The sequence below is a fragment of the Balaenoptera acutorostrata genome, chromosome 16, assembly GCF_949987535.1.
Source record: "Balaenoptera acutorostrata chromosome 16, mBalAcu1.1, whole genome shotgun sequence".
Taxonomy (NCBI): Eukaryota; Metazoa; Chordata; class Mammalia; order Artiodactyla; family Balaenopteridae; genus Balaenoptera; species Balaenoptera acutorostrata.
The window spans coordinates 56361387-56431608 of record NC_080079.1 but is presented as its reverse complement, the minus strand read 5'-3'; the positions used below and the strand labels follow the sequence as shown (position 1 = coordinate 56431608).

The following is a 70222-nucleotide window of genomic DNA, read 5'->3' as shown; positions in this document are numbered from 1 at the left end:
TTAAGATCCTGGGACTTCCCTGGTCCAGTGGTTAAGACTCTGTGCTTCCAATGCAGGGGGCACAGGTTCGATCTTTGGTCATGGAACTGAGATCACACATGCCGCGACCAAAAAAGTTTTTTTAAAAATCCAAAATATTAAGATCCACCATACCTAGATCCAGATAAAACAAAAATATAAAATTCTCAGCTCATTGCTGAGCACACAGAGAACAATAAATCTAAGTTTTTGTGTTACTACCGTATGCTGGCGATGGAGATCACTTCCCCTGTTGCCACAAAGGGTTGGCAGCTCTGGCAATCTCCCTTAAGTGGTCCCTCTTGCTTGTTTAGCTTGAGCTGCATTCTCTCCTGGTGTAGCAGTAAAATAACAAGCAATTAGAGCTATCATTTATAGAGTCTACACTTCATTTCAAGTGGTGTGCCGAAGGTTTTATATGTACTATTAGCTCCGTTTTACAGATGAAAAAAAAAAAAAAAGCAAAAGACTAAAGAAGTTAGGAACTTGCCCAAAGTTTCACAGCTGGCCCAGGAAGAGCTGGATTTTGAACCCCACTATATCCAATTCCAAAGCCCAAACTCTTAATGACCATGATATACTTCTTCATAGCAAACATCTATTGCTGTGTCAAGCTCTGTGCTAGACGATTCACAGTAGCTATATAATGTGTCTCCTATAACAGCTGTGTGTGATAAGCAGTTCTGTACATTTTATAGATGAAGAGACTAAATTTCTTACCCAAGGCCACTCAGCTAATGAGTGTGGAGACAGGGTTTGATACTGGCCCTCAACTCCAGAGCCCACACTTTTATTTTATTTTTTTCATAATTTTGGAATTAGTAAGGGCTGTCTTTATTAAACAAGAGCACAGGTATAAAGAATATTGTTGAAAGACTTGATTACACACACATACTGAATTACATACCCATATACATGAGTACACAGAAAACCTTATCCTAAATAAATAACATAATAATAATCTCTAATGGCAAAAGACACCAAAAATAAATTTCAAAAACCAACAACAGCCTGGAAAAGAAATTTTTTTTAAATACGTGCAGTGTGAACTTCAGAGCCCACATTTTTTTTTTTTAATAATGCAATCCACTGATGCTATCTCTTTTTTTTTTTTTTTTAATTTATTTTTGGCTGTGTTGGGTCTTCGTTTCTGTGCGAGGGCTTTCTCTAGTTGCGGCAAGCGGGGGCCACTCTTCATCGCAGTGCGCGGGCCTCTCACTATCGTGGCCTCTCTTGTTGCGGAGCACAGGCTCCAAACACGCAGGCTCAGTAGTTGTGGCTCACGGGCCCAGTTGCTCCGCGGCATGTGGGATCTTCCCAGACCAGGGCTCGAACCCGTGTCCCCTGCATTGGCAGGCATATTCTCAACCACTGCGCCACCAGGGAAGCCCCAGAGCCCACATTTTTAACGTCAATAGTGTACTATTTCCCAGCTCACATACTGGAAGTGATTTTGGGGGTGAGAATGTACCCTGACCTGGGGGCCATGATGGGTGAAACAATGGAAAGCACATGGTGCCTGACTTCATATTCAATGTCCATCAGTTGTCAGTCATGTCATATGTGTTACAAGATAGAGAGCTAGTAAGGGAGACCCATACCAGCAGATCTGCCTCTCTCCCCTCGTCATTGCCCTACTGCACCTGACCTTAACCCTCACTCTAAGGAAGAGGGATGATCTGCAGGCACCTCTGTAGGACTGGTTTGGAGGGACTTACAATCATCTCCAACCCTCCTCTAGGGAGGGGATTCCCTGACACCCAATGGGGCAGGCACGGCCCCCTAGAGCATCTTGTCAGCACCCCATGCTCTGATTCTATACTCATCAGTGGTGTCAATCCTTGTGATTAGTCCCCTTTGTATGGTCTCATGATTGTTCATTAATTTAGCTCTAAGACCCTAGCAGCTGATGGAGAGAGGGAAATATGACACATTATAAGATTCAGAGTATTTGCAGGTTGCTAAGAAAAAGCAACTATTCTAGATAGTGAGGGCAAAGAGTATATTCACTTCGATGAGTGGTTCTCATGAAGAGGCCACTGTGAATGTAATAAGCGATGCCCTCAACAACATCCCTACAACAGATAGGGGCTCAACGTTCAAAACTGTATTTTGTATAATGTCCCTCAGTGTAGGTCGAAGGCCACAAACCAAAGCAGAAAGCATGAAAAGTAATTCTCCAGGAAGCCATGAGAGGTAGTCACAGCACAGAAGTCTGCTGCTCTGGCTGAACTGGTAATATATTTAAGAATACATGTCTAGAGATTGAACAGAATACATACTTTATAGGCACTTGTCCACAAACGGCATTTCTCTTAGCCAAGCTTTTGAAAAGTACTTTGTGTCTATGGGTTTTAGCTTCTACTTGCAGTGGTGGTGCTTTCCATTGCCAAATAAGAAATGAGCCACATGCCTTAATAATAAACTGGGCTGGAACTTTTATTCGATCCTCTTATGAAAACTTAGTCACCGACAAGAACACGTTCTTAAAGAGAAGACCAACCCACATCCCCTCCAAAGTGCGTCAAGGGAGTCCTTGCCGGCAGAGCCAAGATTTGCTTTGGGAGGAACTTTGAGAGTTCTCTAGCAATGCAACAGATGGGTAATTGAGGCCCCACAGTTCCACATCCTAAAGTGTGACAGCAATAAAAATTAGCCTAGAGACACGGTAAAGCGGGTTGCTAACCATCTTCCCTATTTGGCCACACACGCAAAAACCTGCAGCACGTCTCATTTTGAGCAACAGATCTGCTAGTTAAACCGGTTGTGAAATGTCCTCCCAAAGTAACTAAATAAGGTAACTTACTATTTATAATTATTTTCTATACATCTCCCTAAAGTTGGAGGCTAGCTATTAAAATTATCTCAGATCCAGAATGTTTCTGGAGGTAATTAGATAGTAGTATCAATTGTCTATCAAGACCATTCCTGGTCCATGACATGAAAATGAGGTAATTTGCATCCCAAAAACTGCTTGGCTTTCTGTTTTCCAGTGCAGGGCAGGATGGCACGGTGAGACCACATTTAACTGCGTGCCTGGCACAGACTCTGACCCTTCAGAACTGACACTGGCTGGCGGGCTGCACTGAGTCCAGCAAGAAGCAAACCTGCAGCTCATCCAAAAGTGGTTTCAAGTGATAAAGATCAAGTTAAGAATGACCTTCTATTTACTAAATGGGACCTTCTATTTACTAGATTATTTACTGCCCGATTCATAATTGTTGAATAAAGCTAGTTAGATCTTCAAAAAAAAAAAAAAAGGGCTTCCCTGGTGGCGCAGTGGTTGAGAATCTGCCTGCCAATGCAGGGGACACAGGTTCGAGCCCTGGTCTGGGAAGATCCCACATGCCGCGGAGCAACTAAGCCCGTGCGCCACAACTACTGAGCCTGCATGTCTGGAGCCGGTGCTCCGCAACAAGAGAGGCCGCGATAGTGAGAGGCCCGCGCACCGCGATGAAGAGTGGCCCCCGTTTGCCGCAACTAGAGGAAGCCCTCGCACAGAAACGAAGACCCAACACAGCCAAAAAATAAATAAATAAATAATTTAAAAAAAAAAAAAAAAAGATCAAGTTAATAATAGAAGAAGCCAGGACACATCTTTGTTTGACCCGACTGGACATTATGAATAGTGTAGACCATAATTTTCCCTACATATTGTGTCAAAGGCTGGGAAAGGATCAGCAAAAGTCACAAGCCATTTAATACAATTTTTGGCAGATTTTGCCTCAAGACCCTATAAATTATAGCAGATGACTGTGCACACAGCTTGCAAGCTGTGCACGGAGAAAGTCAGGCTTGCAAATTGTTAAGCAAAAGCCAAGCTGTTGGATCTTGCTTGTACTTGCCGGAGTAGAGTGACCAACTTGTCCTGGTTTGCCAGAGACTTCTCCCGTTTGAGTCTGAATGCCCAGTGTCCTGAGAAACCCTTGAGTCCCTGGTAAACCAGGATGGTGGGTCACCCTACCTGGAGGCCTTCCTTACGAGCTGGTGATCTTGGGCTGGACATCCGCGTTTGGAGGTGAGGCACAGAACACCGCCTGGAATCTCTGGGTGGGAATTGGGCTTGTTGACTGATGGAGTTCACTGCAGGGTGTTTAAGCATCCAGCAGCGTTGGCATTGAGAGAACCAGTAACTATCAGTCATTGGAGGATGTTTGTCTGCGATGCTCATTTTCTGCACAGATGAATCCTCCAGTTGCCTGCTTGTGGATGGTAAATCAGGTTGCTCACTTGCTGGGGACTGGGGTCCCATTATTCAATACGCAGATTTTTGCTTATTCCTTGCTTAGCCCAGCTCCTTAGCTCCTCCTCCCAAATTCATTGTCTTACATCTACCATTTTGCAGTCCCCACAGTTCAACTTATATGACAAATAAGTCTCCTTTCTCCCATATCTCCCTGAAGGAGATAGGAAAGGTGACCTACGGTTTCCACCGGTGCCCCTGTTGCCCTGTGGGTGGGGTGGGGAGAAATAGCTGGCTTCTCCTTGTTTTCTCCCTCTGGGGGCCCCCATGTTGAAGCATCCTCTATTCTACCAAGTTAGTTACCACTTCTCCATATGTTTTCTATCATCTAAAAATGTGTTAAAAATTCTCGTCCACTATTTTCTTTTCTCTTGTTCCTTTGCTCTCGTAGGATTTTACCTTTGCTATTCCTCTCTTGTCCTTTTACCAGGATTTGGGGAGGAAGAGGAAATAAACTTGTGCTGCCAATCAACCACACTTAACTGGACATCCATTACTCCAGTCTCTCTTTTTGTATCATGTGATGGATGGATGTTGGCATTTCTGCAACGATCTTCCATGTCCATCATCTTTTCTAGTTTCTATTTATTTCCCTTCCTGTTATTTTCAGGGAAAATTGCTTGGTCCAATCTTTTAGCCCATGAGCTCTTCAGCTGCACACATTCTACTACTTAGCTCATCCACTGAAGCAGTTTTTTTCACTATAATTATAAATGATGTATTTTTTACTTCCAACATCTCTAACTGATTCTTTTTATCCTCTCTTATTTGAGAATATTAATTATGCTTACTTCAAAGCTCAGTACTGGTTGTCCTATTTGTTCTGTTTAATCTTGGAATCTGCAGCAGACAACCTGGGGGCAGAATCGTGCTTCACACACTAAGCTGTATGACTTTGCAGGAAGTTACTTAATCACTTATACCTTAGTTTAGTTTCCTCATTTGTGAAATGGGGATAAAAATAGTTCTACCTTAAAAGATTCTGGTAGGGTTAAAGTTTTCTTGTTTTTTTTTTTAAGTGCATGCAGTACATTTAGAATAGTGCCCGACATATAAATACTCAGTAACTCTTTCCTAGTGTTGGTGCTTCTCCAGTGACCTTTCATTTTTTGACAATGAATTTGTGTTTTCCTGTGAGATTTCCTGCAAGAAATCTGCTTGCATAACCCACTCTGAGGAGGGGTGAAAACCATTTTGCAAATGTGTGTTCCACATTGCTTCCAGGGAGGGTGCAGAGTGGGCTGGATGTCCCACGAGTGGATGCTCTTTTGGGTGGTCTTTGGGGCTTAGCTGCTACCTTTCCTCCCTGGCTTTGCCATCCATCTGGGCCCTGTGCTGTCTCTCACTCCCTTAATACAGCTTGCACCTGGAGACAGACCCTCCTGTCTTGGCCACCTTGTTTGCAAGGGTGGGATTTAGGGAGCTGTCCAGGAGTCAGCTCATCTAGCTGCTCCCATGGGGATGCTTGTCTAACCTTCCCAGCAGTACTCCATTGGCCCCCTCTCGCTCCACACCTCGCCTATCTCCGGGCATGGAGTGCCCTTGTTGCTGTTCTCACTTTTGTAGTATATATTGTAGTGTAGACATTCAAGAATATATGTAGTTGTAAAGCAACTATACTCCAGTAAAAATTAATTAAAAAAGTAAGAATTGTTAAAATCAAAAAAAAAGAATTTATGTAGTGTACGCTCATGAGCTGGGCTGTAATGTTAAATCTCGTTGTGTCTGCTTTCAGTTTCTTAGAAATTCCTCAGCACTTCTGATTCTCTGAACATCTGTCATCTTTTTTTGAGGACACTAACTTTTTCCTTTCCTGTCATTTCTGGAGTTTGGGTCAGGTACTCAGTCCACTATGATGAAGAAGGAAGTCAGAGGATTTCTAGAAAAGATGAAAATTAAGCAGAATCTTGGAGAATGAGTAGGAGCAGCCTAGTGAAAAAGGAGAGAAGGCCACTGCAGGCTGGAAGATGGCAAGAGCAAAAGTATGGGGACACACACGACACGGTACGGTAGCCAGGGAGGAGGGATTACAGGCACTTGACATTTTGAGAGAAATAGCACCTGTATGAGCTGCAAAGGGAGAGGCAGGGCATGGTCTTCTGTGCCAGGTTAAGAGGTTTAACCTTATCCTGGAGAGCTCCAGATGGTTCTAAAGGAATGGCATAGTCAGATGTGCGTCTTGTGCCACTCTGGAGGGTAGGTTTGAGTGGAATGACCCTGGAGCCAGGAAGACAAGCTAGAAAGCTCCTGCAGAAGTCCAGGTTAGAAATCATAAGACCCTAGAAACTAGGGCAGTGGCTTATGGGATGGAGAGTAGGGGTCAGTGCAATAAATATTTAGGAAGAAAAATCTACAAACAGGGAGGATTTTCTAATAGTATTAGTTTTCTTAGGTAGACTAGAAAGAGACTTCTGTCTTCTTCCAGTATGGTCGTATGTTTTTGTAAAATTTGCAAAAGTAAGCTATTTTCGCTGCAAATAGTCAATACTGCTGGTAGTATCATGTAAATTTTTACAACTATTGTCAAAGTTGGAAATACTTCTACCAAGTTTCATGTATGAGCTATGAGATTTCAGGGCATTTTAAGTTTTCTTGTGCAGTGTCTAATCTTAAATACTTCTTGAATCGATACAATCCAGTTTAACATGAATGTTCTGATTGTGGTGGTGAATTGAGTTTTGTGTTATCCTTGTAGATGTAAGTATTTCATATAAAGTTATCATGAAATTTAATATTTTCTTAGTGTATGCCTCTGGAATTTACAGACTTCATTAGGATGAAATACATCAGAGAAGCTAAGATGCAATCTGATACAGTGAGATGCATGAAACATTTAATTTCACATGCAGGCATGCTTCGATTTGCAGTACTCCCACAGTTTGTGCCTTATTACACAAGTGTTTAATAAAATATATTCCCTGAAATTGTACAAAAGAGATGTATGTATATATGTGTGTATGTTATCATTGTATAGGTTACCTTATCAAGTACATTCCCTATAGGAAAGAACTTTTCTTTTTTTTTCTTTTTTTTTTTTCTTTTAATTTTTTATTTATTTATTTATGGCTGTGTTGGGTCTTCGTTTCTGTGCGAGGGCTTTCTCCAGTTGCGGCAAGTGGGGGCCACTCTTCATCGCGGTGCGCGGGCCTCTCACTATCGCGGGCTCTCTTGTTGCGGAGCACAGGCTCCAGATGTGCAGGCTCAGTAGTTGTGGCTCACGGGCCCAGTTGCTCCGCGGCATGTGGGGTCTTCCCTGACCAGGGCTCGAACCCGTGTCCCCTGCATTGGCAGGCAGATTCTTAACCACTGCGCCACCAGGGAAGCCCCTTTTTTTCTTTTTATTGAAGCATAATTGACTTACAATGTTGCATGAGTTTCAGGTGTACAGAAAAGTGATTCAGATATATATAACTATATATATATTCTTTTACAGATTCTTTTCCATTATAGGTTATTACAAGATATTGAGTATAGTTCCCTGTACTATACAGTCGGTCCTTGTTAGTTATTTCATGTACAGTGGGAGAACTTTTATTTTAAATAGGCATGGACGAGAATAGACTTACATGCTTAAAACTTTATACATACAGTCGTTGAAAGAGTTTTCCATAGACCAATTTCTGGCTCTATAAATGTAGAATCTTGTTTCTCCTCTACTACCTACATATTTCTGAGAACAGATGCTATTTGGATACATTTATTATTGAGATACCATCTCTGGCTCTACTGGCTGAATCAGAACAGTGTTCCTAAAAGCTAGTCCTACACTGGGAAGACTAGCAGTAATGTAATTACACATAGAAGTGACTGCTAACAGCATAAATGTATCCTACTAAACCCAAACTAAATGTATCTCCAGTTCACCTTTCCCTAGCCAGACCCCCAAGTGCCCATGGGCACTCCAACTCATGGGAGGGGCTTGAAAAGAACAGAGATGGAGGAGAAATCAGAGTAGAAAGAGGCTGCCATCTTAACTGTTTGTACCTAAGATAGCTTACTTTTGCAAATTCCACAAAAACATACGACCGCGTAAAACACTGCTAAGCCTCTCCCATGAGGAGTCCATGGAAACAAGGGGCCCTGCAGCTTCTTGGTGAATCTTCCTAATGTACAGGACTTGGAAGGGGATTCTGGCAAAGGGAAATCAAGTAGCTACCAGAGCTGTAGCCTGGATGCCTTGGCAGAAGGTGGTATCTCACCTGAGATACAGGACCCAGAGGAAGAGCAGGTTGAGAGGGAAAGATGGTTAGTTCATTTTTTGACATTATAAGTAAGTTGGTGATTTTTGAGGGATATTCTGGTAAATGTATCCAGTAAGCAGTTATTTATTCATATATTTGTAATTCTAGTATCACTCCCCTGTTTAAACAAAGAAATTCAAACAATCCAAAGGTAGGTAGGAAAAGAGAAAAAAGAGACCAAGAGAAAGCATATGTCACATGATATTCAAATATTAAGCCACCTGTATGGCCTGTCTGCTGACCAATTAGAGACTTGGAAGAGGTCCTGGAAGGCCTCCCTGTGACAAGCACTGCCTCTTTTGTTGCTAGATCAGGGGAAGGTCAGGGTTGGGGGTAATGTAAGGTCTCAAGGCAACAGCTATTTACCAAACAGGACAGAAGAATTTCAATTTGTTATATCAACTTGTTCTAGTTGCATATTAGTATATCAGTCCTGAGGGCATATATATATATACACACACATATATACACACACACACATATAACAATAACAAAAAAGGGGCAGAAATAAGTCCCAATATTTCTGTAGTCATTATCAATACAAACTGGTTAAAGTCACCAATTAAAAGCAGATACTTAGATCTATTTTTTCATTCGTGGAAAAAAAAATTTATGTCATTTCCAAGAGAAAAACCTAAAGAACAATATAGTGAAAGTGAAAAAGAGAGAGAGAAAACATATACTAGACAAGCACTATCTTAGATAGCAACACTAAGAGCAGGCATAATAATTTTTTAAGGAGAAAAGTAATAAAAGGAGATAGTCACCAAAAGATAAAACAATTATGAACTTGTATGAACCTAATAATGTGTCCTCAAAATTATAAGGCAAAATCAGACCAAATTATAGGCAGAAGTTGACAAACTACAAAAAAGTGGAAAATGTTAAACTGTCTCACAAATCAATGGATTGAACAGAAAAGAACCTCAGGATAAAAGCAATCTAAGTAAACAGATTAGCAAACTGGATGGAGAGATATATAGAGAGAATCTTGCACATGTAAAGAGTTAATATACATTTACAAAAACTGGGACATTCAAAGTCTGTTTACTAGACAACAAAAAGTCTTAACAAATTCTAAAAAGAGCACATCTCTCATCTCCAAGAATTAGAGTTAGAAATCTGTGACAGAATATTTTTTAAAAAGCCATAACTTTGAAAACAAAATTGGAAAACACACTTCTAAATAGTCCATGAATTAAGGATAAAATTCTAGTGGAAAAAAACGCAAAATATTTATAACTAAGGCATAACAAAAGCATGGCATATTAAAACTTGTGATATGTAGTTAAAGCAGGATTTAAAGGGAGATTTATGCTCTCACATAAATATTAGAAAACAACAAAGATTCTGAAAATAAATAACTCTAATATTCAACTCTAGAAACCAGAAAAAGAACAGCAGAGCAAACACAAAGAAAGTAGAAGGAACAAAACTATTGATACAAAGATAAAAGTAGAAATTAAAGGAATAGATAATTTTTTAAAAAGAATTACCATGATTTTAAAAATTAGAAGGATATTCATTGCAAAGTCTGGCAAGACTGATCAGAAGACTTTCTGTACTCCAGTCTCTCACCTGCATCTCACTTACCCCAGGTATCCTTTTTGCAAGCCTCTATTGTGTGGGGTATTTACAATTTAATTTTTTCTCCATTAAAGAAGAGCTGTGTTTAGAGCAAAGGGATTTTCTTTTGCACCTCTTCCTGTGGCACCTAGCATAGGGCCGGTCACGTTGGCTGGGTCACGCTGGCTGTATTCAACCATTGTCAGTTGAATGAATCGATGTAAGAAAGATGACAGTACTGTACTACTCTCAAGTGCTCTACAGCACTTGACCTTCTTACAAGGCACTTACTTTCCCTTGCTTGTTTTGATGTTTGCATCAACCCTGAGCAACAATGAAGCAGAGGTTACTTTCCAGATCTTTATAGATTGTTTTGAAATTTTTATAGGCGAGAAAACCAAGGTTTGGAGAACGCATCGCTTGCGAGTGTCAGAATGGGAACCAGAACCCAAACACCAAATCTATAGTCTTTTCCCCCACGTGGTGTTCCTACCGAGTCATGAAAAGCACAGTGGTAGCTATTCACCATTCTGGCCTCGAGGGTCTCTGTTCTAAGGCAGAAAAGTTTGTGCTACAAATAGAAGGAATTCCACCCTAAATGAATTGTTTATTATCTTTTAAAGTGGTATTTCAAGAAGCATTCGCTCAGCCACGAGAAAAATGAGCCATTCAAAGAAGCTCGCTTTTGCTGCAGCCGGGGAGCAGGGAACGCCGCAGGGCGCGGGTGCAGGGTGTCCAGGCAAAAGAAAGGGCTGGGTGGGTGCCAGGTGACCTTCCCGGACAAAACCCCCAGCCCAGAGAGAGCGCCCGGTAACAGAAGACCCCCGGAACGCCACCAATTCGGTCGGGGGCTTCACACTGGCGTTTGCTCCTGTGCCGCCGCAGGCGTCCCCACCCGAGTAACAACAACCCTGGGAGAGACGCTTTGTGCCTCTGACCCTCCGCTCTTGTTCAGCTCCGGCGCGCGTTTCCTCCGAGCAGCTCCCGAGCCTTTGGCCTGAGTTTCATCCTCCCCCGCCCAATCATCTCCAAAAAATGCCGTCCAGTCCCGAGAAAGAGCCGCGCCTTGGGGGAGGTAGGGTTGTTGGAGAGGCTGCGGAAGATGACTGGATCCCCAAGGTTCGTAGCTGGGCTGCGGCCAAGGCTGCCGCAGGGCACGGCTTGCGTCCAGCCCCAGCACGCCGGCCTCCTCTGCGGCCCACCGCACCCGCCCCAGTCCCGCTCCTTGCACTATTAAAACGCAAGCTGGACCAGCAGGTTTTTTTTTTGAACAGCCTCAAACGGGCAACAATCTAAAAGTCCTTTCGTAAAGAGCTAAGTAATTAAGAATGGTGACGCACAAGACCGCTAGTATTGTGCAGTGTTTAGGAAGAACCAAGTTGATCCAGGTGCGCTTGCGTGCAAAGACCCTCCAAGATCTAGTGAGTAAAAAAGCGCGTTGCAGAAAAATACAGCAACACCGTTTTGTAGACAGTACATCTAAGTAATGTATGAAAGGCAAGCCCAAAAGTGGGCTGGGGGAATGAAGAGTGAATCTGTTTTTTAAAATATTTAATATATAATATCAATATAAATAAATATGTTCATATATTGCGTAGGTGACCTTTTTTCAAAAAAATAAACTATTTTTCAGAATAGTTTTAGATTTACAGAAAAGTTCAAATAGAGTTCTCATAAACTCCAGTTTCTGCTATTACTCTTTTATTAGCATGGTGTTTTGCTACAATGAATGAGCCAATATTTATGCGTTATTATTAATTAAACTCCATACTTTATTCAGATGTTCTTAGTTTTTAGCTAATGCCCTTTTTCCAGGATCCCATCCAGGATACCACGTTACATTTAGTTTTCGCATCTCCTCAGGCTTCTCTTGGCTGTGACAGTGTGTGTCTCAGACTTTCCTTGGTTTTGATGCCCTTGACAATTTTGAGGAGTACTGGCCAAGTTTTCCGTAAAATATCCCTGAACTGGGATTTGTCTCATGTTTTTCTCACGATTAAACTGTGATTATGTATACTTGTGAGGAAGACCACCATCGGTACACACTATCACTGTTTTTTTTTTTAATGGGAAATGACCTTTTCATTTATTTTTTATTTTTAGCACCTTTAATTATTATTTATTTATTTGGCTGTGTTGGGTCTTCGTTTCTGTGCGAGGGCTTCCTCTAGTTGCGGCAAGCGGGGGCCACTCTTCATCGCGGTGCGCGGGCCTCTCACTATCGCGGCCTCTCTTGTTGCGGAGCACAGGCTCCAGACGCGCAGGCTCAGTAGTTGTGGCTCATGGGCCTAGTTGCTCCGCGGCATGTGGGATCTTCCCAGACCAGGGCTCGAACCGGTGACCCCTGCATTAGCAGGCAGATTCTCAACCACTGCGCCACCATACTATCACTGTTGATTTAACATTCTTGATGTTGACCTTGATCATCTGGCTAAGGTAGTTGGTCGCAGTTTCTGCACTATAAAGCTACTCTCCCACCCCCATCTCCATTTCCATACTGTTGTGTCACCTTTTTAACGAGAGAGGGTCACCTTTTTAATGTACACAGTCACTAAGTAAGGTACACTGGGCTGGAGGGGGCTTGGGTAAATCCCCTCCCCACGAGTGCGGCGCAGGGCAGGACCGGCCTGCTGTATCCTCCTCCCGCGACGCAAGGCCCTGTAGCTTCCTTCCCCTCCTCGGGGAGGTTGCTCGCAGCCTGCGGGCCCAGGACAGCCCTCACCTGGGGGCGGGGCCGAGCGCAGACCACGCCCCTAGGGCCCGCCCCGCCCGGGCGCACGCGGCTCCGCCCCGGGGCGCGTTGGGGCGGCGGGAGAGGGGAGTTTTCCGCCCTGGGGCTCCTCCTCCCGACCCTCCCTGACTGCTGAGCAGCTCGCGGGTCCCGAGTGCCCAGCGAGCCCCGAGAGCGGGAGTGGGACATAACTCGAGGCCGGTCCGTGGTGTCGCGCCTGGGACGCCCGCAGAGAGAGCCGCTGCTGCCCGCGTCCCCGTTCGCCCCTCGCGGTCCCCCACCCCGGTGGCCAGTGGCTAGGTGAGTGAGGGTTCCCCGGCCTGCTGGGGGCAAGGGACGGGGCGGTGGCAGGGTTACGCCGCCCCCGCCGGAAGGCCCCGGACTGTTCCTCGCCCCCTCCCGTTCCGGCCCTGCGGCTTCCTGGTTACATGGCGTGGGGGTAAGGGGGCGGGTGTCGGGCTGGTCCCGGACGGGCTGAGTCGGCCTGGCTGCCCAGCTCGGTCAACGGCGGGGAGCCCTCCCTGTGGGGTGGGGGGGTGCACAGGCGGGGCTCCCAGTGGCCAGGGCCACGTGATTGTGCTGCTCCGCCGGAGTCTGGGGCTCAGGGCCTGGGCCGGATTGGGACCGGGTGAACCTGCGACAAGAAGGCGACTGGCTGGTGTGGGGATGGCCGGTGGCCACGGCCCCTCTGACCCCGCTGAGTTCTCGGGAGTGTGTGTACTTTTCTGGGAAGGGCTTATGTTGAGGAGAGCTAGCAGAGGAGGCTGCCTTCAGGAACTTTCCTCCGGAACTGGAAAGACGGAAATTCCTGGGAGCTGCTAGTTGGAGTTGATTTGTAAGGCACTCTATTTGAGAGAATGCGGGATCCATCCCAGGTGCTGTGTTCACCTGTGTGTTTACCTTCTCTGCCTTTCCCCCATTTCAACCTTGAGCTACAGTTTCAGGGAGAGATTCTTGACTTTTACCTCCCGCTGGGCTCTACCCAGTCCCCTGAAGATTTAAAAAGGTAGAAACGCATCTGTTGGCTTAAAGGAGAGCTGTGCAGTTCATCAGCTTGAGACTTTGGGGAGGAGAAGCTAAGCTAGGCAGTTCTAGCCCAAGCTGGGAACAGTTTGCCTGGTATATTTCTGTCCCTGCCCCTCTAATCAGTGACCTTTCTTCGGAGATTGGGTGTTATAGGACAGACCTGGGGTATCTGTGGTAGCCCGCCGCTCTGCCTTCCCTCCCTGCCTTCACTTTGCTCCCTGCTGCTTTGACCTGGGCATGGAGTGGCCCTGTGAGGGGTGAGCCTCTGCCCTGCCCCACGGCAGGAACAAAAGTTTACAGGGCAGTGCCAGGCTGAGTCCAGGAGCTGGACAGTTAGGGCGTGCTATCTTGCTCACCCCCGCTGGCTCTCATTACGCTCCTCCATTCCTTCCTTGTTTCAGTCAGTTGTTGGGGATTCCAGGAGGATTAACAGGGCCCCTTCCCTCAAGGCACTCTCCATGCTACCAGGTGTTCCCTGACAGGAGAGGCCAGGTGAGGTGCCAGGGCTATTTGTTGCCCTGGCATGGGGTGCTCACTCCCTTGGGCTCCTGCATCCTTCCTGAATCTCGCCTCTTACTAGTCTATATGCCTTCATTTCCTCGTCTTTAAAGTGGGTGGTAATAATAATACCTACCTCACAGGGTTATTGTGAGGATTAAATGAGTTAATATACTTAACAACCATACAGCTCAGGCACTGATCTGATCAGGTGGTGACTGGTGCACCATACCCCTGTGTCCCAGGATAGACATAAAGCTTACAGCAGGGCCTGGCGCATGAGTAATCATCTGTAAGAGTCAACAGTAATAACAACAATAGCTATCACTCCCTTCGTGCCCTGAAGGTCCGAGTTGAATTACTCTCCTTCTGACCTGTTCCTCTGTCTTAGCTCCTGCTGTTCTGCCCTCCTTCCCCCAATTCTGCCCGTTATTCACCACCCTCCTGGGAGCCATCCAGGTGCCTGGAGCAGGAAGGGACAAGACATGCTGTGAGCCCATGCAGCCCTCCTCCACTCCTTTGGCATCACTTCTCAATACTCGCTTTGGAGTAATAATTATATGGCCACAAGTCTTCTCTCTGCCCCGTCCTCTGTGTCTGGAGGGTGGGGGGTATTTCTCACTCATCTCTTGGTCTCACAGCATCCAGAAGGGACCTTGCCGAATGTCGGTACGCAGTAGATATTAGTTAAGTGAAAGAGACAGGCCAGGGAAGTAAGGTTTCCCTGTTCTTAAAATATTTGACTTTGGAAGCTGAATTTGGATAGGCCAAAAAAACAACTTGGGAGAGTGAGATGGAAGTGAGTCCAGACTGAGAGGTGGGCCTAGGAACTGGCTGAGAGGCCAAGTGGGAGTCCCCTTGGACTCCTTTATGTCTCCAGGGCAAGGATGGTAGTCAGGGCTCATCCTGGATTGCTGCACCTAAGATCCATTAGTGATGCCTTGGCCACGTGATTTTGGGAGGATGGGTAGTTTGAGGTGGTAAGAGTGAGAATTGAGCCAGAATAGGTGAGTGTGGGTTTTTCTTGGGAATTCACCGGGGGGGGGGGGGGGGGGGGGAGGGGCGGGGAAAGCCTGTGTGGGCCGGAGGTGAATGTAGAAATGAAATCTGTGCCGAGTGCTGGATGTTCAGAGGACCCAGGGTCTTTGTGGAGCTCCCCTTCCTTCCTACTCCTTCCTCTTCTCAGCTGCCGTCTTTCCCCCGCCCCCCACTAAGCCTGAAGCAGCCCCTGATACTTGTCCCATGGGGGCCACTGGAGGAAGATTCTGTGTGTAGGTGTATTTTACAATCACAGCCAAGCAAACAGACTCAGGTTTCTATGAGTTTTTGTCCGCAGCACCCTGTGAGCCCATTGCCTGCAGAACATCAGGAATCTGAGGGCTACCTAAATAGAAAAGCTCTTAGGGGAAGTGAAGAAACCAAAGTTTCCTTGTTGGGAATTTGCATTTTTAAAAGGAGTTGTGAAATGCAGTGGCGCTTTCTAATAACCCTGAAACCATACCATATTAGGCCTACTGACCCTGAGCCCGGTACCCCGTGAAATAAAGGTCTGATGTCACGTGGTGGTTTGTATTTGGGAGAATCCTGACGGTGCAGCATGAACAGTGACTTGAACCACAGCTGACTTTGCTCCTGATGTGAGAAAGTAACAGGTGAGGCCAGTGGAGGGGTGAGGAGACAAGAGTTCCCATCCGTGCTTGGTATCCTGGGACAAGCCACATAGCCCCACAGAGTCCCAGTGTTCTGGGTGGTAAAATGCCTACCTCACATGGTTGTTTGCACAATCTGGTGAGACGATGTTTGCAAAAGGGGTTTGAGATCAGTTAGGGGGTGGTAATGGCAGTGTTGATACCTTGGTTGTGTTCCTGTGAGGAATCTTGAAGTTGGGGGTGGAGTGTGCAGATGGCAGGTAGCTGACTTCTGGTTCTGTGATCTCTGAGTGTCTAGTCTTCCAGGGGCTTGTGCTCCTGAAGGTCCCACTGCCTTAGCAGAAAAAAAGGGGGAGGAATCACTCCTGAAATTGAGAGGGAAGTCAGGAGCCCCCAGCCTCTTACACCTGTAGCGTGGGGAGAGACTGGCTTAGAGGACAGTGTGAGGGACAAGGAGAAACTCAGAGGCTGATAACAGGGAGCCAGAGGGAGTATATGGCAGACTAAGCCTGGGGAGTGGCATCCCTGGGGGAAAAGGGTGTGTATGTTGGGGGCTGGTGATAGCAGACATCAGCTTGCTGTGTCCACCTAAAAGGTCACGGCTATTTTAGGAAGCAGGTGACAAGGGATATTTCTATTGAACTCAGTGTTCGTGAGTATCCACTGTTTGCCCAGCCCTGTGCTGGGGGCACAAAAGCAGAGGCCACCCCTACCCACCCTAGGTTGTCCCCTGCCTGTTCTGTAGTACAGATGTAAAATAATTTATTCAACCTTTCCCCCATTGCTGGGTATGGAGACTGTTGACTTTTTATAGTTTGAAATGGTGTTGGAGTAAACAATCTATAAAATCCTGATTGGAATGTCATTGAATGTTTTATATATAAGGAAGAGTTCACATTTTTATGATATTAAGTTTTCCAAATCAGGGACAGATTACAGGCCTTGTGATGTAGAATGTCTTCATTAGCTATTAAGAATAGGATTCTAATTGGATATGCTGGAGATATATATATATCTCATAAAATATATGTCATATAATTTGGAAATTATTTGTAAATAATTTTTTTTTCCTACTTTTTTTTTTCTGTTTTTTGGTTATTCATTTCAACCTTTATTGTTATTCATTTCTTTTTACTTCTGGCTTATTTTGTTGCTCTACTTTTAACATCTAAATTGATTCATTTATTTTTAGTCTTTTAATTAAAAATGTATATAAATCTCAACGTTTTCCTCTGAGTACAACTCTAGCCAGTGGGCCTTTGTATGAAATGCTCACCTTTCCATTGCTTTCTAGTACTCTGTAGATCAGTTTTTTTTTTTTTAAAATTTTTATTTATTTATTTATTTTTTATTTATTTATGGCTGTGTTGGGTCTTCGTTTCTGTGCGAGCGCTTTCTCTAGTTGTGGCAAGTGGGGACCACTCTTCATCGCGGTGCGCAGGCCTCTCACTATCGCGGCCTCTCTTGTTGCGGAGCACAAGCTCCAGACGTGCAGGCTCAATAGTTGTGGCTCACGGGCCTAGTTGCTCCGTGGCATGTGGGATCTTCCCAGACCAGGGCTCGAACCCATGTCCCCTGCATTAGCAGGCAGATTCTCAACCACTGCACCACCAGGGAAGCCCACGTCCTGAATTTTTGAGTAAGTTTTGTGGGGGATATGGTCATATTTTAATGTTGACTGCTAGTTTTATTGAGTGAATGTGCTCAGCAAAATCTCTTGTTGGACTGTATTAAGATTTTCTTTGTGGCCAGCTACACAATCACTTTGAAAAGGTTTCATGGATGTGTACTCTCTGTGGGATACAGACTTCAGATATATCTGTGATCTTGAGGTTGCCCTGTGCATCCCTGCTTATTGAATCTTTTTTTTGAGTCAAGCTCAACTTATATTTGTCCTGGATTTATGAATTTGGCATGCATGTTTGGTGTATACAAGTTTATCAAGCTTACCTTTGTGGATTGTACCTTTTGTCATTTGTTGCTTATTCAATGCTTTTGACCTTTGGCCTTAAATTCTGTATTAACTCTTTTAGGAGCATATATCTCCAAGAATCTGGGAGAATCCCTTCTTCTTTACAGTCCTAAAATTAGTAACTAAGTACATTTTATAGGACAGTAAGTGAAAGGCTCAGAAATTTGGAGGCAGGCGTCAGTCAGGGAGGGGGTAAGCCGCATCCATTAGTTTCCACTTAGACTCATGCAGAGTAGGTAGTAATCAGGCTGCCCCTGCTTGCTTCTGAGTCAGGATTACTGTGAGCTCCCCCTCCTTGCCTGTCCCAGTGGCCCCCATGATAGCCAGGTTTTAGGAGGGATGGATAAAAGGAGATTTGTCTGCAACGCCCAGAGATGGGCCTGGGTACCACTCCTCTGCCTTTGTGTTTGGTTCCCCCCCATCCCTTAGGTCCAAGGAGGTGGACGGCTGTGACTCGCAATTACATTTCCTTCTTCATCTGAAGCGGCAAGACGGACTTTCTCTGTTCCCCAAGGGATGTGACAAAACAGTACACAAAAATGTCCCAGGGCCAAATGTCAGGTATAAAGACTTGGGCCACAAGTTTTACACTCATTTCTATGCTTGTGTTTTAAGTCACATAAACTATTTCAAGGGACTAGAATGGCCTAAGCCCTGTTGTACCATGGATTCCTAGGGAGTAGTTTTCCAAGTCTTGTGTTTCCAGATGGCTGAGAAATGGTTGGAAAAAACCCTCAGTTTGCAGAGGCAGGATTATTGGAAAGTCCTCAACATGTTTTTAATATTAATATTTCCACTTCTGGTTTTTCTTTGTGTTTAGCTAGTATGTCTTTGCCTTAATTTTTAACTTTTCTTTCTCCTTTAAAAAAAAAAAGTGTTTCTCTTGTAATCAGCATGTGACTGGGGTTGGGGGACATGGCAGAAAGCAGTGATAATAGCAACAAACCGAATTTGGTCATTTCTGTCTTTGGTAGAGAATTCAGACTGTTTGCATACCAGATAGTCTTGATTTTATTTCTTGTGTCTTGTTTTCTGTTTATTATTTACTATACTTGGATGTTGTTTCTTTCCTGATTTCTGCTGTCTGGGTTAAGTTTCTCATCATTCCTCTTCCTTCCTCTTCCCCACCCACTTGCATTAGGATTCAGGTTTGGCCATGATTTAAGAGAGGAGTTTCTCTATCTCCAGAAATTGGAGTCCAGAGTTAATAAGTGTCTGTTCCATGAGGTTGTCCAGGCACGAGGCTCCTTATGAAAAGTTGCTCCCAGCATTCTCCATGGCTTTGGTTTTCAACCTTGAGCATGTTTAAGAATAACTGGGAAGGTTTGTTAAAACACAGATTCCTGGGCCCCACCCCTAAAGGTTCTGATTTAGGGGGTCTGTGGTGAGGCCCGAGAAATTTCCTTTCTGACAGGTACCCAGGTTGTGCTGATGCGGTCAGTCTGGGGACCACACTTGGGCAGTACTGCTCTGGGTGCTTCCCTTACCTGCGAGGCCCAGGACAGCTGACTCCCTGACAGGACCCTGTCTCACTGCCAGGGAGGCTTGGAAACATAGTCCTTATTTGGGGCTGCCATGTGCCAGGCTGCAGGTAGTGTTCTGTTATGGAAGCAAGAGGGGGCAGATGGTTGGGGGGAGGGGCGACCGAAGTTTCTGGAACACCACCCACTGGTGTCCTCAGTCTGAAACTACTCCTGTGCTTGTCGGTTTCACCATTGGCTAAGCCAGCCTTCCTTAGGTTAGGAAGTAGGAATGGTATCTTGTGACAGGGGCAAGCCAGCAGGCAGTGCAGGGGGTGGCAGCCTCCGATCCTGAGGGCTGGTGACTAAACAGGCAAATTGCTGCTGCTACTTTGCTCATGGCTCTGAGGGTCTCGCTGCTTCCAGGCCCTTCCCAATAGTCAGGTCTGGCAGCCATTCGTTCTGCCACTTGGAGTCACCTCCTGATCTTAGAGGCCCCTCGGGGTGCGGGGGCGGGTGTCCCTCCAAGACCCAGCTTTAGGATGGAGAGAGTCTTACTGTGCTTCCTTCTCCCGACTTAACCTTCATCAACTCCAGGTGTGACACATCAGTGTCTATTTCCGGGAGAGCTTGGGGACAGAGGCCATTTGAACCCTGAACTGAGTTGGGCTGTTGGTCAGTGCAGCTCCTGATACCCTGGAGAGATCAAAACAAGTGGCTGCCAACCCCTGCTCTCTGCTCTTGTTAACTCATGGGGGTAAACCTAGGGAGAAGCAACGTCGCAGAGGCTTCCCTGGGCAGAGGATGCTTTCTCTGTGGCTTGATGATATGGGGCTTTATTAGGAGGCAGCAGACTCATTTTCTCATTCTGTCTTTCCCAGGGTAGCCTTTACATTTCCAAGTCCATTCTCCAGCCCAGGAAGGTGGAATGGCGCCTAGAAGAATGAGTGGAGGGGAGCCAGCCTGGGCCGCGATGCATCGGCCGGGAGGTCGAGAGACATGATTTGAGTCTTTGTCCTGTCCCAGCCGATCCTGAGAGCCCAGGCAGGCCTTGCTCTCTAGGCCTCGGCTCCCACCTCAGTAAAATAAAATGGTTGAGTCAAAGAATCTCCTGAAGGCCCCTTCCAGCCCTGATATTGTAGGATTCCTGTGTAATCCAAATGCCAGCGCACTGGGAATTGGCTTTATTTCTTTTTTTAATAATTTTTTATTTATTTAATTTATTTATTATTTTTGGCTACTTTGGATCTTCATTTTTGCGCGTGGGCTTTCTCTAGTTGCAGCGAGCGGGGGCTACTCCTCGTTGCGGTGCGCGGGCTTCCCACTGCGGTGGCTTCTCTTGTTGCAGAGCATGGGCTCTAAGCGCGCAGGCTTCAGTAGTTGTGGCATGCGGGCTCAGTAGTTGTGGCTTGCGGGCTCTAGAGCTCAGGCTCAGTAGTTGTGGCGCATGGGCTTAGTTGCTCCACGGCATGTGGGATCTTCCCGGCCCAGGGCTCAAACCCATGTCCCCTGCATTGGCAGGCGGATTCTTAACCACTGCACCACCAGGGAAGACCTGGCTTTATTTTTAAGAGGTGTCTTTCTGAGCCTGCTTGCTCAAGTTCAACCCCTTGGTCAGGCCTGGACACTGGTCCGTGGCCACTCTCCAGCCCGCTTTGCCCGGAGCTTCTCCAGGCTGGGCCGCCCCAGGTGCCAGCCCTCGGAAGGCAGAGTCTGAGGCACTGTCTGGCTAATGATTGACCTGGGCTCCAGCTATTCCTCATTCATGGGTGTGGGTGAGGAGTTGAATGTTTAACAGCACTTTCTGTGGGCTTTTTGTTCAGTGCCTGGGAAAGGGCGGTCAGGGTTGGTAGAATGCTGCCCTGGGGCTCCCTGGCTTGCTCCTGGGGCCTGATGGCATCTGTGACCCACACCTCAGAGGTGAGGCAGTGCCCCAGCAGAGTCAGGGATGTTCATACGCCCTCTCACATAACTTGAGGTTCTACCTTGTCGTGGGAGGGAGAGAGGGAATGTCTTAGATCAGTCCTTTCTGCCCCCAGAATTCCTGGAGCCTCTGTACCAGAAGCTCTGACCGAAGAGGTCACTGGGACAGGTGCCACCAGGGTGTGAAAGAGATGAATCAGGGTACACTGGTGTCCTGTTGGTGTGTGTCAGGGACCTCGCTGTGCCCTGCCCCATACTGGCCAGTGGAGGAGGAGAGGAGAGGCCTGTCCTATATCCCGGGCACTGACTTTCTCACTGGGAGGCCTAGAAAAAGTAATTCTGGCTCGGCCACTAGTCTGGTGTGTGATCCTTGCTTGTCAAGAATTGTCCCTGAGCCTTAGTTCCCTTTAGGTGATAATACCTCTCTTGCAGGATCATTGCAAAGGTTAATGAGGTGATATATAATGAGGTAATATATGTATTAGTACCTGTCATAGGTACTGGAAAAGGGAGAGTATTATTAGAGCACTAAGAAGACATAGAAAACATTTTAGGCCAAGTGCTGGTAAGTTCCAGAAAGGGAGATCATCGTTGTGGGTGGAGAGATCAGGGTGGGCTTCCTGAAAGAAGCGGGGCTCCATCTGGCTTAAAGGAAAGCCAGAATTGACTTAGGCTTAAGGAAGGCACAAAGGAGACAGGAGGACAGACCAGGTAGAGGGACTGTCTGAGCAGAAGTTCTGAAGATGGAAAGTGCTGAGGTATTGGCCTGACTGAGCTCCAGACATGCGTTTCCTGCATTCTTTCCATCACACGGAGACCTCCAGGGACCTTCCATTTTCTTGCCATGGCACAGCCCAGGGCGGGTTGGCAGGCTTTAGCATCCCACAGTGATCAGCCCCACCTGAGATCTGAAAGAGCATCTTCTCCTCCAGTGTGATCTGCAGATTCTGATGAGGGTTTATTTTCAGCTTCCAGCTGAACAAGACTGGCTGGGGACTTGGTCACCATTAGAAGAGCAGCCCTTGATAAGTGCTATTTGAAGGAGAGGTTTCCTGGGGCTTCTAGGAGCTGGAGTATATACTCTCGCAGGTCTTCTAGGTTTGAAGGGACTGGGTCTTTCCAAAGGCATTTGAACAGGCCCCAGGAATGTAGAGGCCCAGGGACTCCCTGCTGCCTTTAGGTCTTTAGTCTTGTGTGCCACCCCTCTCCCCACCTCTTACCTGGCAGGGCCTTGGATGAACATCTGTTCCTTTCATTACAAATACGGGTACCTTGTAGGGACAGCCCTGGTGGGGACAGTGGGCAGCCCAAACAGGCATGCTGGATGAAGGGGCAGCTGCTGCAGCCCTAGCTGTGTGCCACCACGTGGGAATGTTGGACCCTTGTTGCCAGGTTTCCTGTTTTTCCATTTAAAACAAAATTTAAGTTGGAGAGTCTCTTTTGTGGCCTCACCCCTCCCCTCCCCACAACAAAATAAATGTTTGTGAACTACAAAACCTCCGGGGAGCCCCAGGTCCTGGGCAGCACAGATTGACAACCACGGATCGCAGGCTCACTCGTTTAACAGATGAGGGAGAGATGCCCAGGGGAGCCTTGGGTTTGCCGAGGCCCATCCATCAGAGAGAAGCCGCTTTCCTAGACACCACGCCTCCCACCTCTCCTCCCTCCTCCTCTCTGCTCTCAGAACCCTTTCCTGATTCTCAGCCTTAATCTCCATTCTGCCTGGGAGTGGCTCTTAAACATTTTGTGGGTATTTTCCTGTGATTGCTCTTTTGTGTTTATCTCCCCAGCTAGAGGGAAAGCCTGGTGCAGGTCAGAACTTTGTTTTTTCCTCCTGTGCTCAGGGAAGTCTAGCCCAGCACTGGGTGCCTCTCTGAGCCCAGGGGTGGAACTAGTGTGAAGCTAATGAAACTTAACCTTCAGGTTCAAGCCCCCCCACCCTCCAGTCACTTGCATGTGGCCTTTGCAAGGCTGTGGGAGAGGCCCTGGCAGTGAATTCACAAAGTCATAGTTTTGTAGAATTTGCAAGAAAGTGTTCTGCATCTAGGGTCTTAAAAGGGCCCCTAAAATTATATAGGCTTCAGGCTCAACAAAACCTGAACCTCCCTCTAAAGATGCTGTGAAAACTCAGCAGTTGGCGGGGGTCCTGCCTTTTGGACAGTGGGCCCTTGGCTTGGGAGCAGGAAGTGGGCGGGTCCTGAGCCAGCCCTGGGAGGATCTTGCTGTGTCACCTTGGCCTGTCACTTCCACTCTCTGGTTGTCAGTTTCTCCGCTTGTGAAATCGGAGCCGAGGTGGGGTGGGCGGGAATGAACTGAGTCATCTCTAGGGCAGAATGATCTCTGGTGTCCCAGTTGCTTGGTGTTGGCTGGCTGGGTGTGATTGCCCCACCAACCCGAACATCACACTGCCCACCTTTTCCCTCCCAAGAGCATTTGCATTGCTGGCTGGGTGTGCCTGGCCGGCCATCGGGAACCCACTCACAAGCCCCGGGTCTCACCATGGTGACTTTGTTGACTGATAATAATACAAGCAAGCAAAGCTTTACTGAGTGAGCTCTTATTCCCAGACAGGTAGGAGACGTGAGCACCTGGTCCCTCCCTTCTCGGTGGAATGGTTTTTTCTGTGGTCTTGGTTTATTGCTTCTCTTGCTGACTGAGGTAGACTTGTGCACTGATCTCTTATACAAAGAGAGGCTTTTCAAAGAGGACACCATGGAAAGATCTGGAGGGAAGGAGAGAAGCAGTGGTCACTGTATGTACTTGCTTTCTATTGCTGCTGTAGCAAATTATCCATATTTAGTGGCTTAAAAACACACAGCTTTTTTTTTTTTTTTTAAGTACCATTTTAACCATTTTTCGGTCTGCTGTTTGGTGGCATTGAGTACATTCATATTATTGTGCAGCCGTCACCACCATCCATCTCCAGAACTTTTCATCTTCCCAAATTGAAACTCTGTCCCCATTAAACACTAACCCCCCACTCCACTCTCCGCACCCCCTCCCCACCCCGGCCCCGGGCACCACCATTCTACTTTCTGTCTCTGAATCGGACTACTCCAGGTGCCTCATAGAAGTGGACTCATAGAGTATTTATCTTGTGACTGGCTTATTTCACTCAGCATAATGACCTCAAGATTCATCCATATTCTAGCATGTGTCAGAATTTCCTTCCTTTTTAAGGCCAAATACTCTTCTGTTATGTATATACCGCATTTTGCTTATCCATTCATCTGTTGATGGACATTTGGGTTGTTTCCACATTTTGGCTGCTGTGAATAATAACTTCTGTGAACACTGCTGCACAAATATTTTCGAGTCCTGCTTTCACTTCTTTTGGGTACATATGCAGAAATGGAATTGCTAGGTCGTACGTTTAATTTTTTGAGGAACTGCCCTACTGTTTGCGGCTGCCCCATTTTAGCACATGACTTTACTGTCGTACGGTTTTGTCTCACGGGTCTCCTGGTGTTTGTTGTCAGGGTTATATCTTTTCTGGAAGCTCTAGAGGAGAATCCATTTCCTTCTCTTTTCTAGCTTCTAGAGGCCATCTGCATTGTTTGGCTCCTGGCGCCCTTCGTGCATGGATGGAATCCCTCTCAAGCTTCTTATCTCTTTCTTTTCATCTTTATTTCTCCTCATCCTTTCCTTTCATCCTTAACATAGCAAGGAAAGGACTCATGGGTCCACCTGGATAATCTAGGATACACTCCCCATCTCAAGGTTGGTAACCTTGATCACATCTGCAAAGCCCCTTTGTCATGTAGGGCAACATAGTCACCAGTTCTGGGGGATCAGGGTGCAGACTGTCTGTTGGGAATATTTTTGACAGACCTACAACGAACCTGATGGTGCCTTGATCGTCGACACTTTTTAGTGTCGCTATTCCATCTCCAGCGCTTGGGTTAGAGTTTGCAGGAAATGGAGGGACTTGAGCGCTAAGTCTGGGACAGCCAGGAGGCCTCCAGTACTCTGGGACTTGTGCTTGATTTACATCTGCTAGTCCTGAGGAGCCCCTTCTGATCAGGTGGTGTGATTGCCAGCAGCTTCCCCATGCGGAAGTGGTGAAACTGACAGACACAGACCTGCCTCCCCCAGCCTGAGCTGCACTTAGAAACAAACCACGGTTTCCGTATTTGGGGAAGGGGGTATTTCCTTAGGTCCTGGCCACACCTTGGACTTAGGTGGGGGGATTTTTCTTTCACTGCCACTGTGTCTGTCACAAGAACCTTGGCGACTACAAGGACCGCAGCCTGAGCCCCCGTCATGTCCTGGGCCTGGTTGTCAGCCAGATACTGACACCATACCTGGGTTCACCTGCTTCCTCTGTGGCCGCTTTCCACTCCTCAGAAATCCTGAATCGGGGTTGGCATTTGACTAAGTGTTGGCTCTTCCAGAAGCCTGTTTGGTATGGGCACCTGTCACAGGGGACTGTCCCGATGAGCTGGAGTGACCCAGGTTTGCCAGGGCTGTGCCGTGGAGGAGTTAGTAGAGAGACCGCCTGTGAATCTCCGTGTCTACCTGCAGGTACTTTTCCATGAGAGTGTTCCCTCCTGCCTCGCTCCCTCCTCACTCCTTCTCAGTTCCCACGACCTGGTCTGGAAAGGCAACTGAGAGCAGAGAAAATGGTTTCTATCAGGGCCGGGCCCAGAGTGGACATGCTGACAGTAGGGCTGGAGCTTTGTGCAGGCTGAGGCCCTGCTCCCGGGCAGGTTTCTTTTCCAAAGGCCTTTTCAAAGGTGCTTCCTCCTCCATCCCTCCCACCCCCTTTTTTTCCTGGAGCTTGGACCAAGCCTCCAGGGCACCCAGGCCTGCAGCAGGGATGGAAAGAAAACATTGCCAGTTTCCTGTTGGTGGTTTCTCCTCGGGGAGATTGGAAAATCCACCACAGCCCTTCCCATCCAGGATCTGCTGCTGCACTGGGCTTGGTGTGGGAGAAGGAACCAGCTGACTTTACTGCTCCTGTCCTCTGCCCTTCTTCACACCGTCCTGACCCCCAGCTTTCCACCCTGTCCCCTCCCTGCTCCCACATTTCTCATCCTGTGTATTATCAAATGGCCCAGGGTCCTCTGGGACCCTCTAATCCTGTTTGCTATTTTATGTTGGGGAAACTGATACAGTGAGAGGTTAAATGATATCGTGAGAACATATTTGATGTTAAACTATTACTATCTACGTTTAACAGATGTGGAAAACTGAAGCCCAGAAAGGTTAAATAACCTGCCCAAGACCACACACCTCTTAGGGAGCAGAACTGGGATTTGAACCTGGGCCATCTGGCCTCAGAGTTCATGTTCTTCCCACCACCCTAGACTGCCTTTAGTGAAATACGCGGGATCACGGTGAAACCTGGTGTCCTGCTTCCTAATTCTATTGTATTCCATCAACCAGTGTTTTTAAAGTTTTGGTCTTTGAAATACTAGTGTCTGGGGCCGGTGGGCTCTGTGAGGAAGTACAGCGTAGGGGTAAAAGCCCTGAGCTTTGGAGCCTGACTGCTTGGGTTTGAATCCTGGCTTATCATTTACTAGCTGTAACCTAGGGCAACTTGTATAATCTCTCCATACCTCAGTTTCCTTATCTCTAATACAGAGATCATAATCTTAGTATTTGTCTTATAGAGTTGTTGTAAAGTTCTGTTCCATGTATAGCACTTAACACAGTGCCTAGTACATAATAAGTATTCGATAAATGTCAACTATTATTATTGTTGCTTAGTAAGTTTGGGAAATTGAGGGAAAAAGTTAAGCAGGCACCTTTGTTACAGGACTTCTCAGAGCCTTTATTATGCTATTAAGTATTGGCACTTTTCCAGAAGGGGATGTAATAGGCAGCATTTTCTAAAGTTTTTGGACAACTAATCTCTTTCTCTTTTTTAACTGGGCACCTGGTAAATTCTCAACTCGTAAGATGTAACTTGGTGTCGGGGAACACAGTTCAGGAAGCACTGAGCTCTACATCATGCTGCCTGTTTTTGCTTGGCAAGGCTGAGCTGGAGATGGGAGTCCAGGCTAGACCTGAGCAAGACTTTGAAGGACTGTGTGTGGCAGAGCTTGGGCTGTGCCAGGCTTCTCTCCTCCTGTCCCTGTAGGTATGGGGAGAGGGAGGTGGTGGGAGCCGAGGCACCTGAGGGTTTCTGGAACCTCCTGGCCATGAGGCATGTCCTTGGCTGACCGCAGTTCAAAGCAGTCATTGCACTGTCCTTGGAGGAGGGGTCTTAAAGTAGGTCACCAATGGCAGGACCGGTTGGGACCACCAAACAAGCCAGCCCAGCCCAGGTTGAAATGGTCACAGGTTTTGCAGTATGACCCTCTTAGGGAAAGGCAGGCAGGCTTTGCTCCGGGCAGGCTGAGTGTTCTACCTTGGACCCTCTCCCCATGTGTTTGTGACTTGAGTAAGCGGTGTCCCTGGCATATTTTGGCTCCAAAACCAAGATGGTTAGAAACTAAATAATCTTCAAGTTTCCTTCCAGCATAGGCATTTAGGAAGTCTGTAAATCTAGGATTGGAGTGAAAACCTGAAGAGGTGTCCCCTTCAGGAGTCCAACTAGGAAGAGCCCCAAGAGGTGAAGCCCCCTGTCACACCCGAGGTCTGGGGAGGTGAGGGTCTGGCTCCAGGTCACTGGTCGGGGCCCTTTTCCGTATTAACATTCTTGGAACTGACTACCTTAAATAGTCTTGCTTTGGGCCCCATTTGCGCCCTGCTCTGGGTTGTTGCCTCCCAGCAGTGACCCCGGAGAAATGGGCAGTGTATGGCGGTCAGGAGCTGCTCAGACCGGCTCAGGGCTGGCTAACCCTTCATCTCCCAGCAGCCAGGTACTGGAGGTGGGCCAGGAAGGCATATGGCTGACCGGTTACACCTTAGCCTGCCCAAACCTAGCTTTGCACTGGAGCAAGGAGAGTTTGCAGATAAGCAAATTTCTTTCTTGTTTTTTTAAAAAATTATACATACATGTATACACGAACATACATAAACTGTATATATATACATACATATATGCATTTACATTTGTGTGTATGTGTGTGTGTGTTTTGTCTTGAATTATACTTTGGAAACTGCTCAGTGGTGACCTTTGAGTAGGGGATTAGAGGGGAGAATGAATTTTGTTTCTTTGTGCCTTTCTGTTCCATTTGAATTTCCCTACAATGTGTTTGTATTCCTTTTATTTTTTATTTTTAAATGTGATTTATTTTTTAGAGCAGCTTTAGGTTCACAGCACCACCTCCGCCACTATCATCACCCCACATCAGAGTTACAATTGATGAACCTATATTGACACTGCATTATCACCCAAAGTCCATAGTTTACATTAGGGTTCACTCTTAGTGTGGTACATTCTATGGGTTTTGACTACTGTATCCACCATTTTAGTGTCGTACAGAATAGCTTCACTGTCTTAAAAATCCTTTGTACTCTGCCTATTCATCCCTTCCTCCCCCTAACTCCTGGTAATCACTGATTTTTTAACTTCTCCACAGTTTTACCTCTTCTAGAATGACATATAGTTGGAATCGTGCAGTACATAGCCTTTTCAGACTGGCTTCTTTCACTTAATAATATGCTTTTAAGGTTCCTCCCTGTCTTTTCGTGGCTTGATAGCTTATTTCTTTTACTGCTGAATAATATACCATGGTCTGGATGTACCACAGTTTATTTATCCATTCACCTTTTGAAGGCATTTTGGTTGCTTCCAAGTTTTGGCAATTATGAAGAAAGCGACTATAAATATCCATGTACAGGTTTTTGTGTCCATGTGTGTCTTCAGCTCCTTTGGGTAAATACCAAGGAGTGCTGTTGCTGGATCATATGCTAAGAGTAAGTATGTTTAGTTTGTAAGAAACTGCCAAACTGCCTTCCAAAGTGGCTGTACCATTTTGCATTTCCACCAGCAATGAATGAGTTCCTGTTTCTTCACATCCTCATCAGCATTTGGTGTCGTCAGTGTTTTGGATTTTGGCCATTCTAATAGGTGTGTAGTAGTATTTCATTGTTATTTTAATTTGCAATTCCCTAAGGATGTATGATGTTGAGCATCTTTTCATATGCTTTTTTGCCATCTGTATGTATTCTTTGGCAAAATATCTGTTCAGGTCTTTTGCCATTTTTTAATTGAGTTTTCTTTTTTTTTTTTTTATAATTGAAGTATAGTTGCTTTACAATGTGGTGTTAGTTTCAGGTGTACTTTATTGTTGAGTTTTTAAGAGTTCTTTCTGTATTTTGGATAACAGTCCTTTATCAGATGTGTCTTTTTAAACATTTTCTTCCATTCTGTAGCTTGTCTTCTCTTCCTTTTATTTTTAAAAAGAAATCAGCAAGGATCATCTGAGCTGCATGGTTTAAACTCTACATTTAAATTTTCACATAAAAACAGATTGAGGATTTAATGTTAAAAAACTAGCACAAATAAATACTCTAGTCCCCAGACTGGGAAGGCCAGTGGAGAGGTCATCCCACGAAAGCGTCCACCCTAGTCCAGGCCCTCTTGGTTTGCTGCCGAGCACTGGGGCGGGAGGTCTCACGGCCGTGCAACTTCTGGCTCTGGGAGATGCGTCCAGGTCTCTGCCTCCTCTCAGTGTTAGCCTGCTGTAAGCTGTGTCCCCACCTGGCCCTCTGGGGAGGACAGTGCTATATCCTTGTATGAGGCATGGCCCTGCCACCATCCTTTTTCCTCCATGTCCCTGGAAATCAGGCAGGACACCAGAAGATGTGCATAGTCCATCACCCAGCCCTTATTGCCATCTCCCACTGTTGGGGTGGGGGAACAAGAAGACTCCCCATTATGGGGGGTGTGGCTAGGTCAGGGTAGTGAGGTGCCTCTTGTTCTGGGTGATTTTGCCTCTTCTCCCAACACAACAATTTCTAGATTCCTGTGTTTGGGACTCTGGCTAGGGCCTTTGCGGAGCCCTTGAAATTGAATGGTATTCTTGTGTACACAGTTTTAGGGAACAGGGCATTTTACAGTCCCTGAGAAGCCCCCTATGTACCTGCTGTATGCTTTCAACATTCACCTAGCAAACTGAGGCTTGGTCTCATGGGATTCTGGGATGCCCAGGTTTGGTGTTTATCCTCAGAGCTTACTGCTGGGAATAAAGTCTAGATAGAATAAGCTAGAAAGTGTCAAAGTACCTTAAAGGAAAGTGTGTTTCCTAGAGTGTGGAGCACAGAATCAGTTACATCAGAACTTCTGCAGGACTTCCCTGGTGGTGCAGTGGTTAAGAATCCGCCTGCCAATGCAGGGGACACGGGTTTGAGCCCTGGTCCAGGAAGATCCCACATGCTGCGGAGCAGCCAAGCCTGTGTGCCACAACTACTGAGCCTGTGCTCCAGAGCCGGCGAGCCACAACTACTGAGCCCACGTGCCACAACTGCTGAAGTCCGCCTGCCTAGAGCCCGTGCTCCACAACTAGAGAAGCCACCACAATGAGAAGCCCACACACTTCAACAAAGAGTAGCCCCCGCTCGCCGCAACTAGAGAAAGCTCGTGCGCAGCAATGAAGGCCCAACAGAGCCAAAAATAAATAAATTAAAAAAAAAAAAAAAAAAAGAATCCCTGGAGATGGGAACGGGATGCTTGTTTATATTTCAGATTCCTGGACCCTTTCCAGATTGAAGGGCCCAGAACGATTGGGGCCAAAGCCTCGGCATTTTTAGCAAGCTGTCCAGGTGATTCTCACGTGTGATGAAGCAGTGCTACTGAAAGTGTGGTCCAGAGTCAAGGAGCATCAGCATGTTTGGGCCAGTCTCAAACCTACCCTTGCAGAGACTATGGGGGCAGGACCCAACAATCTGGGTTAAAACAAGTCCAGCAGGTGATTGTTTTGCAGACTGAAGTTTGAGAAGCACCAGTTTAGCCAGAGAGGGCCACAGCTGGATGAAATCAGGCGTACAGGTGCAGGTAGATGGTCCCAGTGAGGAAGGAAGGGTGGTATTTGTGCTGCATCGTGCCCCAAGAGAAGCAGGACCAGAGGCCGGAAGTTCCCTGCAGGCTGGTTTCTAGGAACTGGAGCAGCCCCCGAAGAGGCCAGCTGCCTGCGGCACTTGGAGGCCCTCTCCAGTGAGTCCCGAGACAGAGTGCTCTGACCAGAGCCAACATGGAACGGGGATGTGCCCAGCCTGTCAGAATCCCGGCCTGTCCACTGTGTGAAGCATCCCACCCAGGCACCTTTTTTCTTTCTTAAAGGGCAGAAGTGGAAGGAAGGCATTGGTCAGCACAGAAGGTGTGATATTCGTAGATGCCACAGAGAAAGCAGATCTGCAGGATTATAACCCAGGGGGTTCCCTTCTGTCGTGAAGAGTGAGGGTTGGACAGAGTTGGGAGGGGAAGATGAGGTCCCCCCGCAAGCCCTGCCCGAGCTCCCCTCTGAACCAGGATGTGGCACCCCAGCGTGCCAGGCCGACTTCGCCAAGGACAGCGGACCCTGCTGGTGGCCTCTTTTGAGAAACAGCGGAGGCCGGAGTTACCCAAAGACTGGGCCATGAGCAGATTTCTTAATTTTCAAAAAAGCGGGGAAGACTGTAGATGTTGGGAGTCAGAGTTGCGTGCTGATCTAGGACATGTGGTCGTTGGGAAGGGGCGAGGTGGGCACTAGGGCATCCGAAGGTCGAACCAGGCTCTCCCGCTGCCTTTGCTTTTCTCCTGGGGATTATTAGACGATTAAGCTGGAGGGCTCTAGGCACGCGGGGGACGCGTTAGCATTCTCGTTTGATGGAGGCCCTCTTTGTACTGTTGTGAACAAGACGAGGAAACAGGTGTCGGGCTATGGTAGAGTTAGGTGGTCCGGTAGCTGGTTGAACGCCTGTACCCGTGTGGTCCTGGGTGGGCTGATGTCGGGCTGGGAAGTGGTCGGCAGCGACAGTTCAGGAGTGCTCTTTCTGTATCACTCGCCTGGAAGAACGCAAATGCCATGCTTTCCCAATCGGTGGATATAAAAGAAAGCTGAGAGAGAGTGCTAAGATGCTTGATGTTGGTCAGGATGGCAGGAGATCTCAGTAGGCTAGAGAGACGATGGGCAGAATGGAAGAGAGAAATTTAACAGGAATCAGCATCCCATCTCCATTGTCCAGAACACCCAAGTGTTACCCATCCAGGGAGGCGGGGGGTGGGGTGGGGGGGGTGGGGTGGGAGGGAGGGGCAGAGCTACTGCCCTGTGCTCTCCAACCACCCTGGGGGCCTTTGGTTCCCAAGAGAGCGCAGAAGGAGAACGGAGTGGGTCGCAGACGCGAAACCATTTCAGGCAGGAAACAGTGGGAGAAAAATGAGACTGTTCTTTCAGAAGAGGGGAAGGCTGGAGGTGGCCTCTTGGGGAGAGGCGAAGATGGGGGGCCCGGGGGCATCGTCAGGGAACTCTGGGAATGAGCACCATCACCCTGTGAGCGGGCTGAGGCTGGCCTGCGGTCCTGCCCCAGGCCGGAAACCTTAGCAGTCCCTTCAGGTCCGAGTCCCATGGTATATTTATATAATAATGCCAACCCCAGGCTCAGAGCTGGGCCGCCTTGCACTGAATGGACCCTGTGTGAGTTATTCAAATCTTGGAAGAACAGCACGGCCTCAAGTGAGCTCAGAAATCCCCACCTGAATTGGGCCTTTTTTAAAGTTGTTTTTTTTAATCGGCATACATGCATGTGGCAAGAAATGCAAATATAAACAGTGAGCTTCATTTCTATTCCAGTTTTCCCCTCCAGAGGCAACCAGCGTTACCCAGTTTCTTGTTTAACATTCTTGTTTAACATTCCAGGGATGGGGGGGGGGGGTGGGTGGGTGTGTGTGTGTGTGTGTGTGTGTGTGTGTGTGTACGTACAGTGCTAAATTTGTACATTTTCTTTTTTTAAAACGAAGTTAGCTTAGCATACACACAGCACTACACCTTGATTAATAATGGTGATCATTTCAAACCCCCACTTACAGAGCTGGCTATTTCTAAAAAAGCTACAGAGTATCCCTTGTGTGGATCTGTTTGATTTACTTAACCAGCCTCTTGCAGGTGCATAGTTGGGGGTTCCTTCTTGCTGTTGTGGCAGATGCCACCGTTTAGTGTGTCTGGGAAACAGACTTCCAGAAGTAGAGCTTCTGAGTCAAAGCGTGTGTCATGTTTAATTTCTACATCTCTGTATTTTTAACTGGCAAGTCAGCATATTAGTGAGGGTGAATATCTGTAGTTCCTTTTCTGTAATTGTTTGCATCATTTGAGTTTCTATAAAGGTTATTGGTCTTCTTCTTATCATAAAACATTTTTCCTAAATTTGTCACTTCTCTTGTCTTTATGTTGTTTTCGTTACTTGTTTCTTATGCAGAAATTTAATTTTGTCTTTGGGGATAAGGGCTACTTCTTATGCTTAAACTTTGGTCTGGCTGAAGTTTTATTTGGCATATGGAACAGGGTAGTATCCAGCTTTTTTGTTTTGTTTTTCCATCCGACTGTGGATGGGCCTTTGGACTCATTCCCCAGGGAGGTGATCTCCAGAGACAAAGGTGTCAGGAACACAACTGCAGCTCCCCCTGTTTTTCTGAAGGCCGGTTTCTCTTTCTTCCATCAGAAAGTTCCTGGCCCATCCATCATTCGCCTCCCCAGGGTATCTCCTCACCAATGGCATCTGAGGGTTCTAGCAGATGGGTCAGACTGAAAGCAGCACCACTAGGGACCTCAGTCAGCACATGACAGCGTGCTTGGGAAAGGGCCTTTGGCCCACACCACAGGTCGCCAATTCTAGCTCTCTCCAAGGTCACTAGGCCATCATCTGGCCTCCCATTGCAGTCACCTGTGGACCCACTGACCCAAACAAATTACCATGCCCACAGAGCTGAGAACCCAGACCCACCCCATGGGGACCAGTGGCACCTTAAGGAAGCCCTTCAGCTTCCTTGAAAGCAGCATGCCTAGTTCGCCAGTGTAGCTGTGAAAGGCAACCAGAATCTTGTAGGTGGATAACAGCTCTAGAGCAGTGTTTCTCAAAGTGGGGGGTGGGGTGGGGGTGGGGGGGGGGTCCTTGGACCATTAGCATCACCTGGGAACTAGTTAGAAATGCAAATTCTGGTTCTACTGACTCAAACCCTGTGGGTGGAGCCCAGCAATGTGTTTAACAAGCCCTCCAGGTGGTTCTGATGCACACTGCAGTTTGAGAACTAGCTTGGGACCCAGCGTGGGAGGAGGAGCAGCTAACCTAGGGTCAGCAGGTGTGATTGTTAAGGGGGCCCACAGGTTTCCTCACTCTCACTGGTTGGTGGGTGCCTCTCAAACGGCAGCAGCCACTGATGAGCAAGAGTAGGCAGGTTGCCTGACAGTGTGTGGTGTAACGGCAGATCTGTGTCCCTCCTGGGCAGTTCAGCTAGCAGGAGACACGGCAGAGGGATGTGTACGGAGAGGGGCTTTGTGAGAACAGATATCCCACCGTCACCAACAGGTAAGAGCTCTAGGTTCTGGCCTTTCTCCTTCCCTTACTACTGATCTGCAAGTCACTTACCCTTTCTGAGCTCCATCTGCCCCATCTGTAGGGACAGGATTGTACCCCTCACTTGCCCTGATTCCGGATCCTGGATCAGATGAGCCTTCCTGAGGTCTCTCCTTGTTTCTAGGAATGATGATACCATACCCGGTTCCCTTGCCTGGTGAACCAGAGGTTGGAGAACAAAAAGTGTCGTTTGGGGCAGAGCCAATTTGGAGGCCGCTGTGTATAGCTTGGGGTCTGTAGGTTGGGCACAGGGAGGTAGGGGCTCTGGCTTTCCCTGTTGCTGGATGGATGGTGATAAAGAAGATACAGGCAAATAGACCTGGACCCCCCCTGAGAATGAGGTGGGAGAAGAGCTTCACCCGTGCAGCATCCCTTGTGAGCAGAAGTGGGAATGGAGCTTGGGTGAAAGGGGTTTTCAAGGAAACTCACTGGTTCATGGGTGGTGAATCCCATAATGCCCCTGGTTGCTGTTTCTGGCCGGGGCCCAGCAGGTACAGGGTGAGCTGGGCTGCCCGCCACGGGTCAGGCCTGATGCAGCTCCTCCTGCAAGGGCCGGCTTGCGGCTGACACTGTCCTCCGGTGAGACTGGTGAGAGCCCCCGGCAGAGCCTGAACACACTTTCCTTTTTCCTTTCAGATCTAACCATGAGCTACCCAGGCTACCCCCCGCCCGCAGGCGGCTACCCGCCAGCTGCACCAGGTAAGAGGGTCTGGGGCAGGCGGGGGTGGGAACGCCCTCTCTGCTCAGGGCCCAGGAGTGGAGAGGGGAGGAGTGATGGTGCTCTCCAGTTATTTCCTTGCTCCCTTCGGACCCCCACAGTGCAGCCAGGCGGGGGAGGGGCTGGAGAAGAGCTTGGACCTTGGGGCCAGGCGAGGTCAGGGTTTGAAGCCACTTCTGGAAAGCCAGGACCAGGCCAGGCCCCGATCTCTTGCCTTATTAGCTGATGGCAGCAGACAAATGTGTACCGTTCTCTGAGACTCAATTTTCTCCTTTGCAAATGGCTTCAAGCATCTCCATCACTGGGCTGGCCCAGACAGGAACACGATAGCCAGGTAGAGCCTCTGGCACAGTGTCCTCTGGAGCACTGCTAGGTGACGATTGCCCCTTGTCACTTCTCTTGCCCTGTGCTCAAGGTGTGTGGTTTCCCAGCAGCAGGGCCCCTGCAGAGGGAGGAAGTGGAGGCAGTTGCTAAGGGTCAGACGTTACTGCTGCAGCTGCTCCTGTGGCCCGATAGCAGGGAGGCTGCGCCAGCTGGTCAGGCACCCGTGTCCTACCACTGCCACCTCTGTCATCACCTGAGCAGCAAGAGAGGGAGCAGGCGGGCGATTCCGGCACCGTCCTGAGTATCCCGGAGCCCTGGGGCTGGAAAGCCAAACACGAGGACCTCAGGGCCTTTTCGCTGTCGTGGACAGGGCTGCATCTAACAGGCCAGCAGCCCGCAGGATGATGCTAGCTGCCTGTCATGGTGACAGCTGTAACATACGAATGCTCACCGGGCTCCCAGCTAAGCCCCGCCCGGCATTAACTCTCTTAATCCTCCTCACAGCAGTTTGAGGTAAACACTAATTATCCCCACTTCACCTGAGGAAACTGAGCCAGGGTGGTTGAGTGCCTTGCCCCGGGGCACATACCCCGGTCCCGATGGTTTCAGAGCTGGGGGTCTTTACTGCTGTTACCCTGTTGTCCTCCTGACAAGGACAGGTGTCTGTTTTCCATAACCGAGCCCTGTCTCCCTCTGTCCTGTCACCCTGCCTCTCCCTGCCCCTTACAGACTTGTGATGACAGCACACAGCCAGATCGGCAGGACACCCGACCCTGACGCCCACCCGCCCCCTGCCGTGGTTCTCCATCACTGTGGACTCTCAGTGGTCCCTGAGCTTGCCGCTGCCCTGGGCTTGGCACAGTGTCCCCGAGTGACCTGTCTTTATGTCTGTACTCCCACTCCATGGGGGTGAGCCCAGGAGGGCAGGTCTGCCCTTGGCCCTCCTACCTTAATACCCCACAGAGGGTCTTGGGAGTGTTTGCTGAACACCGAATTGAAGGTTCCCTCCTCCCTTCCTCTGGCAGCGGGATCTGGCTAGACTTTGTTGCCCAAGTGTTTTCCGTGTGGTCTATATAGGACTGTCCACGGCTCTGCTTGGCTTCCCCTCCGACCACCTGGGAGCTTGATGTCTCTGCCTTGTCCTGCTGGGGAACCGTGGGGGCGCCGACAAGCTTGGTGTTGCTTTCAGGTGGCGGTGCCTGGGGAGGTGCTGGCTACCCACCACCCAACATGCCCCCCATCGGGCTGGATAACGTGGCCAGCTACGCAGGGCAGTTCAACCAGGACTACCTCTCGGGAATGGTGAGTCCAGCCCTCCTGCTGGGATGGTTTCCATCAGGGCTCTCACCAGCTCACTGTCCCTCTCTGCATCTTGATTTTCCCGTCTGTAAAATGAGCGGTGGGGGAATGCATTGGGCCACATGGTCTTCCAGGTCCCTTTCAGCTCTGGGGGATTGGGTAGGGGTGGGGCCTTCGTGGAGTATGCATCGAGCACCTTCTGTGTGAGCTCAGCGTAGGGATGGAGGGGTGGGGGTGTGCACCTGTGTGTGCGTGCGTGTGCCATGTGCAGATGGCCACACGCGTGCGGGGGCTGTTGGTGCACGTGGATGACTCTCCTGGTTGGGCCTGGCAGCAGGTGCCCGGGAGCACGGGCACACATGCTACTTTTGTTGATTTGCTTGTAAAATAGCATATTTTATCATCTAAAAACAAATGTATGCGCAACGTAAACGGTGTAACCACTCCACAGTCTAAATTTGTGCCAGGCCCATTCTAGGCACTGGAGATAGAAAACTCCCAGCCTGGGAGTACTTACCGTTCCCTGGGAAGAGACAGACAGTAGCATAAGGAAACGGTGTGGTGTTAGAGCGAGTGTGGGTTCTTTGGGCACAGGGCAGGTAAAGGGGGTCAGCAGTGCAGGTAGAGGGCGTGTGGGACAAGGTGGGTGGGCAAGGTGAGCCTTGCTGAGAAGCCGGTGGTGCTTGGACTTGGCTTGAGCTGAGTGTGGTTCCTGGGTGCTCGCTGTAGGGCTCAGGGCGGGGAAGGGCAGATGGACGGAGTACGGCTGTACCCCTCAGGGGCTGTTAGTCTAAGGCTCTTGCTTCGTGGACTTTCAGGCTGCCAACATGTCCGGGACATTCGGAGGAGCCAGCGTGCCAAACCTGTACCCGGGGGCCCCTGGGGGCGGTTACCCTCCCGTCCCCCCGGGGGGTTTTGGGCATTCCCCTTCCGCCCAGCAGCCTGTTCCTCCATATGGAATGTACCCGCCCCCTGGAGGAAACCCACCCTCTGGGATGCCCTCGTATCCACCATACCCAGGGGCCCCTGTGTCAGGCCAGCCCATGCCGCCCCCTGGGCAGCAGCCCCCGGGGTCCTACCCTGGACAGCCGCCCATGACCTACCCTGGGCAGTCGCCAATGCCACCTCCGGGACAGCAGCCAGTGCCAAGCTACCCAGGGTACTCTGGGTCCGGGACCGTCACCCCTGCTGTGCCCCCAGCCCAGGTGAGTGCCAACTTTGTGCTACTCTCTGTCCAGTCCTGGCTCCAAGGGCCCGAGACATGTGGCCCAGTGTCCTCTGCCAGCAGGGCTGGGGACCGTGCAGGGGACGGGGTGGGGGGACTAGGTCCTCCAGCTCTAACTTGTAGTTCTCAGTGTCACTTTCTCACAGACTCCGCATCCCCTGTTTGTATGCCTGAGGACCTAGGGAGCCACCCTCTTTGTCGCAGCTTGTTAGATGGTCCCTGTGGGAGTTGGTCTGAATGCCTCCGGGTACTCTTCATTCGTCTGGTGTTATTTACTGCCTGGGTTTTGTAAGAACTGGTCTCAAGGCCTTCGCCCAATGGCTCTTGGTTTTCAATGCCCCGGATGCGCCCTCCCAGACTAGCTTCAGAGGATTCTTAAAACCAGCTCCTTTGGGTAGGGAAGATTGTTGGCAGTTCTTTCAGGGCTGCTCTTGGCTCGTTTTGGAGAGCAGTTCATGTTTGCAGAGCCTAGAATTCATTGTCATGGTTACACAGCCAAACCAGCCCAGCACAGGGCTAGTGGTATGTGGTTGACTACTATTTTTAGTCAGAGGGTCCATTCCCCTCCCTCCCTCACACCCACACATCCCCCTACCCCTGCCCTGCTCTGCACCCTCCCTCTCTGCCTTCCCCCTTATCTTTTCTCTCAGCTTACCTCCTTAACTCTGTTAAAACCAGTTTGTACTAGATAATCCACCAGTGGAGAGTTTTGGCAGGAAAAATCAAGTTTGCTTGGAGTGTAGCTGTCATGTCAGGAAGGAGTCCAGCAGGCAAGCGGGTCGTAGGGTCCAGAAAACAGTGCCGGGAAACGAGAGCTAGTCCGAGAGGTAACTGGGCTGCATGTACCATCGTGAAGGCTGTACACCTGCATCCCAAGGGAACACCTGTTTCTGGTGTGCACAAAGGTGGACTAAGCAGGCCCGTTAGGGAAGCCCTGATGTGTGCTGTGGTGCTGAGGCCTTGAGGAGAGGCCGCACCCCTGTTCCCGAGGCCTCCCCTTCATCAGGAGCCCGGGCCCAGGCCTGGAGGACCCAGGCATAGGGTAGATTTTCAGCATCAGGACTCAGCTCTAGGTGGGCTTCTAGCCACGGGAGCCAGGCAGACGTTTCAGTGCCAGGACAGGTAATGGTCACGTTAGGCCAACTCAGTGTCGAGTCCCCCGTGCTGTTGATTGCAGGCTCCTTCAGGTACCCCAAGTTGTAGAGGAAAGGTTATTTCCAGAGTCTGGGGCAGGCAGTCTCACATCTGGGGGATATAGCATTCTTACTGTCTGTCTGTCTGTCTGAGCAGTTTGGAAACCGAGGCACCATCACAGATGCTCCTGGGTTTGACCCCCTGCGAGACGCCGAGGTCCTGCGGAAGGCCATGAAGGGCTTTGGTGAGAGACCCCAGGTGGCGCAAGTCCTAATCACCCCCCGACTCCCTAGGCAGTTACACAGTGGCTCTGTGGGCTGGGGTCGCTGGGTGGAGGCAGCCTGGCCCCAGTGGTGGAGGAAGAGAAGGTGGATACGGGGTTGCAGTTGGGATGCCCAGGAGAATTGGAAGACCCAGGCCGGAAAGTCTGTAGCCACAGAGCATCCCCACGACCCCCAGCCCTGCCCACTCCCACCTCTCCTTCCTCCAGGGACTGATGAGCAGGCCATCACTGACTGCCTGGGGAGTCGCTCCAACAAGCAGCGGCAGCAGATCCTCCTGTCCTTCAAGACAGCTTATGGGAAGGTGAGTGTTGGCGAGATGGGGGTTGGGGGGGTGTCCCTCGTGAATTAAGGCATATCCTCTGGCACAGCCCTACTCCTGCTTTTCCTTGGGGCCTAGTGGGCCTAGATCTCCTGGACAAACCATAAGGCACATTAGGGCATTTCCTGCTGGCTCTCAGCTGATGGCATCTTCTAGAAGCAAAGGATGCTCTGAAGGAGAAATCCCAGAGTCCACAGGGTACAGAGGTTTGATGAGAGGCGCCCAGGAATCTGGGTTCCAGCCTGGCTGTGCCACAACTCACCAAGACCATGGGCAAGTTATTTCCCTCTGAAGGAAGAGGCTTTAAGTACTGAACAAATGCAAGGGGGCCGTATTTTGATTTTGGGGGCTTTCGGATCTTTAGAAAGGTAACCACTGGGTACATATAGGCTAGTGTTCTGGCCCGGTGCCTCTCCTACTTTAATGGCCATGAGTCCTCTGGGAATCTGGTTTGAATGCAAGCTCTGATCCTGCAGGTCTGGCTGGGGCCTGAGGTTTGGCTCTTCTGCAGATGCTGCTGGTCCCTGGATCTGGGATATTGTCCCTATTGGTCACCTCCTGTGGATTCTCAAAATAGGTTTTGTTTGTTTGTCTGAATGTCCAATCAGGATTTGATCAAAGATCTGAAATCTGAACTGTCAGGAAACTTTGAGAAGACAGTCTTGGCCCTGATGAAGACACCGGTCCTCTTTGATGCTTATGAGATAAAGGAAGCCATCAAGGTGTGTACGTGGGTGGGTGTGTGTGTGTGTGTGTGTGTGTGTGTGTGTGTGTACCTGTGTGGACATACAGCCCCGGGAAAGGCCTGGACCACGTGGTGTGTCTTCACTCGCTTATTAGCTACTGTTGTCAGCACGGCTCCTGGACCCTCCCGGTTGGAGTCCAAATGCTGTAGAAAGGGGAACTTCTGGTGGCTCCCCCAAGAGGCAAATGAGGCGTCATTCGTCATCAGGGAGCATCTAAGTCTCTCCACCTTAAAAACACAGTGGGGGGCTTCCCTGGTGGCGCAGTGGTTGAGAATCTGCCTGCCAACGCAGGGGACATGGGTTCGAGCCCTGGTCTGGGAAGATCCCACATGCCGCGTAGCAACTGGGCCCATGAGCCACAACTACTGAGCCTGCGCGTCTGGGCCTGTGCTCCGCAACAGGAGAGGCCGCGATAGTGAGAGGCCCGCGCACCGCGATGAAGAGTGGCCCCCGCTTGCCACAGCTAGAGAAAGCCCTCGCACAGAAACGAAGACCCAACACAGCCATAAATAAATAAATAAATAAATTTAAGAAAAATATAAAATAAAATAAACATTTAAAAAAAAAAATAGACAGAGATCTTACAAGCTCTCATCACAGGAAAAAAACAATTTAAAAAAAAAAAAAAACACAGTGGGAGCTGAGGTTGCAGAGGGAGCTAGTGATGCAGTGATAAGAGTGGGAGGTGTGGATGGTATCCTCATTCATTAGGACTCTGTTGTTAGCAGATAACAGAAACACACTTGAGGAGCTTAAGCAGAACAGCAGCCTGGCTTGGAGAGGGAGGGGGCCGGGCAGACTTTCTCTCTGGTCTCTGCTGCTTCTTGAGTGTCTGCTTCATTCTTCCATCTGCTTCTGTGCCTCTCCTTCCTTGGCACAGCATCCCTGTCGACCCCTCTCCATGTACCTGTCAGAGATCCAGCTACAGAAGAGGCCAGCTGTCCCTTGGTTCAAATTCCAAATGGGGGCAGGTTCTGATGGGCTTCGTTTGGGTTTAGTATCCCCCTAGTTCAATCAGTTATGACCAAGCGGAGGGTCCTGCACGTTTTGTACAGTCCTGTGGCTCCCAAGACCCCCAGCAGGTGTCCTGTGGATGGGGAGGGGCCGCACCCACAGGCAGGGGAGTCCTTGTGAACTGAGCAGGTGCCGCAGAAGGAATCTAACATTCCTCAGGGGCCTGATAGGCACAGTGACTTTTCTTGCCCCCACGAAGATGTTACCTGAAACTGGGTTCGCCTTTTCGTGGGTGTCAAGAGACCCAGCCAAGCCAAAGAGCGAGACAAGGAAGGATTTATTAACTTGCAGCAAGTAAGAACATTGGGGATCTTTCCCAAAGCCGGATCTCCCGGAACTGCAAAATTGGGGAAGTTTTAAACTAAAGGCACATGCATATTCATGAAGGGGCTTGGGTGGTCCACAGAGTCCAAACTTGAAAAGGTCAACATCATCATCCCTTAGGTTCCAGTTGATTTGGTGGTTGAGTGCCCAAGGGGGTTTAAATTCTGCCAACAGCTCAAGAAAGTGCTTCAGGTTAGTCTTTGCCATTGAAACAGAGCTGGGAGTCTTTACATCTGATTTGTTATCTTTCCTGTTGTTCTTTTGTTCCTTTAAGGGTGAGTACTGTGGCCAGGCTTAGATCACAAGATAGCTTAGGCTAAAAATGGTTTCTCTTATGTCAAGAAAGCCATTCCTGGTTCTTTTGCTCCGGGGACACCCTACTCTGTCTGCCGGCAGTATCACTTCCATTTTATGGTCAAGGAACCTGAGGCACAGAGAGGTGAAGTGACATGCCCAAGGTCACACAGCTAGTGACCAGCAGAACCAAGATTCAACCTGACATAGAAACCAGGCTACTGACCCTGTCCTCTGCCTCCTGACTGTCCCTGACTCGGTCATCTCTTCCATCCTCGATGTTGTTGCCTTCTCCTAGGTGTCTCCAGATGCTCCACAGTCCACTCTAGGACTCACGTTTTCCCACATGTCATGCTCTCGCTTTAAACCCATTTTCTCAGTTGCTTCTCATCTCATTCATGGGCTGAACTTGGAATAAAACAGATCCAGGTCCACCTCTCAACCCCACCATTTACTGTGTGGCCTTGGACAGGTTACTACACTTCTCTGATTCTCAGTGTCCTGGCGGGTGGAATGGGGATGATCCTTCCCATGATCTCTACTTATCACCGAGTTGCTGTTATTACTGGTACTTTCCTGGGACTGCAGAGGGGAGGCTGGCTGCTTCAGGCCCTGGCAGCAGCAGCAGCACGATGGGCGGGTCTGTGTCTGTGGCCTCTGTCTCTGGGGTTTGTGCCCTGGGGGATCCTGAGTGCCAGGGAGGAGGCTGTAACCAGCCTGTGCTTTGTTGTGCTCTCTGCCTCCCAGGGGGCAGGCACTGATGAAGCCTGCCTGATCGAGATCCTCGCCTCCCGCAGCAATGAGCACATCCGGGAATTGAACAGAGTCTACAAGACAGGTTAGGCTGGCCCCGGGGCCCTCTGCCCCTTGCAGATCCCTGTGCTTTTAGGGCCTTGGCCACACCCTCTCCCAGGGCCTCTCTTCCTTCCTGGCCTCCTTATCTCCCGCCACCCCCGACACACTGGGATTCCCTCCCAGACCCAGCCCTGCCTGCTGTTTACACAGGAGCAGGTGACTGAGGTAAAGGAGGGCTGGGGAAAACTTCCTGGGCGTGGTTGGGGCCAGGTCAGCCGGGAAGTCACAGCCCCTCCTGATCTCCAGTTGTTTGTTCCTGGGGGCCATGTGGGCCACCTGTCTCCTCATGCCAGCGCCCACTGTTAACTGTGTGCAGTGCGCAGCTTGGTCCACTGGGCTACAGGGTGGCCCTTTCCTGTGTCTCCCTTTTAGAATTCAAAAAGACCCTGGAGGAGGCCATTCGGAACGACACGTCAGGGCACTTCCAGCGGCTCCTCGTCTCTCTCTCTCAGGTACCTTTCCCAGGGCAGAGGTCGGGCCTGCAACAGGGAGAGGTGGATCTCTGGGCCATGGGGAGGAGGAACAGGGAGGGAGGGGTGCGACTCCAAGGAGTGACCTTGACCTCACAGCCTGCTTCCTTTCAGGGAAACCGGGATGAAAGCACAAACGTGGACATGACGCTCGTCCAGAGAGACGTGCAGGTGAGTGTGATGGCCGCTCACCTGGCTTCCTGCGCAGGGGGGGTGTCTTCCACTTTCTTGTGTCACAAGGGAGGAGTTCTGGGATTGAAAGAGCAGCAGATAGGAGTGGATTCCAGATGCTGTGAGTTTCTCAGGGCTCTGCTGCTTATCGACTGTGTGACCTTGAGCAGGTCACCCCACCTCCCTAGGCTTCAGTTTCCCCACCTGTAGGAGGGAACATGTGGGATAATAAATATTACAACAGTTGGTAGATCAGTTATGGATGTGGGATTTCATGTGACTTGGTACTTTTCTTGTGTCTGGTTGCATAGACCATTATGTTTGCAAATGGAGCAGAATTCACACTTGCCTATTAAGTTTTGGAAAATTTGAGCCTAGAAACCAGCTGTCACATTAGTTGTGCAGCCTTAGAATGCTGCCCTTGTCCCCAGCCTGATATGAATTGCGGACAAAAGGGGGAACAGTCTCTGGCTGTTTCCTCTCTTGGTTCAGGAGTCCGAGTGCCTCTCCAGAGGAGTTTGGGTTCCCCACTAATGAATTCAGACCATAGCAGTTCTGGCTGGAGAGAGCCCCAGCTTCCTGTTGGGATGGAGCTGGCCGTGCCTCTCCCCACCTCACTGCTCCTGCCCCCCAGGGCACTGCATTCACCAGGAGCTGCCAGTAGGCTCCTTGTCTCTGTCATATGTCAGAGGACTTCTGTAGTGCCCTCTTGTAAGGGCTGGAAGGAACCACTCTTCTGGTCTGGCCCATTTGCTTTCCAGGTAAGGACATTGAGGCTCAGAGAGGTTGAGCACTGTGTCCAGAGAAACCTGGAGGCAGAGTCTGGGCAAGAGCCCAGACTCCTGGCTCACTCTCTGTGCCCAGAGGGTGCCTGCCTCTGCCCTGGTCCCAGACCGCTCACTTAACGTCTCCCTGGCCTGGGACACCCATTCCTATAACTGGACTCAGGGCTGGGTATCCGCAAAGCCCTGGACCCCAGCTCTTGCCCCAGTGGGGATTTTCCTGTTTCTCTTTCCTGTCCAGGCCTTTTCCCAGCTGAGGCAGAAGTTGCCTTGTTTGCAGGGTCTCGTGGCTACTGCTCTGCCTTCCTAGTTCTGGACCTGCTCGGCTTCACCTCGACCTGTGGGGTCTCTGAGCCCCTGATGGCCACCTTCTGCCCTCAAGTATCAGTGCTTTTAGGTCCAAGAGCTGCTATCTGAGGCCTGGAAGGCACTTTTGAGCCATCTGGTACAAGGGTTGCAAATTGGCAAATAGATTGGGCTCAAACCTTCAAAAACTTAACAGGAAAGTGCACATTCTCCCCATTTGCAAGCATAGCAGTGTATGCAATGAAACGGCAGGCAAGCACCTATCACATAAAATCCCACATCCATAACTGCGATCTATCAATTGTTGTTAATAATTATTGTCTCATGTGTTCCCGCTTATAGATAGGGAAACTGCTTTTAAAGATTGAGAAATTTCACGTAGATATCTGGGTTTCTGGTTCCTCATGAAAAATGGATCAGGCAGCTGTGAGCCTTGTTCCTCTGTCATGTACTCGGCTGAGAAGTAACTGCCTCTCTGCGTGGTCCCCGTGGTCCCCACCACTCTCTGGCCTTACAGCTGGCCTGATTCCTGCATTTAAGTTACCCAGCTGGCCCCTTTGGGCTTTCAGGTTTGTGACCCCGAATCTAATCCAAACTTGGCGTTTTAGAGATGAGGAAACTGAAGTTCAGAGAGGGCCAGAGGCCTGCCTGGAATCCTGTGGCAAGTGGGTAGCAGAGCTAGGACTCAAGCCCATGTTTTCCTCTGTGCTGCTGCTCCCTGGGTTGGGTTAAAGCTGTTCCTTGCCTGTCCTGGGCCCCAGCGGCCTTGGCTCTCCTGGCTTAGTGAGAGGATGTGTGGATGGTGTCTACTTCAGCACAATGAATGGAGCTCAGCTGGGGCCCTGCCCCCCTTTCCCTCCCCTCTGGGCTTGTAGGGCCCAGAGACTCTACCCAGCTCTCCTCGGTGACCTGGGCCTGGAGTCTGGGGTGAGGTCTGCATCGCATGTCTATGTGTCCCTCTTCTGTCCAGGAGCTCTATGCAGCTGGAGAGAACCGCCTCGGAACAGATGAGTCCAAGTTCAATGCAGTTCTGTGCTCCCGAAGCCGGGCCCACCTGGTGGCAGGTAAGGCAGTCCCGGCTTCCCTGCAGCCAGGTAATGAGGTCAGATGAGGTATGGCAGGAAACAGCTTGCAGGAACACTTAGCAGTTCCGCTCTGCATGGGCCTTTCACTTCCTTGAAAGAGCCCCCTGGTGGAGATTTAAAAGATAGTATCAGCGGGTTTCCTGAGTCTGCAAGCATCTGGTTCTGGAGGAAAGCAAGGGAGGAGGTTAGAGAAATGGGAGCCTCCTGTTGGCAGGTATCTTTACCTGCTAGAATGTGGAATATTAGAGTTGAGAGAGCCTTCAAGAGCACCTGACCCAGTGGTTTCCAAAGTGTGGCATAAAAAATAAACATCACAATTAATACTAAGTAACACTTATTTACTCATTCCTTCAACAAATATAAACTGAGCTCCTGCCACATGCCAGGTCATGGAGTCGGTGTAGGGAACGGCACTGCAGAATCTCTGTTCTCAGGGGGTTCACCTTGTTTGGGGAGCCCAGCAGTAAACAAAAATCAAATACAATCTGTACCAGTTGGTAAATCTTTAGAGAAGAATTATAAAGTTGGAAACTGGGATAGGAAGTGATAAAGGTGTCGGAGGGTGCTGGGGGCATTCCTCACTGAGGTAATGACATTTGAGTTAAAAACATGAAAGAGTTGCAGGTGCAAAGGCCCTGAGCAATGGGGTTCCCAGCGCAACCGGGAAACAGTGAAGGGGGCTGGTGAGGTGCAGCAGGTGGAGTGAGTGAGCATAGGAGGAGGTGAGGTCAGAGACAGTAGGAAGCCCTGATGACAACTGCATGGACTTAGGTGTTTACCCTGAATAAAACAGGGGGCCATTGGAGGGCTCTGAGTGAAGGAGAGACGTGATTTGACGTAGGTTCTGTGAGTGTCCTGGCTGTTGTGTTGAGAAGAGAGAAGGGATCAATGGCAGAGCAGGAAACCAGTTAGGAGGCTGCCGCAGTAAATCCAGGGGAGAAGTGACGGTGGCCGGGACCAGCTGGCAGGGGCAGGTGGCGAGAAGCGCTCAGATTCTGGCCCTGTTTGCCAGTGAACTGGACGTGGAGTGTGAGAGAGAGAAAGGAGTCAGGGATGACACAGGGTTTGTTCCCGCTGAGTCAGTGGAAGAGGGGAGGGGCCCTCGACCGAGACTGGGAAGCTGTGCATGGAGTGGGCTTTAGGAGGGAAGGAAGTCAGGAGCCTTGAGCCGCAGATACCATGTAGGCAGTGGGTTTGCGAGGCCAGAGGTCAGGAGAGGCCTGGGCTAGAGATGGCAGTTTGGGAACTATGAGTGGGTCGAAGGAGTTTGAGGCTCTGGGACTGCAAGAGGTCCCTTCCGAGGGAGACGGGAGGGAGACCAGCAGTCTGAGGACAGGGCCCTCGCCGTTGCAGGAGACTTAGAAGGGGCACCCAAAGAAAGGGGCATCCTGGAGACCAGCAGTGTCAGCGGCGAATATGAGAGGGCAGGTGAGGACAGAGAACGATGACCACACTTAGCAACGTGGGTGGGTGAAATCACCAGCACCCACTCTGTGCATGCACTGAGTCTTTAATACACGCAAATAGGGGCCATTCTCCTGTTCTACAGATGAGGACGCTGGCAAAGGGCAGTTGGGGAAGTCAGCTACCCAGGTGGTAACATGGCAGAACTGGGGTTTGGACTCAGGCCGCCTGCCTCCAGAGCACACTTTTTAACCTCTGCCCTATTCTGTACTGGAGCATGAGCGAGCATATGCTCATCTTAATCGTTGCTTATTTTAATGAGTATGGAATATATCTGTAGCACATCAAACCCCCGATTCCACAGATGTTATTAGTCAGGGGAAAAGAGGAGCTGATCGGAAGAAAATAGTAAGTAATGAAGTTGGATACAGATGTAGCGGAAATCATGATACTGATATGCAAATGACAGCAGTTTGGAGAACACAGATAGAAACTGAGACCCCGGCTGGGGAAGAGGCGGGTTATATCCTGGGGCAGAGCTCAAGTTAGGACCCAGGTCTCCATGGCACCGCCGGCCCACTTCCTGTGGGTGCTCGGCCCATCCCAGGGTAAGCTGGGGCGCTGGATGGGCGTTTGCTCACAGTCAGACTGGGAAAGATTGGCGCATAGAATGACGGAGGAGGGCTGGGACTGGAGGTGCGGGATCTGGGAAGAGAGTATCGGTGTCAGGGCTCCTGGACCGGGGGATCGAGGTGTGATGGGTGAGCAGTGGCGAGGGCAGTGCTGGTAAGGGGACGGTGTGAGCAGGCCTGGGGGGCGGGGGGAGTGCACTCTCCCTGGGGCAAAGAACTGGCCCACTTGAGAGCTGGGCAGGTGTGGTCACTGGGGCCGTCCAGGGCGCCGGGAGCAGAGTGGGAGAGGTGGGCTCTGGGAATGGACAGAGAGGCCTCCTCACCACGTGTCCTGGACAAGTCAGGTCGGGCTGCCGTAATAAAATACCACAGACTGGGTGGCTTAAACAGCAGAAATCTGTTTTCTCATAGTTCTGGAGGCTGGAAGTCCAAGATGAAGGTGCTGGCAGTGATGGTTTCTCCTGAGGCCGCTCCTCTTGGCTTGCAGATGACCCCCTCCTTGCTGTGTCCGCGTGTGATCTTTCCTCTGTGTTTGCAGCCCTGGTGTTTCCTTGTGTGTCTAAATCTCCTTTTCTTATAAAGATACCAATCAGATTGGATTTGGACCCATGCTAAGGGCCTCATTTTAACTTCACTACCTCTTTAAAGACTATCTCCAAGTACAGTTAAATTCTGAAGTCCTAGGAGCTAGGACTTCAACAAAGGAATTTGGAGAGGCACAGAATTCAGTCCATAACATGTCCCTCTGTCTTGCCACTAGTTTTCAACGAGTATCAGCGAATGACAGGCCGTGACATTGAGAAGAGCATCTGCCGGGAGATGTCCGGGGACCTGGAGCAGGGCATGCTGGCCGTGGGTAGGTATCTTGGCCTGCCCGCTGGGGGGCTGGCGTGTGTTGTGAGTTTTCAGGGTGCTCACCCACCCTCCGGTTGAGGAAGATCATAGTGAAAGGGTCCAAGATTGCTAAATCCAGTTGCCTACGTGGTGGGAAATCAGGCTGCTTCCAGGATCACCGCATAGTTGTACCCCCAGCAGCCCTGGAGGTGTCTTGTTTATATTTCAAGCCCAGCCCTGGGGGAGGGAGCTGCAGTGCGGGGCGCTAGTGGGAGCGTGACCAACTGTTCTCCCGGAGGAAGATGACGCATATCCTGCCAAGTTTCCTCTAAAAATACATCCCTGCAGGCAGTTGTCAGATGTTTGTGATGGAAACACGTGGAAAGATTTTTTTACTTGCAGCAGCAAAACGGGCCCTGGCCAAGGAAAGCTGGCGTAGCTCCCAGGACACTGGTGCACTCCTGCAGTGCCTGTGTCATGTCCTCCAGAGCAGGGCCTGATGGGCTCCAGGTCCATCCTCCCCCCTTCCCCCAACCCTGAGGGGTTGGCCCCTCTTTATACCCACTTGGGAACGTCATGGTTTGCCCATCTTCTGTTTTGCTTTTCTTGGAGCTTTCTGGATGGGACAGATTTCCCTGTGTACCCCATGGTAGGCATCGTGGCCTGAGAACCCTAGTTAGACGTTCGTTCTGCTCGGCTGTCCTTTTCCATGAGGGTCATGGCATCTCCAGTCTGTCCCCTCCTGCCTGAGCAGCAACATGGTTCCTCACACCATTCGCGCTCCTTTCCTACACAGCTTCCTGCATCACATTGGTCGTCAGGAAACGGGTTGGGTTGGTGTCCAGGCTCTGCATGTTTCTGTTCCAAAGGGCTGGAGCCAGGATTGTGGGATAATTGAGCCTGGAGGAGATGAGGGGAGAGGAAGATGGATGCAGTGGTGTGTTTGATTGGCATCCGGCCTCCTAAGAGGGTGCTGTGTGCGTCATGCCCCCCTGGACTGAGTTTTCTGCAGATCGAGTTATGCCGTGTTTCTCTCTTCTAGTGAAATGTCTTAAGAATACCCCAGCCTTCTTTGCTGAAAGGCTCAACAAGGCCATGAGGGTAGGTAACCCCCAGGTGCAGGGTCTGGGTGGGGGGTGTCTCAGCCCACTCGTGACTGGGACCTCACTCAGGGGAGGAGGCATGAGGAGGGCCACCCTTCAGCCAAGAGGACAGAGGGCCCAGGGGCGGGGAGGGGACCAGGGCCCAGGGAAGGTGGGGAAGTGGACGGTGAGGAGGCCCGTTGCTCATGCGCCTGGGCCAACTCTCTTTAGGGAGCAGGAACCAAGGACCGGACCCTAATCCGCATCATGGTGTCTCGCAGCGAGATCGACCTCCTGGACATCAGAGCAGAGTATAAGCGGCTGTACGGCAAGTCCCTGTACCACGACATCACGGTACGGGCCTCTGGGGGCTGTCTGGGCTGCCTCTTGGCGTCCTGCTCACCCACGGACCTCCCTGGCCACTCCCACCGTCCCCTTTACTCCCCCTCCTCAGAGCTCCCGCGGGCTCGGCTTCAGCCAAGTATGGGCATCTTGTCTGTGGTCCTCGTACTTGCCCTCTTCAGTTTTCATTTGTTCATCTGGTTGTACAACAGCAGGTTGTCAGCTCCTGATGGCAGGGTGGCTCTTGATCCTGCTGTCGCCCCTCTCTGTGTCCCAGCATCCAGCACATCTGCTGTTCAGTAAACGGTTGTTGGGGGGAGGGTCCAAAATCGGCATCAGAGAACACAGGACCTCCCCCGCCTGGTGCCTGGCCTTCAGAGTCCTGCCACCCTGTGGGTCTGATCCGTCAGTGAGAAATCAAGCCCCGAGCCCCCTGGAGGGTGGGCGGCTCTGGCTCCCTGATGAGTCCCCTCCCTCAGCTCTGTGGTGGAGACAGCACAGGAAGGCAGTTCAGAGGGAGGGCTCGGGGGTCACACTGCTTGGGGTCCAGCTCTGGCTTTTCTGCTTGCTCACTGTGTGATCTCGAGCAGCTTGCTTAAACCTCCCTGAACCCCAGTTCCATCATCGTTAAGAGGAGGATAATAATAGTACCCCCTGCCCAGGACTGTTGCATCTTGAAGGAGGTGGTCCACGTTTAGCATGTTGTGTGACACATGTACGTGTCTGATAGGCACTAGCTCCTGTTTTATCACTGTGCCAGAGCCAGTCTGACAAAATTGATTCCTGTCGTGGCAGGGGTGGGGGGGGGGGCTGACACTTAATTTCTGAACTCACATGAACCTTGAAATTGAAGTCACCACACCCAGGTCCTGACTTCAGACTCACTAACATTTGATGTTGGGCATGTCACTGAGAGAAGCTTCTCTCTCTTTTCTTAGATATAAAAGCAATGCTGTTGATAGCAGAGAATTAGTAATTCTTCACAAAGTATCTTGTGTGTGCCAGTAGGTTGTGGGCATCTGAAAGAAGCCACAGGCCTTACCCTCAAGGAAGGAAACGATGGCAGGAAATGATGAGAAATTAGCTAAGTGTGGCCTTACTTCTAATGTAAGTGCAGTGGACTCAGATAGAGGAGAGATCAGTGTGAACTGGGATGCCCAAATAATAATAGTCCCCTTCACTGGATGGTCGTATCATAGTAGATTATACTTCCTGTACAGGACACAATAGTGCAGTATGGTATAATCCCAACTTAGTGCAACAACAATGCACTGGGCCAAGGCCACCAGTAGTTAGCCCTGGGTAGGGGGGTTTTTGGCTGTTTAAAATTTTTTTGTATTTGTTTTTCAAATTCTGACTTTGATCATTGGGGTGAGTACAGCTTTCTGTTTTTTAATGGGAGGGCTCAGGAGGCTGAACTGCGTTGTCAAAGGTCTGTGCCACCTTCAAGGCCAGCGTGTGAGCCTCTCACCTGCTCTGGCACCAGCACGGTGGGGAATTTCCTAGGATGGGGCTGCCTCTCTGTAAGGGCACCTGGGGCAGAAGAAAATCAGGAGCCAGGAAGCTAGAATTGGCCGAGCCTCACTTAACTGATGTCTTACTTGTTTCTGTGACCAGGGAGACACTTCCGGGGACTACCGGAAGATTCTGCTGAAGATCTGTGGTGGCAACGACTGAGCGGTGACTGGTGGGTCACTTCTGTCCACCTGCTGGCAACAGCAATGCCAGGAAAAGGCCAAAAGAATGTTTGTCTGTTTCTAACAAATCCACAAAAAACCCCTTGGTGTCCCAGCGTGGACCATCCGTAGAACCTTGGCCCCGTCCCCCACCTGCCCTCCTGATCTGTGTCTTGTGCTCGTGCTGAGGGACCTGGGTTGGTCGTGAACTCTCTCAGGATACCTCCTCCCCACCCCCACTCCTCACAGCCTCTTGCAGCTAAAGTAGACGTTTTGTTTCCTGACTCATGCAGTCATTCCCCTTTGCTTGTGGCTGAAACTCCTGGCTTCGTTTTAGTCATATAATGTTGTTTGTTTATTTGGAGGTTTTTTTTTTAATATATAGTCGTTGCAGACAGATGCACACACGTCTTTGCTGCATACACAGTTTGGGTGAGACAGGTGGGGACTGGGGGCGCCATGTCCTCACTGAGGAGTAAAAGGGAAAACCTTTAAGGGTACTCTTTGCATCTGGTGAGAATGTGTCATGAGCTTTGTTATTGCCAAACTCACTGCTTTTTAGAAAAGAAAAAAGCCAGAAAGTCATCTGTTCCACGCAAAACCACGAGAACAAAGCCAGCTGCCTGCCAGTGACAGGGTTACTTGTAATTGAGAATGTGCCTTAAACCTGAATGTCGATGGCCAAAAGCTGTTTCCAAATTAAAATCAGCCAGCTCTGGAATGTTCTGGAAGTGTTTACCTGGTGCCAGCTTGTTTTCCTGTGCTTCATGATCCTGCCCTGTAGCTCAGGGGTCCAGCCTTACTAGCCGGTGGAAATTTTTATGACTTTAAATAGAAACTTGTGCTTAGGAAACCCTGAGCATAAGTAATTTGCAGGGACTGGGTTGTAAGGACATGAGAAATGGAGCTTCCTGAAATTCGTGCTCAGGGCCCAGACGCTGAAAAGGCATCATATGCGGGCACGGTGAGGTCCACTAGGGCGAGTAGGAGGAGCGTGGTCCTTCCCCCCAGGTCCGGAAGGAGGGGCACAGGAAGGAGGGGGTGTGCATGACTCCTGGGGGAGGCCTTACAGAGGAGGATCAGAGAGGCGTGAGACCAGCTCCTCCCCTCAGGGACCCTTCAGTCTGAAAGGGAGCTCCTGGCTGTGGTCCCCGGCAGGCCCTTTGCCCCTTGGTTGGTGGTGTTAGGAGAAGGCAAGTCCAGAAGGGACAGAGTTTCTAGAAGTCGTCGTCACTTCTAGAAGCCCAAAGCTTGTTTTCTGGTCAGGGATCTTCACTCCCTTTCTGGTTTCTTATGTTGAAAATTTAGAAAGGAGAGAATCAGAGATTATGGTGGGAGCCCAAGCCTGCTGGGCCCTAGCAGGGGCCCCAGGGAGTGGCTTGTCCACAGAGTAGACATCTGCTTGGGGACACCACCCTGACTCCTCCCTGCCTTGTGGACATAGAAGAGGGGATGGCCCAAGGGGTGTGGAGCAGCCGTGAGCTGGACACTAGCCTGGTCTACCTAGACCTGCCTTGCCCAGCCAGAAGGGCTGATGTGGGCCCTGGAATGGATGGCAGGCCCTGCTTGTCACGTCAGCTCTGCTTCAGTTTCCGTGCCTGGAGCCTCTTGACCAAGACTCAGCATGATTGGCTGCTCTTCCCCAAGGGCAGGCCCCTTGCCCTTGGGTGCCAGGTGGGACCTGCCTGGTGGGATGAACTGTGTGGCACTGCACAACTTGCCGTGGGTCCAGGCTGACTTTGGTGGCCTCCTGCACTGTGCCAGGGCCTAGCTTCAACCTCCCATAACGTGACTGTAAATGTTCTGTGACATTACTTTGTCCCATTGTCTGCACCAGAGGTTCCAACCTGGTGCCCAGCAGGCAGTATTTAACCTGTACATGCATTCACTTTGGTCCCCAAAAAGTCCTTTTAGACGTTTGAATTTGTTGCCAACATTTAAGCATTGAGCGATTTCATATTTTTAAAAATCTGGAATAATGGATTCTCTTGAAAAACCAAAAATTCTAGTAACACTTGCCCAGAATTCCTGCACACCAGTTGCTGCTGGAGCCAACTCGCAGGTGCTCTGTTTAGGTATGTACTCTCCATTTTGCCACAGGCCCCACTACTCCCTATTGTTATACCATGTGTACGTTACCTGTTGGGCCCCTACACGTCTTTGAGTTTGAGACCCTTGGCCTACACACTTGGGAGCCACCTGTGTTCATCCTGGTCCTTATTTTCTACCTTTCTGTCCCTCTGACTTCCCTCTTGGTCATGCCCATGGGACCCAACTCATAGTAAGGATGGGCTGGAGGACTATGTGAATGCCTCACAGATCTCTCCAGAGACAAAGAAAGGCACCTCCTGCCTTCTAAGATCAGTAAAAGGTTGTTAACACTGACAGTGATGCTCAGGATAAAAAAAGATGAGGGAGACATTGACCTTACAGGTCATTTTTCTGGGAGGAAACTACACTGGGTCTTTTCCTGCTTCCTGGAGGTGTTAGTCAAGGCCAGTCCATGCCGCACATCTAATGTCACTTCCAGAATAGCAACCAGAGGATGAGGCATCAGGTGAATTCAGCCCTGAGTCCGTTTTCAGCAGCTGTGGGGACATTGGAATGAACACTGTGTGTTAGGGACAGGGCCAGGACTAGGGTGAGGCAATGAGTCACTTGCCTCAGGTGCAAAATTTAAGAAAGGAACCTTGAAGTGCTCACTTTGTAGACGGGGAAACGGTCCTGAAGTGGTGGTTCTCAAACCCTAGTGTGCATCGGGATCTTCTGAGGAGCTTGTTAAAGGTGCAGGTCCCTGGGCCCCACCCTCACAGATTCTGAGCAGCCATGGGGGCCAAGAAACTGCATCTGTAACCTGCTTGCCTTATGTTCTGATGCTGATCTAAATACTCCTGCACTGAGACAGAGAACTTCTGAAATTAGAAATGTGCACACAGAGGGCAGGTAAGCAGGTGGCAGAGTGTTTCAGTCAGGTGGTGGGAGGTGGGACTGGTCCACTCCTAGCTTTGGCAAGAGGGATCTGAAAGATGAGTCTTTGCAGATGCCCATGGTCAAAGCAACAACTGGATGGCCATGCCATGTCCATCCTTGTGCTTTGGCAGGGAGTTATAGTCCTAGCCCAGGACTTGGCCCCTTATTTCTGCCCTCAGCTCCTTCCTACCCTGGCTGATATGGAGTGGAGTCAGACATGAAAACAGAAATCAAGCTAATCATTTCCCCAGGCAGATACTAGACTAGCTTAAATTTTTTACCCCATCAAACCTGAAAGCTTCTCTGCTCGTGTTCCTGTAAGGACAGGGACATCATTACTCAGTCCTCCAACTGGCCCTATACAGGGTTCCCTCTCAGCAAAGGGTTTGGTCAATCAGGGCCTCAACTCTATAAGGGGCTCTTACCCTCAACCCCCACTCCTTGGAAAGCTTGCTTTGGCCTAATACTGGTGTCCACTCTGAACCTGGTTCCTTCCCAGCAATAAGAGGTGAAGGAGCCCTGAAGCAGAAAGAGCACTGGTCCAGGAGTCAGGCATCCCTATTCTGGTCTCAGCTCAGCTACTGGTTTGCTGTGTGACCCTGGATAAGCCACTTCCCCTCTTTGGGCCTAAAATGAAGGGGGAAGACTAGATCAGAGCTTCTTAAACTTAATTGTAGTCAGCAAAAATGGTAGAGTAGGGAACTCCAAAAGCCTGTTCCTCCGTGAAAGCGACAAATAAGATGGCAAAAACTGTCAGAATCAACTTTATGAGAGCTCTGAAAATGAAAGTTTGCAACCAAACAAAAGCTTAAAAAAAAAAAAAGCTGATTCTTGGTAAGAGGATCTTGCTTCATTTTCACTTAACTCCAGCCTTATCCTCCTCACCCCAGCTTGGCATCAGCCTCAAAAACAATATCCACAGTCTGTTATAGGTTCTTAGCAATGAATGGAGCAGAATGGACCTTGTTCTCAAGAATTATGGTTGGTTGTTTTGATCTTTCTTGTTGCTCCCTGAAAGACTGGGTCAAATGACTTGCTTTTATTTTACCTAATTTGGAACTCTCCCAAGGAGGAGGTGGTAACCCTCAGGGACATTGGAAGGCAAATTCATTAGCACTGATGCCTGGAGAGAGGGATAACAGCTGGGGCAAACAGGAGACAAATTGAAAAGTTTGGGGAGCAAAGGCCGATGATGTGATGCTTTGGGGAATAATGGTTTTGGAGTGCTCCCATTAATTCCTGGGAATCTAGAAGGCCACACACATGCCCAGGGCTGGGCACATGCTTAGAAAAGACTTGAGAGGGCTTCCCTGGTGGCGCAGTGGTTAAGAATCCGCCTGCCAATGCGGGAGACACGGGTTCGAGCCCTGGTCTGGGAAGATCCCACATGCCGCGGAGCAACTAAGCCCGTGCGCCACAACTACTGAGCCTGCGCTCTAGAGCCCACGAGCCACAACTACTGAAGCCCGTGCACCTAGAGCCCGTGCTCCGCAACAAGAGAGACCACCGCAATGAGAAGCCCGTGCACTGCAACAAAGAGTAGCCCCCGCTCAACGCAACTAGAGAAAGCCCGCACACAGCAACGAAGACCCAACGCAGCCAAAAATAAATAAATAAATAAATTCATTAAAAAAAAAAAAAAGACTTGAGAGGACCGTAAGCTCTCACCTCTGGCTGACCTTCAGGCTGTACACATTCAGGAAGTGAAGCAGGCAGAGTCATAGACTGCTTGGCAGAGTATCAAAAGATTTGTCCCAACACACACAGACACATTTGTAAAGACTGGGAAATTTGGGGTTTTGTGGTTGTTCCAGGAGTTTAAGGAGTTGTGTTGAATCACTAGTGACCACTGAGTTAACTGAACAGAGACTTCAATGACCACACCAAATACAAACTTTAAAAAACTAGTTCAGAAAGTCACTAAACAAACTACAACAAATTCAACAAGCAGCAATAACAAACTCTGGGGAGGGGGAAGAATCTGATTTCCAGAGTTTTTACATAATGTTCAAAATGCCTAGTTTTCAACAAAAATTATTGAGGCATGCCAAGAAACAAGAAAGTATGACCCATACTCAGGAAAACAAGAAATCTGTTCATAGAAATTGAGGAAAGCCGAGATACTGGACTTACCAAGAAAAGACTTTAAATCAACTGCCTTTAAAAAGCTCAAAGAGCTAAAGGAAACCATGTGTAAAGAACCAAAGGAAACTAAGAGAATGATGTCTCACCAAATAGAGAATGTGAATAAAAGGAAGTTATAAAAAGGAACCAAATAGAAATTCTGGAGTTGCAAAGTACAATTATAAATTTTTAAATATCACTTAGAGGGGCTCAAGAGGAGATTTGAGAAGGTAGAAGGAAGAGTTGGCAAACTTCAAGATAGGTCAATTGAGATTTCCCAATCTGAGGAGTAAAAAGAAAAAAGAATGAAGAAAAATTAACAGAGCCTAAGACCTGTGGGGCATCATCATGAAGTATACCAACATACACATAATGGGGGTCATAGAAGAGAAGAGAGAAAGCAGAAATACTTGAAGAAACAGTGGCTGAAAGCTTAGAAATTTGATGAAAGACATTAATCCACACATCTCAGGAGCTCAGTGAACCATAAGTAGTATTTTTAAGAAGATCCACTTTGAGACACATTATAACCAAACTGTTGAAAAACAAGGAATCCTGAAGTCAGCAATAGAGAACTGACTTGTCACATACAAGGGATCTTCAATAAGATTAACATCTGATTTCTTGTCAGAAACCATAAAGGCTAGAAGGCAGTAGGATGACATATTCAGTGTGCTGCAAAAAGAAATGTTAACAGGAATCCTATATCTGGCAAAACAGTCTTCAAAAATGAAGTTAACACATTCCTGGGTGAACAAAAATTGAGACAGGTTCTTGCTAGTAGACCTTTCATATGAGAAATGCTAAAGAAAGTCCTTCAAACTGAAATGAAAGGATACTGGACAGTAATTCAAATCCACCTGAAGAAATGAAATGTTGGTAAAGATAAACATAGGTAAATATAAACATCAGTATTAATATATATTTTTTGGTTTGTAGCACTTCTTTTTTTCCTATATGATTTAAAAGATAATTGCACCAAACAAGGATTATAACACTATGTTGATGGGCACAAAATGTATAAGGACGTGATTTGTGACAATAACAACATTAAAGGCAGGTGATGGAGCTATATAGGACGTATATAGAGAGACAAAGCTTTTGTATACTATTGAAACTTGGTATTAATTCAAACTGGACTTATAAATTAAGATGTTAATGTAATCCCAGAAAATAACAAAAATAGTAAAAGAAAGGGGAAGGAATCAAGTGGTACACTTGAAACCATCTGACATAAAATGTGGCAATAATGGAGGAATTAAGGAGCCAAAAAATTATGACATAGAAAACAAATAACAAAATGGTACAAATCTTTATTTATTAGTAATTACTTTAAATATAAATGGAGTAAATGCTCCAATTAAGAGGCAGAGATTGGCAAAGGACATTATATCCTAATAAAATGGTTAACCCATTAAGATATAACCATTATAAACATATATGCATCTAACAATAGATCCCCAGAAAGTTTGAAACAGACTGACAATTGAAGGGAGAAATTGTCCAACAATAGTAGTTGGAGACTTCAACACTTCACTTTCCCTGGATAGAACAATTAGACAAAAGATAAACAAGGAAACAGAAAACTTGAACAGCACTATAAATCAGCTAGACCTAACAGACATATATAGAACTGTCCACCCAACAAGAGAATATGCATTCTTCTTAAGTGTACATGGAAAATTCTCCAGATAAACCACAAAAGAATCTAAATAAATTTTAGAAGATTCAAACCATACAGAGTATCTTCTATGACCACAATGGAATGAAATTTAAAATAAATATCAGGAGGAAATCTGGAAATTTTACAAGTAGGTGAAAACTAAACATACTTTTAAAAAAAACAATGAGTTAAAGAAATGAGAAATTAAGAAATACTTTGAGATTAATTAAAATGAAAGCCCAAAACATATGGGATGCAGTGAAAGCATTGCTCAGAGGGAAATCTATAGCTGTAAATGCCTACATTAAAAAAGAAAAAAAAATCTCAAATCAGTAGGCTAACCTCCCACTTTAAGGAATTAGAAAAAGAAGAGCAAACTAAACCCAAAGCAACCAGAAAGAAGGAAATAATAAATATTAGAGTGCAGATAAGCAAAATAGAGACTAGAAAAACAACAGAATCAATGAAACAAAAAGCCTTCTTCAAAAAGATCAACAAAATTAACAAACCTTTAGACTGACAGAGAAAGAAGGAGAGAGGAGGCTCAATTACTAAAATCAGAAATGAAAGTGAGGACATTACTAACAGCTTCATAGAAGTAAAATAAAGGATTATAAGAAAATACTGTTAACAACTGTATGCCAACATATTAGATAACCTAGATGAAATGGGGAAATTCCTAGAAACACACAAAGTCTGAAATTTGACTCAAGAAGAAATAGAAAGTCTGAATAGACCTATAAGAAGAGATCAGTAATCAAAAACTCCCAACAAGGAAAAATCCAGAACCAGGAGCCTTCACTGGTGAATTCTATCAAACATTTAAAGAAAAAGTAACAACAATCCTTCTCAAACTCTTCCCCCCAAATAGAACAGGAAACACTTCCTAACTCATTCTGTGAGACCAGTATTACCCTGATACCAAAGCCACAAGAAATGTGCAAAAAACCTCAGTGAAGTACTATCAGACTGAATCTAGCAGTATATTACAAGGATTATCCAGCATGACCAAGTGGGATTTATCAAAGGAATACAAGGAGCATTCAATATGTAAAAAAAATAATAAATGTAACACATATTGACAGAATGAAGGGGGATAAAAACTACATGATGATCTCAATTGATGCAGAAAAAGCATTTGAGAAAACCCAATATCTTTTCACATATAATAATAAACCTAAGAAACTAAAAACAGAAGGAAAATCTATCAACCTGAAATAAAGGGCATCTATGAAAAGCATACCCAATGGTGAAAAAATAAAAGCTTTTCCTTAAGATCAAGAACAAGACAAAGATGTCTGCTAGTGCCACTACTACTCAACATTGTATTGAAAGTTCTAGCCAGGGTAATTAGGCAAGAAAAAGAAAGAAAAGGCATCCAAATTGGAAAGTAAGAAGTAAAACTCTATTCACAGATTACATCATCTTATATATAGAAAATCCTAAAATATCCACACAAAACCCATTAGAGCTAGTAAACGAATTCAGCAAAGTTGCAGGATAGGATATGTGATCAACCAAAAAAGTCGTTTACATATCCATGCACTAGCAATGAACAATCTGAAAGTAAAATTAAGAAAACAATTCCATTTACAATCATTGCAAAAGGAATAAAATACTTAAGGATAAATTTAACCAAGGTGGTGTAAGATTTATACACTGAAAAATACAAAAAATACAAAACATCCTGTGCTCATGGATTGGAAGACTTAGTATTGTGGAGATGGCAGTACTCTAAAAATTGATCTACAGATTCAATCTAATCCATATCAAAATTCCAACTGCCTTTTGCTGATGTGGACAGGCTGATCCTAAAATCCATATGGAATTGTAAGGAACTGTTCCTCAAATAGCCAAAACAGTCTTGGAAAAGAACAAAAAAGTTAGGGAACTCATACTTCTTAATTTTAAAACTTACCACGAAGCTATAGTAATTCAAACTGTGATACCGGCATAAAGACAGACATACAGAACCATGAGATAGAATTGAGAAGTAAACCTAAACCTTATGCTCAAATGATTTTTGACAGGGTGCCAGGACCGTTCAGTGGGGAAAGAATATTCTCTTCATCTAAGTGCGAGTAATGAAGTTGAATCCCCACCTCACACCACATACAAACTTTAACCTAAAATAGATTTAAAAAACTAAATATAAGAGCTAAAGCTATAAAAATCTTAGAAGACAGGATTAAATGATTCATAACCTTGGATGTGGCAGTGGATTCTTAGATATGACACCAAAACAACAGGCAACAAAAACAACAAAAATAGATAAATTGGATTTCATCAAAACTGTTGTTTCAAAGGACACTATAAATAAAATAAAAAGACAACCCAGAAAATGAGAGAAAACATTTGTAAATCATATATCTGATAAAAACCTAGTATCCACAATACATAAAGAACTCTTACAACTCAACAGCAAAAAGACAACCTAGTTTTTAAAATGGGCAAAGGATTTGAATAGACCTTCCTCCAAAAAAGACATACAAGTGGCCGACAAACACATGAAAAGATGCTCAGCATCACTAGTCATTAGGTAAATGCAACTTAAAACCACGAGATAACCACTTCACACCTAGTGTGAAGCCTATAATCAATAAGATGTGTAGGGGAGGATAAGGAAAAATTGAAAACCTTATCTATACATTGCTGGTAGGAATGTAAACTGGTACAGTTGCTATGCAAAAAGAGTTTGGTTGTTCTTCAAAAACTTAACATAGTTACTATTTGACTCAGCCATTTCATCCTTAATTATAGACCCAAGAGAAATGAAAACATATATCCACACAAACCTATACATGAATGTTCATAGCATTATTCATAATAGCCAAAAAGTGCAAACAACCCAAATATCCACCAATTTGATGGATGAAAAAAATGTGATATATCCATAAAATGGAATATTATTCAGCCATAAACAGGAACGAAGTACTGATACATGCTACAACATGGACAAACCTTGAAAACATTATGCTAAGTGAAAAAAAGTTAAACACAACAGGCTTTGTGTCTGACTTTTGTATGATTCCATTTATATGAAATGTCCAGCATAGGCAAGTCCACAGAGACAGAAATATTAGTGGTTTCCAAGGGAGGATGGGAGGGGGAATGGGAAGTGACTGCTTAATGGTACAGGGTTTCTTTTTGGGGTGATGAAAATTTCTGGAATTAGAAGGTGGTGATGAGAATTAGAAGGTGGTGATGACTACACAACATTATGAACCCACTGAATTTGTACTGCTTTAAATGGTTAAAATTTTGAATTTTATCTCAACAGAAACATTTTTTAAAACTTTAATGTGCACACAGATTCCCTGGGGGTCTCATTAAAATGTAGATTCTGATTCAGGAGGTCTGGGCAGGGCCCCAAATTCTGCATTTTTGATAAGCTCCCAGGTGACACCCCTGTTGTTCACCTACGGCCACATTTTGAGTAACAAGTTTACTCAAAGGGCCCTTCCACTGTGTCGCCTTACGATTCTGCACCTCAGGTGCCTCACCTCTTGAACTAACTCCTGCCCTGTCCACCCCTATAAATAAGGAGGGCGGAAGTACAGGTCTGAGCCTGCAGGGGGTGTGAGCCTCAGCGCATGGGAGTAGATGGAGAAGGGGCTGTGGCTGCAGGGGTCACTGTCAGCAGACACAGAGGGGACCAAAGGAGTAGCTTTTATTTTGCACAAAGCTGAGGAAGGCAGGCCAGAACGCACGGCTCTGTTCTCAGAGGAGAGCTGTTGTATCACTGCCAGCTGTTGGGTCGCTCCTGCTCTGGTGCTCAAAGGCGATCTGAAAGAAAGGGGGCGGCCTCGGAGTGAGCAAACAGGGTGCTGAAGGCTGCCTGCCCTCCCCTCCCAGTCCCCTGGGGACTCCTGTGCCAGGACGCAGGGCTCGAGGGAGCAGGTGGCAATCCCTCCACTGCCAATCAGAGGGATGCCAGGCTTCCCTGATAGGGTTTGGTGGCGGCAGAAGAATAGAAGGGAGATGGTAGGAGCTGTGACATGTGTAAATGGCCAGGGAAGGAGGCAGCTGCTCTGAGTCAGGGTGGTGCTGAGAGTGGAACTCTTCCAGGTGCCCTTACCCGATGCTGGGCTGCAGCAACCCCGGGGGTGGGGGCAGAGAACACTTCGGGTGAGCCTGGGGGATGCTTCCCACTTCTGTCCCAAGGAGGAGCTGGAGCCTCCCTGGCTTGTCCAGGCTACACCATGGGGGTAGAGCAGCCATCCCCACCCTGCTGCCCAGCCCTGGAGTCTGTCATCTCTGCTACCTGAGCTGCTCACCGTCTCCTCTCCGAGGAGGTCGGGGATCAGGCTGAAGGGGCCCGGGGGCAGATTCCAGGCCAGCTCCTCCAGCTGAGCCAGCAAGCCTTTCACTTCTGCCTCCAGGTGCTCCACCGTCTTCTCCACCGTCTAGAGCAAGGAGAGAAGTTGGGGGTGGAGGGGGAGGAGTAGAGGATAAGAGTGGTGCCAAGTCCCACTTAATCAGCCATGTCCTAAGGAGCACCTGGAAGTCCAGTAGGGTGCAGTGGGGAGAGAACTGGGTGCCAGGGGACCTGGGTCCTCTTGGTTCAGGCTCTGCCCTTGCCTGCCTCTCAGTTCCCCAGATAACAAAATCCTAGGAGCTCACTCTCTAAGGCTGCTCCTGGCTCTGGCACTCAGGGGTTTCACCCAGTCATTGGGTTGGGGCTTGGAGGGACTCTGGGATTCCTTTTTCCCTTTCAGGATGTCACCACTGGGAGCTCACATTCCTTTTGTTGCCCCGCCCCCTGGTGGCAATTCTGCCAAATGACAGTACTGGGATTTTGAAATTTTCTTTATTCAGGGTTCTTAACTTTTTTCGCAAATGAACCCCATTAGCAGTCTGGTGAAACGTACAGACCGCCATCAGAAAAAATGCTTTCATTGAAAAAAATAAAACATACAGGATTTCCAAGGGTATAAACTGCATTAAAATATTATTAAAGTATTAAAAATTAAATTTTGATATAAACATTTATGTATTTATTAACTTATTTAAGTAACACCAGGTCTAACAACTACTGAAATTTTGACATACTGATTAGAGTAAACAATATATTGAGATATTCACAATGACTGACTATAATGGGATGAAATTATCTGTGATTTCTATTGCTGACAAAGTCACAGTACTGTTAATACTCCTGCAGTTTGTTGTCTGTATTTATAGTGAATGAGAATGCTAAATCTCAGCTAAAGGTTTGTGAAAATGAAGTGCAATTTTTTTTCCCCACACAAGTTTATGGACCCCAGGTTACAAACCGTCGCTGTGTAACGAAACACTGCAATTGAATTTCCACCTTCTCATCCGGTGATTATGGGGAGATCTCTGGCTGGTGGGAAGCAAGGTCCCGGGGAGGCAGGGTCTGTTGGGGGCTGGGCAGCCTAACGGCCCAGGTAGGGCAGGAAGATGTTTAACATAGTGGCCAGGGAACAGGATTGGCCCAGATTTCCCCAATTTTCCAAAGCAAGATTGGCCTGAACCCTCCAAAGCCACCAGCCTGGCAGGTGGTCCTGAAGCTGCATGCCCTCTCAGGTCATTACCTCCTCTATGACGTCTAACCGGCCATGGACAGCCATGTGTCTGTCACACCCTGCAGTCCGAGCTGGGTCTCCTCGGGAGGGGATGAAGGGTTCAGCAGCTGTAGGAAAACAAGTCTTGTCACTGTGGGGCCCTCCGTTTCCCTGTAACATTAGAGACTCCTGCAAACACGGGGCTCAAGGGAGGTGGGTCCTAAAAACAGTCCAAAGAGAAGCAGAGGAAGGCTCAGTGTGGATCAGGGTGTGAGTGTAGGGTTGCCCCAATCACTCACTTGGCCATGGTCTCCTACAGACCCAAGTAGGCTTCCTCAAGGAGGTGCTGCCTGAACTGGGTAAGAAAAGGAAGGGAGGAAAGGTTTCAGCCAGAAGGAACAGCATGTGCAAAGATAGGAATGAAATAGCATGGCTCAGTGCACAAACCCTCAGGAAGCCTGAAGTGGCTGGAAAGTACAGGGTGGGTGGGAGATGAGACTGGAGAGGTGGATCGTGGAAACAAGGCCAGGCTCTAATAAACCAATCACGATGCTTGTTTTGGGGTTTATTTTAATAGGAGAGTCATGCAGTCATATGTGAACTTTTAAAATACAGAGAATGGATTGGAGAGATTTGTCTTTGAAGGCAGGAAGTTACTGCAGTAATCAGCGTAAGAAGTGATGAAAGGAGGCAGTGACCGCAGGAAGAGAGGAAGAAAATGCATGGAGATGTAGTAATAGCATTGACATTGGTGACCAGTTAGTAACATCTGACACGAGTGAGTGCTAAACAAATGTGTTAACTCAGTCAACCTCTACAACCAATTATTACCCCCAATTTACACATAAGGAAATGGACGCACAGAGAGGTGAAATGATACGTCTAACGTCACACAGCTAGTAAGCGGAAGATCTGAGGTTCAACTTGTTCAACATCATTTTCCTCCCCAACGTTGGCTCCTCCTTGGTTCCTAACACCACCAACCTTCACACCAGGGGTCTTAGAGCCCGGGTTTTGAGCTCAAGTTGCAGTGTTGGTGGCTCCGAGATGCTTGCAGGGCGTATGAGTTGGCTGAGTCCTTGGAGAACACGGACACACAGAAAGGAGGATGCTGCCCCAGAAACAAGGAGAAGCCAAGAGCTTTCAGAAGGATGAAGCAGTCAGCATGGCCTAAAGCAGCATAGAGGTCTAGCAAGATAAGGACTCAGAGCAACAGAAAAGTCGATGCTGAATGCCATCCCAGCGCTTTTAGTGGAGAGGTGCCGACAGAGCCAAGTCTAGTCGCAGTGGGATGAGAAGGGAAGGAAAAGTCAGGAGGAGGAAACTAAGATCCTGGAAAACATTTCCATGAAGCTTGGCTGTGAAGGAAGGGACATCAGATCACAAGGTGTAAAGAAGTGTTTATTGTTGTTTCCAGGTTTTTAAGCACTGAGGAAACGCAACCATGCTTATAGCCCGAGGACAGGAGGAAGCCAGGAGAACTGAAAGAATGCATTTCCTGAAGAGATGTGGGGCCATGGAATCCAGAAATGGTGGTGGGGGTAGGGGTCACATGTGGAAGGAAGAGAGAGGAAACGCAGCAAAAATGGGTAAAAAAGTTCTACTTAAAGGGCCAAGAAGTTGAGTGAGTCCCACCTGATGGCCTCTATTCACTCGGTAAAGTAAGAGGGGAATCATCTGCTGAAAATTCATGTAGGGTTAGGAAAGAGGAGATCGAGTTGTGAAGTAGTTATCAGGAATTCTGTGAGTGGGTTGTTAGACACAGCCACTAAAATGGGAGCCATGGTGAAAAGTATTTCCACCATGGAAACTGACAAATGCTTTCTTTGTTTTCCGAGAGCCAGTGTATCAGCACGCCCCTGGGTAAGAAGCTTGAATAAAGAGAGGGATAAAAAGGGTTGAGGAGAATGAGGAAGGCAGTTAGGAGGATGATGCAGAACAACCTGACATCACAAGGAAGCCCTCCCGCAGCAGCTCAGCAGGTGGGTGTAAGCAGCAAAGACAGATGGCTGATGAGCTGAAACCTGGGAGTCTGTGGCATGAGTGCGGTGAAGAACAAGAGTGCAAAGGAACTGAGGATTCGACCAGCAAGGGCTTAAGGGGACGAGCTCTGGCATCTAGCTTGAATAACGAAGGAGAAGGCAATAAGAGGGCCAATAATTGGGAGAAATGGAGGGGCTGAAGGCACTGGAGATCTCAATGAGATGATGGGAGTAAAAGAAGGAACAAGTGATAAGGGATATTGCAATTTTAGCTTTTAGAGGTAGAGCAGCTTCACAGTGACAATACCAAGGCTGTGGGCATCTGAAGCAGAGCAGGGGTAAGAATTATTGGACTTGATCTTTGTAGATGCAAAACTCTTGTAAGACCTCGATGTTGGCTGGGTTGCCCGGGGGGACATATAAAGTTGCCCAGGAGGTTGGCAGGTCTTGAGGTAAGGATAGTGAGCCATTTTGCTGGTGATGAATGTATAACTCTGAAGGCTGAGTGACTTGTCTAAGATCACAGTCAGCAAACGACTGGACCCCAGGCACCCTGGCCTTCCCCTGGCCCCACCTCAGCCAGCTGGCCTTCTGGAGCTCTGCCAGAGTCCCCATGCCCTGAGAGTCTCTGGTCTCAACTCTCTCTGGATCTCAGCTCTTCCGCTCAGGGGCGAGAACCAAGCGCAGGGGCAAAACGTCCTTCCACTCTGAGCAGCTTTTGCGGAGAACAGTTTGGGTTTTTACATTCTCCCCTTCATTATGTCCATCCACTGAACTTAGAAAAATCTCTTCAAAAAACAATGGTCTTGGGACTACCCTGGTGGTCCAGTGGTAAAGAACCCACCTTCCAATGCAGGGGATGCGGGTTCGATCCCTGGTCGGGGAACTAAGATCCCACGTGCCGTGGGGCAACTAAGCCTGCACGCCACAACTACCGAGCTCGTGTGCCTCAACTAGAGAGCCTGCGTGCCGCAAAACTACAGCCCACGCACCACAACTACAGAGCCTGTGCACCGCAACAAAGATCCTGCGTGCCGCAGCTAAGACCTGATGCAGCCAAAAAAAAAAAAGAAAGAAAATAAATAAATAAATAAACAACAACAATGGTCTTCTTGTTGACTTTAGGGAGGGAGGGGATGTTGTAACTTTGGTTATTTTTTTTAAAGGGAGCCTTTCAGAGATCTATACTGAAAATATATATAGGTAAAATGCTATGATGTCTTGGCTTTACTTCAAAATAATCCAGGCCTGGGAGTGGGAGGAGGCATGGGTGGGAGTATTGAGCAAACAAGATTGGCCGAGATTGGTAACTGTTGAAATTGGGTTATGCGGATGTGGGGTTAATTCTGCTATTCTCTCTACTTTTGTATATATGGTTTGAAATTTTCCATAATAAAAGCCAGTTCTCTGATGGGGTTGTTAGCAAAAAGCAGAAGCCATGGGCTTCGTGCATTGATACAGAATGTTCAGGATGGGTGTCGGGCGGGGGAGGGGGTGGTCTGAGAGACCCCACCTGGAGGCTGGGCTCCATTCTGGGCCATTCATCGTGAGAAGGCTTTTGACAGGCAGAGGCAGGGCTAAAGGGGGCCACCGTGAAGGGACTCCAGATTTTGACTCCTTTGTGTCAGCTGAAAAAACTGGGGTGCTCAGCTAGAGAGAAAAGACTTCAAGGGGGCAGGCAGAGCTTTTTTCACCCAAATAGAGGGCTGTCTGGGAAGAGGGGTTCTGTCCTGGTCTAGGTCCAGGCCCACACACACCCTCTGCAAGCTCCACCCAGGGGCCTTAGGCCGAGCCTTTCCCCTGAGTCCTACCCGCCCTCTCCCAGACCCTAAATTACTCCTCCCCCTCCTCCCAGCTTAGGCCAAGAGGAAGCAACAAGACCCTGCCGGCCAAGTGGGGCTCTGCCAGCTCTCTAAGTCACGAACAACATGAATCTGCTCCCTCCCTCCCTCAGCCTAAAACATCCTGTTCTCTACGTGTCAGCGATGAGGTCTAACTTGGCTCCCAAACCCCTCCAGGGAAGAGGCTGGCCTGAGGTTGCTCTCCACATCACACAGCGCTAATCCATCACATCTGGACACAACTGCGCGCTGGGCTGCACCGCACAACTGTCTGTGAGCTCATCCAGGCCTCCCGAGGAGCTCTGCTGAGACTGAGCTGGGGCAGAGCAAGGCCACCCTGCCCTGCTGCTCTCTCCCCAACGTGGGTGCTCATGGCATTGACCTCAGCGCATGACGGCAGAAAACACTGCAGACCTCCGTTCCCAGCCATGAATTGGTGCGGGCCCGTGGGAACTTTCTTCTCCCTGAACCTCTGCTGCCTCCTCTGTAAACAGGGTTTGGGGGCGGGGGCGGAGGCACCGCCAGATGCAGCTCATCCAAGGTTTGCCTCTGTCTTTCAGGCCTCAAAAATTAGCTACAAAGACCGAACCAGGATGAGTCAAGGACAAGTTGCTTCTTGGCCCAGAAGCTCCAGCAAGGCAAGAACTGGGCAAGGACTCCCTTTGCTTCATGCTTCCTCACCAGTAGAAAGGGGCTCACAATAACGCCAGGTTCACAGGGCTTTGGGGAAGCTCAGACCAGAGGAAGAGTGGGGGAAGCTGAAGGATTATCACGACTGACCATGGGCGGCCAGGGCTGTGGTTCCCGGTGCTCCCTTCCCTCCTTCGATCCCGCCCTCCCTGACCTGGCCAGTTGGGAAATGGACCTTCTTGGATGCAGGGTTGTTTTCTCTGGCCTGGCTTCCGCTCAGGGCCTGTGTGCAGCCTGGACGGCGGGCGTGGGTGGAACATGGTGAGAGCAGGCTGCCGGTGGAGACGGGAGGCCCAGTGCAGGCACCAAGCTAACCTCTCCAGTTAAAGGGACATGGCCACTGGGCCTCCCCCCCCCCCCCCCCCGCCCCACTGACAGGCATAGGAGACCTTTTGTTTCTGGATCCGAACACTAAGAAGGCGCACACAACTCAAATGATTTCTGACCCTGAAAGGTGCTGCTTTGACCAGCCACACTTGTCACTTGGGGGTTAATTCTATTTGACCACAGTCAATATAACAGTATAATAAATTTGACCATATTTGATATTTGTATTAAAATTTGTGCTTCATTCCAAACCATCAGTGGGTTTTTTTAAAAAAATTTTTTAGTCAGAAGAACACTATTTTCAAACAACTATGTGAAGAACTCTAGTCTATGGATGTGCTCTGGCTGAAACAGGAGAGGGACCCTTGAGCGCCCTAAGAGGGAGCTCAGATGCTGAGGAACATTTTTGTTTTGTTTTGTTTTGGGAGTGATATGTTCTGTCTCCCTTGTCCTCTGGTCATTTTCCAGTTGTGGATTTGAGCCTTGCCGATCACTCTGAGAGCTTACCCCTGTCATTCCAATACAGTCGGCATCTGGTTAAGTGAGGATACAAGCTGAGCTGCTGCAACAAAGAGCCCCCCTCAATCACACATGTGTTTCTTTCTCACATATCAGTTCAGAGGTGAGCTGGCTGATGGTCAGGGCTGGCAGGGAGCTCCGCTCTCGAAGGCCATCCAGGAAACCAGATCCCTTCAACTTGGAATATGGTGTTTTATAATCCACTGGGTTATAAAGTACTAGAACATTCCTAAACCCCCACCATGCTGAGGTCTAGGAAGCCATCCAGGATAAACCTCTCTCCACACACTGTGCACAGAACACAGGTTTGGGAGTCAGAGGCACGGTCCCACCTCCACTGAACTGTGTTCTTTGCCTCTGACTCAGCTTCGTCTGTGAGGGATCTGCCCTGCTCTGTCTACTTGGTGGGACTGCTGTGTTGATCCAAGGGGCTCCTGCATTTGAAGTTGCCTTGGAACTGCCAGATGATGTGCAAATGCCATGTAGGTCAC

At 48.5% G+C, this 70222-nt stretch overlaps 2 protein-coding genes across 6 annotated transcripts in view; one reads left to right on the top strand and one right to left on the bottom strand.

Moving 5' to 3' along the window:
* Window positions 1-12853: 12853 nt before the first annotated feature.
* On the top strand, window positions 12854-52825 carry ANXA11 (annexin A11). 4 transcript variants are annotated; one of them, XM_007184200.3, is made up of 15 exons: window positions 12854-13099; window positions 35404-35466; window positions 36999-37111; window positions 37927-38313; window positions 39624-39711; window positions 39958-40052; window positions 40679-40792; window positions 43196-43286; window positions 43676-43755; window positions 43888-43944; window positions 46003-46096; window positions 48914-49009; window positions 50030-50088; window positions 50301-50423; window positions 52029-52825. In XM_007184200.3, exons 2-15 carry the CDS (start codon window positions 35412-35414, stop codon window positions 52086-52088), a joined length of 1512 nt encoding a protein of 503 aa, XP_007184262.2. In that variant the 5' UTR covers window positions 12854-13099; window positions 35404-35411; the 3' UTR covers window positions 52089-52825. The 4 variants fall into 4 exon arrangements, with proteins under 4 accessions (XP_007184262.2, XP_057386917.1, XP_057386916.1 ...); XM_057530934.1 differs by having other exon boundaries at window positions 36887-37111; XM_057530933.1 differs by lacking the exon at window positions 12854-13099 and adding an exon at window positions 34657-34719.
* A 9671-nt stretch (window positions 52826-62496) lies between these two features.
* The window catches only part of PLAC9 (placenta associated 9), a 12041-nt gene continuing 4315 nt past the window's right edge, over window positions 62497-70222 (bottom strand). The window contains exons 2-4 of one of the 2 annotated variants that reach the window (XM_028167019.2): window positions 64403-64500; window positions 63109-63250; window positions 62497-62630 (exon numbers count right to left, since the gene is read on the bottom strand). In XM_028167019.2, coding sequence (XP_028022820.2) covers window positions 62620-62630; window positions 63109-63250; window positions 64403-64500 — 251 coding nt within the window. In that variant the 3' untranslated portion in view covers window positions 62497-62619. The remainder of the gene's footprint in view (window positions 62631-63108; window positions 63251-64402; window positions 64501-70222) is intronic. The other variant, XM_007184198.3, reaches the window with a different exon arrangement.

What these genes read in the sequence shown, in the direction of transcription:
- ANXA11 (XM_057530933.1), top strand. Translation starts at nt 34,668, where the DNA reads ATGTGTACGGAGAGGGGCTTTGTGAGAACAGATATCCCACCGTCACCA. An exon ending in GAAGGCCATGAAGGGCTTTG is followed by an intron (nt 39,712 to 39,957) that starts GTGAGAGACCCC and finishes TCCTTCCTCCAG; the next exon opens with GGACTGATGAGCAGGCCATC. An exon ending in CCCTGTACCACGACATCACG is followed by an intron (nt 50,424 to 52,028) that starts GTACGGGCCTCT and finishes TTCTGTGACCAG; the next exon opens with GGAGACACTTCCGGGGACTA.